Here is a 71,929-nt window from a genome sequence, read left to right on the forward strand (position 1 = left end):
ATCTAAGCAGCAAACGGAATTTTGATGCACTTATCTTGTCAGTAAAAATCTCTTTTTTATTATGTCTCAAAAATGTTGACTTTTTGTGCAAAATTATGCAAGTATCTGATGCATTGTGTTGTCACAGGAGAAGGAAAGTCCCACTGGTGAGATATATAGGCCAGGCGTGTTTCTGAAGACACATAAAGTCACCCCAGGTGATAATCCCTCATCTACTGACAGCTACAAATAAGTTTTCCTGTGTTTGTTTAATATTGTTAATTAATATTGATGATATCAGTTGGTCTCTGACTTTAGTTGGCTTCGGTTAATGTGTATGCATTGGTGACGGAGGCATATGATAAAGATCCTTCGTCAGAAAAGTGTTTGGGCACCGACGCTGTTACCAAGGTTAGTGGTGAATTTGTTGTTACATGAATCTTTTTGCTTCTTCAATTTTCATATTTGATGGTGATAATAATGATTACGCTTCTCTTTACAGCAATGATTTGGTTTGCAAATGTTTTCAATATCTTATAATCACATTGCCATATTGTAATACTGCTGCATCTGTAGAACTGTCTTATGTAGTTATTTTATGTTTTAGTAGTAACTGTTTCTTCAAGTATCCACCACTATGAAGATTTCATTAGTTTTTAAAGTAGTAGTCTTGAACTCGTGGTAACATATGCTTGAAGACATATGTGTTAGACTGTATTGGAAAAATTTGTTGATATCCAGTGTTTCCCTTTGTGGGTATACTGTTACTGCCGCCTTGTGAATTGCTGGTGACTTTCCATCTGCACAGTAGTTTAAAAAATGCCACTTGTGTAACATTAATTGTTTAACTAAATTTCAATGAATTTTATTTGCTTCATATATATGGCTAGATATTTGGCGCTGATTGAAAGTGATACGTACGCGGATTGGCTGCTGGTGTTTCTAAATCTCAATTTCTTGCTTCTGAGTTTATGAGGGCCAAGTTGCAGGAACATAAACACAATATGCTGAAAGAGAAGTAGAAAAACGAAGCTTTGAAAGCACAGTTGGATGTTGAAAGACAGAAACAACACTGGGGTACATGATCAGATTTGACTTGCATATTTAGATACTAACCAGCTGAATGATGACGATTACAACTGCATGATTGAGGAAGTCATTGAGACAAGTGCAATCTTGTGCGACAAAATGATGCTGTACTTCGGGATCTTAAAATAAGAGAGCAATCAAGTTAGAGTGGCAGCTACAATAGATGGATTACTTTTTAAATTTTCAATATGTAAGCAGGGGTTGCTAGGATGTCTTTCAATTTGTATTCAAATATTCTATTTCTTTAAAAAAATAATTAATAAAATAATTTTAGATTCTGTTTGGAATTACAATTTTGTTTCACGTCATAATTAATATTTATTTATATTTTCTTTTGAATCTGAATTAATATATGATACACCAAATATAAATCTGAATGGATTTCAGATCCCAAAATCCGAATCAGTAGCCGAAAAATGGCGGAATATTTTTGTTAGAATTTGTAATTTTCTTTAATGAAAATACCTCCAATTATAACAGATATGAACCATTACTATATTTAATGGCATACATCATTCGTTATTATATTTCACATATAATAACCGTGATTTTTCTTATGGCATTATTTAACCGTTATAGTATGTAATATACAATAACCGTGATATTTAACAACAAATCATGTATGTGATTTTAAATAACTAATTTTACTCGTCGTATTTAATGATGTTTTCTATTTGTCATTTATAAAGAGTCACACCAAATAAATAACGGTTCGAATAACATATGAAAACCGTGATAAATCATGTTTTATAAAATATTTCATTCGTCATTTATAGCCCATTCTGGACTAGTGATGCCAAAAGGAAAAATGAATGTAAGGTTCGAAACCTATTGACAGGTTCGCATACGCCCAACTCTAAAACCCTATAAAGAGTAGAATTGTCGATAATAACCCTTTTCTTTTATTTGTTAGACAAAAAATAACAAATCTAAGAAAAGAAGGAAAAACTTTTCTGAAGCCTGGATCATCACTCAATCTTGTCTCTTTTAGATCAGGCACATGAGACAAGATTTTCCTAACAACACAATCAAGTTGTGTTGCGATAAACAACGATTTGTCCATATTTTTCCTCATGGGAGGAATCCTTTGATCTCTGTCTATCAAACCGATTTGACCATATTTTCTTTTCAAATGGTCTTATTTTATCCCTGGAAACCAACTTCTTAGACGAAGATAAGATCCTACATACCTCAGCGGTCTTCTGAGAAAGTTTAAGCTTTCTTGCTAATTGATCTGCTCTTCGTTGAAGTTTGCTTGCGGGCCTTATTTTGTGCTTGTATTTGTAACACCTTGATAGTTCATGTCCCTTCATCGAACAAAACAAGCACGTCAATCTTGGATAGTATTCAGGCATCTGAGGTGTGCAATAAGCTAGACATACAGTTGATCCTAAAACATCACTGATAGGGTTTCTAGTTACCGGATTCAGTGAATCTTCCAGCTTGATTAGGTTTCATTCTTCTCCGAACCCATTGAGGTTTATATATGTATTGCTACAAGTATCAAAATTGATGTTTTCACAAAGAAGCCCTACACTTGATTTCTATCTTCATCAGATTCATAGGTTTCAAACATTTCATCAAGTGTTACAGCTAGACCTTTGTTCCCAGTGTATTTTCTACAATTTGGGCATTCGTTAGAAAAATGGCCAAAACCCTTACACTTAAAGCACTGAGGAATGTCCTCGTCAGCATCCCGGTTTTTAGGAGGTACGCGACCGTGAGGTTTGACTGATGACTTAGGTTTGTCTCTTGAAAACCGTTTACTTATCTTCATCAGAAGATCCCTAAACTGTCTTGTGATTAAGGAGACTGATTTGTCAAGATATTCATCCAAAAAGTCATCCTCAGACTGATCTTCCTCAGAGACATGAACACTTTTACCTTTGACAAGTAATTTAGTGTTCTTTTGTGCGTTAAAGGCAACATCCTTACCGACTTTGGATGTATGCTCATGGTCAAAGATCTTTAGCTTTCCAACCAAGGTGTTTCTGGAAAGATTATCGAGGTTATTCCCCTCAACGATGGCATGCTTCTTAGACTCGTATCTAGATGGCAGCGATCTGAGAATTTTCATCACAATGTCCTTTTCAAGAATAGTCTTACCCAATGCAAAAGATGCATTAACAATTTCAGACAATTTGTAATTAAACTCATCAAATGACTCTTCATATGCCATACGAAGGTTTTCCCAATCGGAATTAAAGTTTTGAATCCTAGCTTCCTTTTCACTGTATTTACCTTCAAATACGCTTTCTAAGATATCCCAAGCCTCTTTAGACCTAGTTCAATTAGACACATGGTGTTGAAGACTTGGGGAAATGGCACGTATGATAGCTGTTTGTATGGTAAAATTACTTTTACCGCAAACACGAATTTCTTTATGATTTTGCTGAGAATCGAATCGCTGCTCCAGACTGCCAATGGATTGAGTAATGGGGGAAGGTACCTGCAAAAAATCCTCCGATGCTTAAGTTAGCAAGAGATTTTTCACTGGAGTTTTTTATGGGGAAATATTGCATACCTCTTGGGTTGTGAAACCCTGTATTTATATTATATGGTGCGAATTTCAGTTTCACTTTGTGGTAGGTATCAATTGCCATAACTGGCCCCTGCATGCCTCCCTGCCATAACTGGCCCCTGCATGCCTCCCTGTCATAACTGGCGCTGCATGCCTCCCTGTCATAACTTGCATTGACTGATCCTGCATGCTTCCAGAATCCTCTTTATGAGTTATGGAATTGGCTAAACCAAAAGGTGTAAAGGATTGTCCCAAGAGGATAGATATGCTCAAGCCCATAGTGGGTGTGTAAATCCATAAGGCAAATCCACTCAGCTAGACCAGCGATCCGGCTCAGTTCAACTTGGTGGTGGAAAATATCCGCAAGCTTAAACGAGCTGGGTGCAAAAATCCGGGGCTATGCAGCTAAGATACTCCGCAATGCGCTGAATCAGGACTATGGGTTTAATTTACGTCGCAAAGCACTGGATCGGGACTATACAATTAAGTCTCATAATTTCACACCGAATCACGAATGTCTTTCCGCCGTCCGTCGCCGCCCGCGTTGATTACGTCATGCTGCAGTTCCGGTGACGTCGTCGTGAGAGACGAAGACGCCGGCGTTGATGATGTCGTGCTGACCCAAGCATCGGAATATTCTGAGCATATTCTAACGGCGTTATTACCGGTAACGGTACCACTGACGTGGCAGGCATCGCTAACGTGTCAACCGCTATCGTGGCAAACTGATGACGTGGCAGGTTCTGGTTGGGTCATTTTGCTGACGTGGCAGCTTGGTGCTGACGTGTCACTGACATGTCACCCTGCTGCTAACGTGTCACCTTCTGATTGGCCCACGGTGTCGCCATGGCATGATGACGTGGAAGTGGGTGATGGGGCTCTTCCTTAGCTTGTTTCAATGCACATGGGCTTCTATGTAGAGTGTTTGTGAGGCCTAGTTAGCCATACTTGGGTAACTAGGCGAGCATATTAGTCCCATTGAACCATATTTAGTTATAGAGAGGAGCTTTCTAGACTTAAGTAAGCCCATTTTTGGTGTAAAATATTTAGGGTACAAACAATAGCATTTAACCTTTCATAATTCTGCTTTGCAGCAAGAATCTCGGCAGCATTATATTCACCAATATTCTTGGGAACATTTACGTCTCCAGCTGCAAAAACAGGCGCATCATATCCATTGACAACATATACCCATGATTGAAAATCTCGCGACTGGATGAAGGCTCGCATAGCAATTTTCCACCATAAGTAATTAGAACCATCGAAGACTGATGGTATGTTAGTAGAGATAGCACCCCTGTCCATAGAGTCAGATCGCTGCAAACACAAACTGATGAGGTCTTAGTGTGTTTGCCTACTCTAATACCAATTGAAAAAGCGGGGGTCTAACAACACCACCCAATATTTCGCTTAGCAATCTGTATGGACAAACCCCGAATATACTTAAGACAATCAACAAGACTCAATCAATTAAAAGTATATCAACAAGTTTATATCTCTCTCTTGATTTGATTTCCTCAAACAGAAACTGTGAGTACTAATCAAATACAAGAAATCACTTGGACGGTACCAAAGACCAATGTCCAAGGATCAATCAATATCAATCAACAACCAAATTTAGTTATAGAGAGGAGCTGACGTGTCACCTTGCTGCTAACGTGTCACTTTATGATTGGCACACGCTGTCACCATGGCATGATGACGTGGAAGTGGGTGATGGGGCTCTTCCTTATCTTGTTTCAATGCACATGGGCTTCTATGTAGAGTGCTTGTGAGGCCTAGTTATCCGTACTTGGCTAACTAGGCGAGCATATTAGGCCCATTGAACCATATTTAGTAATAGAGAGGAGCTTTCTAGACTTAAGTAAGCCCATTTTTGGTGTCGAATATTTAGGGTACAAACATCGCCCCCTCTTAATCCATAACCTGTTATGGGTTAAGAACTCACCCCCAATAGCGTTGTCTGGAGTGCTATGCAACTCGCCCCCAGGGATATAATGATTGTGCTGGAGTGTTATATATCTCGCCCCCAAATGGTTGAGGTGATATATAACTCGCACCCAGTATGTTTGTGTTATGTTTCTCATGCTCGCGCAAGGGTGCAATTCCTTGCTGCATTTCGCTCGCGCATGGAATGAGAAATTGAGTTTTTCTGCTATCTTGAATTCGCGCAGGGGGCCAATCCTGCTATTTAAGATGCGCGCAGAGTTGAGATGTGTACATTTCCAGATGCCTGGACATATGAAAATGTTCGCCACATTCGCTGTTGTCCCATATGATGGGGATACAATTGGGATAGGGAAAAAATGCTCGAACTGTGCATTCATCCTATCTGCGAAGTGTCTGAGACATTGCTGACAATAGACTTTGAACTGTACTGTTTTGCCATTTAGTACTTACTGCGGATTCGATCGTCCACAATAACTTATAATTAAACACGAACAATTTTGAAATAGTGTGGAATATCAAAATAATGTTGAATTTGTGAATAGAAATAATAAGATAAGTACCCACTGTTCGACATCAGCTGTCTCGTTAAAACCTTTGCGTGGAAAACTCAGTGGGATAAAACCAACATAAAGGAAAAAGAATACAGCACAACAGGATTTGGAACTACTTCTAATGATAAAACTTCTTCAGGTGGAATAAATTCCACGGCTTCCATGGCTTACCATCTTCAGTACAGTCGAGGTTCCTTAGGTAGTAAGAGCCAAGGTATGCAGGCCTGTCGACTATGTACGAGCCTTCCCAATTTGTTCCGAGTTTTCCGCAGTTTGATTCCATTGTGGCTGCTCGAGTTTTCTTCAAGACATATTCCCAAGGTTTGAATGACCGTTCTCTGACTTTACGGTCATAGCTCAGTTTGATTGCCTGCTGGTATCGAATCAACCGCTGCATGGTTGTTTCTCTTTGTTCTTCCAACAACTCTTTATCCAAGGCTAGTATGCTGTCATTTTTTCCAGATTTGACAGCACGAGTTTTGGTAGTCTTGAGTTGTACCTCGGTGGGTATGACCGCCTATGTTCCATAAGCCAGTGTAAATGGCGAAAATCCAGTGGATCTTTTTGGGGTTGTTCGATACGACCATAAGATCCCTGGGAACTCCTCTATCCATTTCCCTTTCGCCTTCTCCAGACTTTTCTTGAGATTGCCCATAATAACGCGATTGGTTGCTTCCGCCTGCCCGTTGCTTTGAGCATAGTAAGGAGATGAGAAATTGTGGCGAATATTCAAACCATTGCAGAAGTCTTTGATCACCCCAGAATCGAACTGCTTCCCATTGTCTGATATTATCGCGTCTGGGATTCCAAATCTGCAGATGATATTCTCCCATATGAACCTTTTCACATCATGTCTGGTAACGTGTACCAGTGCCACTGCTTCGACCCATTTGGTGAAATAATCAGTAGCGGCTAGTATGAATCTTACGCCTCCAGGGTCTTTGGGAAGTGGTCCGACGATGTCTAGTCCCCACATAGAGAATGGCCAGGGACTAAAAACTAGATGCAATTTATTGGCGGGACTTTTAGGAATTGGAGCGTGCTCTTGACATGGCACACATTTCTGCGCGTATTCTTTAGCATCTTTTTCCATGTATGGCCAGAAATACCCCTGGGTGAGTATCTTGTGCGCGAAACTGCGCCCTCCAGAATGGCTGCCACATATTCCTTTATGAGCCTCTCTCAATATCTGTTGCCCTTCCTCTGCTGATATGCACCGCAAAAATGGTTCCAAATCTACAGGTTTGCGGTACAGCTTTCCCTCGATCATTGAATATCTCCAAGTATTCTTCTTCACTTTTGAAGCGAGATGCTCATCTTCTGGGAGTTCACTGGTTGTCAAATACCGAACATAAGGTTGACGCCAGTCTGAAGTCCTTTCAGCTGGACTGCTTGAATTATCTACCACTGGACTATCAACATCCATACTACTTTCAACGGTTTCGGTATCTCCCTGTGCTGATGTAGTTGTCATCTCGCCCCCACTAGCATGTCCGAGAGCTAGAACAAAGTGGCTGTCAGAGATGCTAGGTAACTCTTGGAAATCCACTACAACGAAACGGGTGGTATCAGTTTCGACTGCGGAAGAAGATATGTTAAAGCATCTGCGTGCCTGTTTTCCAGCCGCGGTCGCTGCCCAATAGAGAACTGGTCGAACTCATTTGCCAGCTCTTTCATACGATCCAAATATAAGGCCATCCTTTCTTCGTTGGCTCTGTAGGTTCCCAGAAACTGGTTAACTACTAGCATGGAATCAGTCACCGGCTTCACGTTCTTCGCATCTAACTGTTTGAAAGCCTTTAAACCGATAATTGCAGCTTCGTATTCAGCTTCATTGTTTGATGCTTGAAAACCCAGTCTGGTTGCTTTCTCGATCCTCGAACAATCGGGAGTAAGGATGACACATCCGACTCCAGCTCCACCAACATTTGATGAATCATAAATAAATACGGTCCATAATGGTTCAGGTGTATCGACCTCCATTGCCGACTCGCACCCAGTTTGATCAGTGGTTGGCTTTGTGGGTTTGAACAACTCCTTTTCTTCTCCAGCAACCGTTTGTATATCGTCCACAGGAAAATATGCTAACATTGCAGCCAGGGCGTGTCCCTTTTCTGCAGTTCTGGTTTCGTATTTGATCTCATACGCCCCCAGAAAATTTGACCATATGGGTAGTCGGCTGGAATCATCAGCACGTTCCAGGATTCTCTTCAGCGGATATTCCGAGTAGACTACGATCTTCCTGCCTTGGAAATAAGTCTTTAGGCGACGAAATGCATGGAACAGTGCAAGGGCTATCTTCTCAATTTTCTTGTACCGTGTTTCCTCCCCCGTCAGAGATTTACTGACGAAGTAAACATGCTTTTCATGTGGATCTGTAACAAACATCACTGCACTTACCGCGTTCTCTGTTGCTGCCAAATAAACTCTGATAGGTTGTCCAGTTTTTGGACTCATCAAAACTGGAGGAGTTGACAAATACTGTTTGATCTCATCGAAAGCTTTTTCGCACTCATCCGTCCAACCAAAATTCACTGCTTTTGTCAACACATCGAAGAATGGTTTGAATGGATCCGAAGAGCGTGAAATGAAACGATTTAAAGATGCTAATCGACCTGCTAGCTTCTGGACCTCCTTTTTTTTTCTTGGGGATGGCATCTCTCTGATGGCTCTGATTTGCTCCGGATTCTCCTCGATTCCTCTGTGCGTCATCAAGTATCCGAGGAATTTTCCCGACGACAGCCCGAATGAACACTTTGCTGGATTGAGCTTCATACAATATTTCCTCAAGATATCGAATGTCTTCTGCAGGTCAAGAAAATGCGACTCCATTTGTTCAGATTTCACCACCATATCGTCGATATACACTTCCATCGACTTCCCAATCAGGTCCTTGAACATATGGTCTACCAAGTGCTGGTAGGTTGCCCCTGCGTTCTTTAACCCGAACGGCATTACAATATAGCAATAAACTCCTCTGTCAGTCACGAACATAGTATGCTCTTGATCTTCCTCGAACAAAGGTATTTGGTTATACCCTGAAAAACCGTCCATGAATGACAGTCTCACGTACCCTGAGGTTGCATCCACCAAATCTCTTATCCGTGGAAATGGGTATGGATCACTCGGACATGCTTTATTCAAATCAGTAAAATCGATACCGACACGAATTTTACCATTCTTATTCGGAACGGGTACGACATTTGACAGTCATATATATTTATCCTGGGACAGGCTACATTCGGATCTATCCCAGGCATCTCAGCGAAACTCCATGCGAAAACGTCGGCATTTTCCCTTAGCAATGTAATCAAACCATCACGTTCATGTGCAGGAAGATCTGCCCCTACGAACGTTTTTTTGTGCTCCTCATATCCAATCTGGACCTCGATTAGTTTCTCGATTGTTGGGGGTTCAGCAGCGTCCTCTCCCACATATGATTCTGGAGGAAGAGGGATCTGTAATTGCTATTTCTGCTCGACTCGCATGATTTGATTCCCGCTAACTTCTGACTTCTTGTACTCGTCCATTGCACTCTCGTGACACTTGTGGGCGGCCATCTGGTCATTCCTAACTTTCACGACTCCTGCAGGGGCAAGAAACTTTAAACATTGATGTTAAGATGATGTAACTGTACCGATCTCATGCAGCCAGTCTCGACCTACAATCGCGTTATAGGGATCCCTACAGTCAAGAAGCAAGAAATTGCCTAGAATAGACTTGTCAGCCACTGTTATAGGTATCTTCACTTTTCCAATCGCCTTTGTAACTTTGCCGCTGAAGCCGATAATTGGATTTTCATCCTCCTCGATCAAATCGTGTGGAAGATTCATAGAGGAATAAGCTCCTGAAAACAGCACGCTCACTGAGCTGCCTGTATCCACTAGAATCCGGTGTACACGAAACATGCCAATCCAAGCAATAACATCATTGTGTGGAGCATATACACCTATCATGTCTGCTGCAGAGAACTCGATCTTTGTGCACCCAAGCTCCCGAATTTCTTCTTCATTACCGCTGACAGAATCGATGTGATTTGTCAAGTACCATTCTTTTAGCTACCTGAGCTTTCTCCTGGTCTCATCTTCCGATGACCGCCTGGTCATTGAGTGGATCCTGGCGTGACTGACGTTAATCACATGAGCGTTGATCACATGTGTTGTGCCAAACTGTCCAGGATCTTTCCAAAAATCCTTTTTCACGTACTCTTGTAGCTTTCCAGCGTCTATCATTCGCTGGACCTCGATCTGTAAAGCGCGGAAATTCTCGGTCTTGTGACCATGGTCTTTATGGAACTTGCAGTATTTGCTCTTATCAAGTTTATCACGTGTCTCTGCTGGCAAATGACGAGGGAGGATCAAATCCTTGCTGATTTTCTCATACAACTCTGCAAGTTGTATGTTGAACGGAGTCAGCTTCATATCATGATATTTATAGTATCCAGCTTCCATTAGTTCACTTTGGTTCTTCTCCCGGACTTCACCTCGATCATTGTGATGGGCGTTCGAACGGTTCTTCGACTTGTCTTTCCTCCCATCATTGAGATGATTGGATGATCTGTGAACATATCTCGTCTCTCGATCTTTGCAATCATCCTCCACTCGAGCGTATTCTTCCACTCGATCATACAGTCCTTCCAGAGTCTTTGGTGGTCTCTTGACCAATGAACCGTATATACCTCTTTGATCGTACTGGTACGCCTGTTTATAAGCTTCAATGACGGTTTGATCGTTGGCACCATCCACATCTGCTAACTCTTGCTTGAAGCGTCGAGTAAACTGTCTGATGCTTTCATCCTTACGAATTTCTAGAAGGAAAAAATCGTGGCATCCCTTCCGATCGCGTCTGTTGTACTTGTAGTGGGCGCAGAATTCTCCAACCAATTCATGGTAACTACCGATCGACTGTGCAGGGAGTTTATTGAACCATTTTATTGCTCCTCCAGCCAGAGACTGTGGAAATATTTTACACATCAACTCATCACCGTGCTGCCATAGGATCATGGCAGTTTCATAGTGTAACACATGCTGATCTGGATCATCTATTTTCTCATCGAATTCTGGCAGCTTTGGAACCAGAAAATTCACAGGTGGACGGAAATTCTCGGATATTCATCTTGAAAGGAGCTCCCGCCGATCGATGCAACCGGTCCATCTTTTCTTCTCTGAATTGCTTTTTCGACATTACTTTCTCGATCATCTTGGTAAGGCGATCTTCTGTTATTGCGCCTATGTCTCCATCAGAGGAACTGTCTTCTTTCTCATAGACCCGATCCTATGGAATATTAGATTTGGATCTTTTTCTTTTCCCAGCTCTACCTTTCTACGAACGAGCATAGTAATCGTGCGAAAATTCTCTCTCATCGTGCCGATCTCGAACCTCGTCGTCGTCATTTCTGAGGCGTTTTGAACGGTTGGTGGTTCTGGCCTCACTATGCTGAGTTGCAGCTGGCCTGGTCCCTGCTCGGCGAGGTCGTACATGCCTTCGTTTAGGCAAATCTCCAATATGCAACAGATTGATCTCTGGTCGATCAAGATTGATCACTTCTCTGTTTGGGTCTGCATCTGGAGGGCTAATTCGATTGCCAAGGCGTTTCCATACAGACCGACCCCGCTGGTTGTTCGGAATACCAGACCTAGGTCGATGCTGGTTTTCACGTTCTAACCTCAGCAAAGCATTCTCCTTCTCCAACTGGTTCAGACGATTGAGTAACAACTCTTTCTCTGTACTAGGTGTCGCAGTTCGTCCGTCTCTTTGGTCCTCTCGATCGTTTTTCCTCCTTGACAGGCTGCCAATTGCACATTCTCTATTTCCTCGAACCTGTGGGTTTTCCCCATCAACATCAATTCCTCCATCTTCGTTTGCTGGTTGTTTTTCCCTTCTGCGATTCAGATCTAGAGTTTTGTCACGGAAGCGATCTCGATCTCGTTCATGATCCAGGGATCTGTTATGAGTACGATATTGACCCTGCCTGTTTATAGTGGGTACTGCTGGAGCTGAATGAACTTCAATTTCGTGCTCTTCAGCTTCACTTCTCCTGCTATGCTGGGAATCACTAGCAGAATCATCTCTTCGTGCAGTTTGTCTGGTTACTGCCATAGGTCGATCTGGTAAAACACTATAATCTTTTCTCGAAAACCTTCGTCGGAGCCAATGTTTGTATGGTAAAATTACTTCCACCGCAAACACGAATTTTTTTATGATTTTGCTGAGAATCGAATCGCTGCTCCACACTGCAAATGGATTGAGTAATTGGGGGGGGGGGGGGGGGGGTACCTGCAAAAAATCCTCCGATGCTTAAGTTAACAAGAGATTTTTCACAGGAGGTTTTAATAGGGAAAGATTGCATACCTCTTGGGTTGTGAAACCCTGTATTTATATGGTGCGAATTTTAGTTTCACTTTGTGGTAGGTATCAATTGCCATAACTGGCCCCTGCATGCCGCCCTGTCATAACTGGCCCTGCATTCCTCCCTGTCATAACTTGCATTGACAGATCCTGCATGCTTCCAGAATCCTCTTCATGAGTTATGGAATTGGATAAACCAAAAGGTGTAAAGGATTGGCCCAAGAGGATAGATATGCACAAGCCCATAGTGGGTGTATAAATCCACAAGGAAAATCCACTCGGCTAGACCAGTGATCCGACTCAGTTCATCTCGGTGCTGGTAAATATCCGCAAGATTAATCGAGCTGGGTGCAAAAATCCGGGGCTATGCAGCTAAGATACTCTGCAATGCGCTGAATCGGGACTATGGGTTTATTTGACGTCGCAAAGTATTGGATCGGGACTATACAATTAAGTCGCCTCATTTTACACCGAATCACGAATGTCTGGCCGTCGGCCGTTGCCGCCGGTCGTGGCCGCCGGTCGCTAACCTGCTGCTGCAGTTCCGGTGACGTCGCCGTGAGAGATGAAGACGCCGGCGTTGATGACGTCGTGCTGATGTCGTGCTGACGCAAATATCAGAATATTTTGAGCATATTCTAACGGCGTTATTGACTGTAACGGTACCGCTGATGTGGCAGGCATCACTGACGTGTCAACCGCTGATGTGGCAGGTTCTGGTTGGGTCGTTTTGCTGACGTGTCACCTTGCTGCTAACGTGTCATCTTCTGAGTGGCCCACGCTGTCGCCATGGCATAATGACGTGGAAGTGGGTGATGGGGCTCTTCCTTAGCTTGTTTCAATGCACATGGGATTCTATGTAGAGTGCTTGTGAGGCCTAGTTAGCCATACTTGGCTAACTAGGCCATCATATTAGGCCCATTGAACCATATTTAGTTATAGAGAGGATCTTTCTAGACTTAAGTAAGCCCATTTTTGATGTAGAATATTTAGGGTACAAACAATAGCATTTAACCCTTCAAAATTATGCTTTGCAGCAAGAATCTCGGCAGCATTATATTCACCAATATTCTTGGGAACATTTACGTCTCCAGCTGCAACAACAGGCGCATCATAGCCATTGACAACATATACCCATGATTGAAAATCTCGCGACTGGATGAAGGCTCGCATAGCAATTTTCCACCATAAGTAATTAGAGTCATCGAAGACTGGTGGTACGTTAGTTGAGATAGCACATCTGTCCACAGAGTCAGATCGCTGCAAACACAAACTGATGAGGTCTTAGTGTGTTTGCCTGCTCTGATACCAATTGAAAAAGCGGGGGTCTAACTACACCACCCAATATTTCGCTTAGCAATCTGTATGGACAAACCCCGAATGTACTTAAGACAATCAACAAGACTCAATCAATTAAAAGTATATCAACGAGTTTATATATCTCTCTTGATTTGATTTCCTCAAACAGAAACTGTGAGTACTAATAAAATACAAGAAATCACTTGGACGGTACCAAAGACCAATGTCCAAGGATTAATCAATATCAATCAACAACCAAAGGTCGGATTTCCAATTTATGATCACAAACGCACAACCTGTATTATTTCAATTATAAAGATAAACAATATAATATGCGAAAAATGAAATAACACAGATACCAAAACTTTTGTTAATGAGGAAACCGCAAATGCAGAAAAACCCCGGGACCTAGTTCAGATTGAATACACATTGTATTAAACCGCTACAGACACTAGCCTACTACAAGCTAAATTCAGACTAGACTATAGTTGAACCCCAATCAGTCTCCCACTGATCCAAGGTACAGTTGTACTCCCTACGCCTCTGATCCCAGCAGGACAATGCGCACTTGATTCCCTTAGCTGATATCACCCACAACTAAGAGTTGTTGCAACCCAAAATAGGAGACTTGATAATAAAAAAATTTATCTCACAAAGAAAAGTCTATCAAAGGATAAATCTGTCTCCCACAGAAGAACCCTAGGTTTTTGTCTCGTCTAATGATATAAAATCAAGGTGAACATGAACCAATTCATAATCTAGTCTTATATTCCCGAAGAACAGCCTAGATTAATCAATCACCTCTCAACAGTCTTACTTGTATAAACAAGAGGACGTCAAGGAATCACAAACAGTGAGACGAAGATGTTTGTGACATTTTTATCTTGCCTATCGGAGAACTCTCACGATCTCAAGCCAATCAATAAGATTGCACTCGTATGATAGAAGATGCAAGATCAGATCACACAACTACAATAAAAGTAGTATCGGTATGGCTTCACAATCCCAATGAAGTCTTTAAGTCGTTAACCTGGTTTTAGAGAACAAAACCAAAGGATAGAGGAGAATCGACTCTAGAGAGCGCACTAGTATCACACAGACGCGTGGGGATTAGTTTTTCCCAATGCTAGAAGTCTCCTTTATATAGTCTTCAAATCAGGGTTTTGCCTTAGGTTCAAAGCAATAAATATTCATCGTTATATGAAAACCTAATTTGGATTCAATCTAATATATCTCAACCGTTAGATCAAAAGCTTAGCTTGTCACACACACTTGATATATACGTTTACTTGGTTTGTGAAAACCGTGCCCAAACGTGTACGTGTATGTTGGTTCAACATAGTAACCCCAAAGGTTAACCATAAGAGCATTTCATATTAACCTTGTTCTTCTTCACCATAACTAGTTCAATTGACTCAAATGAACTAGTTAGAGAGTTGTTCAACTGCTATGAGATCTTATGTAACATAAGACACAATTGAAACAAAGATGATTCTATTCGATTGAATCGGCTCATGAACTTGAGCCAAGGTTCGCATACTGCATTCCTTAGTAATTTAAGTTTCATGTTCAGGGCACATCTTTAGATCATAACCCACTCAAGTTCGCAAACAAGTTCGCGGACTAAAGGCAGCCGGCAGAGTTTTCCAAACTCAGCAGAAAATCTCGGCAAAGATACTTCCCCCAGTTCGGGGACTAAACACGCAAATGAGTTTTTGGAAATCCCAGCAGAAATTCTCGGTAAGAGAACTTCCGTCAGTTCGCGAACTTGGCAAAGCCAATTCCTCTAGTTTCTCTCAATCAACAAAGTTCGCAAACTTCGGATTAAGGAATAGGACTTATGCACATATGTGTTACCACACAATGCTTATATCCATCATTGGTTATATTGACCTAAATTCTCATTCCAACTATTGAAACATTCTTAGAGGACGTTATATAGTTGTTACACTATTTCTTGTCAAAGCGATTTTCAAAGTGATTGAAACATTATGACTTTCGTCACTAGGTGAAGATAAACCTGATCAAAGCGAAGCGCTTTACCAACACATGATTTCGAAATATAGATAAGTAGAGTATACTTAGATCGAAATATCAAATGTGTATGATCCAGTCTATATAGCATACGAATTTTGTCTCATACGAAGTAGGAGATAATAGATAGACTTTTGAGTGATAGATAAGTTCAAATCTCCACATACCTTTTTGTTGATGAAGTTCCACAGTTCCTTGAGTAGATCTTCGTCGTTGTATGATGAATCTCCATGAAGTCATTGAGCTCAACTACACTTTTCTATCCTAGTTCGAGACTTAGCTATGTAGACTAGAAATCAAGGCTCATAGTTTTGATCACTAAAATTGATAAACATGCTTGATATAACAACACATGCGAGGTCGAACGAGCTATGCTCTAACACATGTATTTCAATCCTCTTGGTTGAGCACTTGTCCATTCTTTATTCACTTCAACGCCCTGTTGTTTTTAAACAATGAAGGAAAATGTTCGTAAATCGACACCTACATAATCATCAAAAGTACTTATCAAACAAGATATTGAAAAATAATAATTAATTGAATAATAATTCATCCGAAAAACCGATATGATCACTTCAATTACCTGGAGTATGCTAGTATTCCCGTTCATTTGATATCTTCATTCGATATATTCTTTCGCTAGATCCTCATTTGCATCTTATAAAGGATGCAAGAGCTGCATATAGTTGGCACTGACCTTGTATTAACGGCTTTCGGGAAACACAGCAGCCACTAGCACGTACAACAGCTGCAGTCCTGCGGAAGAAAGAATTTCAATCTCAAGGTGAGGGAGAACCATTCTTATGTATGAACTCGACATATAAGCTCCTCAAAACCGCACTTCAGGCTTGTGAAAAAATTATGATTGGGTTTTTCGTTGGCCGAAGGCATTCTTTCAACTTAGTTGAACTGTCGATGAAGAAATTGTGGAACCTCAAAGGTGATTTCCGATTAACTATTCATGATGGATTCATTTTATGTTTGAATTTGACCTAGAAGAAGATAAAATTATTTCTTAGAACATGGGTCTATTATCTTAGGTGGTGGGTTGTTTCTAATCCAACCTTGGCACTTGTTTGTTGAAGAATCAGTTTAAGAGGTGAAATATTTTCTTGTTTAGCTGAGTTTGAGAAAAATCCCCATTCATCTATGGAATGTTAAGGGGATTAGCATGATTGCAAGTATTTTGGGTGTACCCCTTCTAATGGATAAACATACTTTAGCTAGAACTATAATGATCTGTGCTAGGGCTTTGTAGAAATAGATAATGGGTGTGATTTTCCTGATTTTATACCTGTCACTTTTGATGGGAAAAGCTTTGTCGTTCCTGTGGAATACTCTTGGCCTCCAAGGTGCTTGAATTATTCTACCTTTGGACATTTGAGTAGTAAATGTCCAAAGGAAATAGCCAACAAGTCTATTAAAAAAGCTTGGATTCCTAATGTCCACAAGGGGGATATTGTAGATACTGTGAAGAAGGTTCAATCTCAAGGAAAAATCAGGGAGGTGGGGACTACAACTAGCGAAGGCTTAACGGAAATCAGTGAGAAAGATGTTTTAGAGGGCTTTGAGCCTGATGGTACAATACCCAGGGAATCAAATATGAATGTGCAAGGAATTATAAAAATCGAGGCTGACGGGGTTGCGGGGACCAAGGATATGCATCAAGTATGTTCTTTTCACTCTTCTTTTGAGGAAATTACTCCCCCAATCTCTTGTGAGATTTTGGCTCAACCTCAAGCTTGGGAATGAAAGTATGAAAGAAAGAAGAAATATTCAGGTAAAATCAAACAAGCTCGGGTTTCTTGTATAAGTAAGAATCCATTTGAGTCTTTATCTATTAATGCTGATGTTGTAATGAATGAGCCAAATAAAACAATATTAACAAAGCAACAAAAGAAGAGATGCAAGGCAAGAAAATTTTATTGGGGGTTGATAAAGATGATTGTAGTGAGAGGGTTATTGTGGAAGAGGATAATAGTCTACAACAAAGCAATAAGGATCAAGTGACAGTGGAGAATTGCTTAGATTCAGATGTACCTTGCTCTGAATCAACAATTGCAGTTGCTATGTATTTGGAAGCAACCCTAGATTCGAGAGGAGGGGAACACCCAAATTTAGTTTCTACCGAAAGAAATGGGTTTTCAACTCCAAGTGTGACTTCTAATTCTAATGTGAAGGTGAATTCGAAGGCGAGTCTTCCAGCAGATTTGAGTTGGATTACGGTTCGGAAAAAAAAAGAAAAATTCCTCTTCTTCTGGGCCGTTGACTCAAGATCATCAAGTTAAGTCAGCTATTGTCTCTGTTACTAATGCCGAAATAGATTCTCAAATCGCTTTTAACAAATTGATGGGTATCTCTGACCATACTTTGATGAGATCTATATATAAGAATTTATTAGAGAATTCTAAGTCTCAATCAGAGATGGAAGCACCTCCTTTTGAGGATGATGATGGCTTAAGAGATTTCGACCCCCACACCGACACTGATGAGCCAAATTGATGCTGTCAAATGCTCGTTGCAAGATGAAAATGAGGATTTTTGAAGATCGATTAACTTTTAACATCCATATTTTTTGGGTTTCTTGTTTGTGAAGGATCTTAACTAATTTCTTGTTTGGAGCTTAGGTTTGAAGTTTTTCTTTGAGATTGTGATGACTTTGCTCCTTCGTGGGCACGTTGTTTTCCTTTTTCGTTTTTGTTTTTTTGTAATTTTGGTATTACTCTTGGTGACATCTCTGTTTTTAATTAAATTTGCCCTTCTCTCGTTAAATGAAAAATCCCCCCACCACCTATTACCAACTTGGACATTTTCGTGGCCTCATTCCAGCCAAATATGGATTTGGCCACTTGGCGTAGTGTCAGTTGGTCAGACTCTCGGTCGTCCATGCAAGATCCCTTTCTGTTACTTAGCAGTGAATCAAACAAAAGAGGGTAAATGAGATTCACTGTTCAGTTATACTAGTCCTAGCCCTAGTTAGCAATTCGGGATACGGAAAACGTTCGGGACGACAAACATACGGGTATTATTCGTTTTGGAGGAATTAAAATTCGGTCCACTATTCGGTCAACGATTCGTGATTCGCTGATAGTTCGGAACGGTATACGTACGTGTATAATTCATTTTAGGTATACAAGTTCGGCATCCAAAATACGGTACGTGTTAACTTAGAAGAATATATCTAATTAATATAAATTCTAAGGTGAGTATTAAGATTTCGTCTTTAAAGTTATTATGTTTAAAATATATACCATGCAATCAGAAAACAACCCAGATCAGTGGGTCTGTTTACTTCGTAGAAACCTTGTGGTCGTGTCTTCGACCCCTTTCAGCCAAAGTTTTTGAAAAAAATACATTCAAAACATGGCAGACAAAGTCTGCATGTGTCACGTGAGGTGACGAGGTCATGATATGAACACGGCACTTCTTCTATCCCACTAAAACTGATGACATGGACCCGAATCGGTTACCTCAAAATAATAGCGCCTCAAAATAATAGCGTATCCAGACCGGAGTTATAAACGTACGCGTATGAGACGGAAAAAATACGGGCTCGGAACTATTCGCTAATTATACACGAATAATACGCGGAATTGCTAACTAGGCTTCTCCTCCCTTGTTCATTTTGCTAGTCTAGTTGTTCTTTAGTCAGTTTGGTATTTAATTAATGTCTCCTATCAGTTCGTTATATGATTTGTAGTAGTATCCATCTGCCATGAGCTAACTGGGCTTAAATATAAGGTGGTCGAACAACATCCTTTTATAACATATAACAAGTTATTATATATTTTCACTTCAAATTATCAATCGTCTTTGTTCGCTGGGGCCTAGTATAATCATGATCGTTTCTTCCACTCCGCTTCAATATCTTGGGATTAAGATATTAATAGACCGAATGTTTTTGATATTTTTAGGATTTTACGGTCTATATAATTCGGTTTAAAGGATATACAGGAAATCAAAATCCAAAAGCAATTATTGATTAGGAAGCTTAATTTTAAATCCACCTAAAGTCAAATAAGTTTGACAAAAATCAGCTTTCTCTTTAGTAAAAGTGGCTTTCCCCTATTAATTATCTATAACAACTGTAGTTGCATCTTTTCTGATGGCTAGCTACATCCAAGTAGATCTAAAGGCTATAAAACTACTAACATTCAAGATTCAAAGATAAAGAACATGAAAAGTAAAGATTGACACAAGCATATAACGTGGTTCGGTCATGAAGACCTACGTCCACGGGAAGGAATATGTTTTATTTAGATTTCTCACTCTCTCTTTGTCTAAATTTCTCTCAGGAATTCTCTGTATAAAGACCAATCTACATGGATTGGTATTTATAGACAAATTAGACTCGTGAAGGCCTGGTCTCGCCGAGATGATGGAGCCATCGTGCATCTTCTCATTGCTTCAGACGATCTCTATACTATCCCTCATGATGACCTGCTTGGTTCTCCTTCCGAGTCATCTCGTTCCGTACGTCATCGTGTTTCTCTTTCTTGGGGAACCTCGTGCTGCATCATCCTTGGGTTATAGTATAGATCGCCTGAGCCTTCTGATACGATGTAGATTCTCCCACGCCTCTTCTGATCCTTCATTAAATGCATTCCTTCTTTTTAGACTTGACCGTCTGAGTCGATTATACCACTCCTTACACGCGTCATTCATGTAACGTTGTAGCAGGCATCTCGATTCAGAAGAAATCACCTTTTAGGGTATGATTCGATGATTTTATCTCATCACTTTATCATGAAACCGTCCATTGAGATGTTTCCATGTGGTCGTCGGGTTATTTACCCTCACAACAACCACATCCAAAAATTCGTTCGGCAATCTATATGGACTAAAATCCAATATAATTCCGAGAGCACCAACTTAAAAGTGAGACTCAATCAAGAAAGATACCAAAGAGCTTTATCTCTTTCTCAATACAATCAGTAAATCAACTAGATAGAAATCTGTGAGACTAATTGATATGAGAATAACTCGGATGGTACCAATGACCAATGGCCAAGGGTCAATCAAGTTCTCTCCAACTATCGAGGTCGGATTTATCAACTGATTGAACTACGCACAACCTGTGATATTTCAATTATATAAACAAATATAATGCGGAAAAGAAATAACACAGACACCAGAAATATGGTTAACGAGGAAGCCGGAAATGCAGAAAACCCCCGGGACCTAGTCCATATTTGAACGCCACACTGTATTAAGTCGTTACAGATACTAGCCTACTACAAGTTAACTTCGGTCTGGAATTTAGTTGATCCATAACCAAGCCTCACACCGATTAAGGTATGGTCACGTTCCTTATGCCTCTAAAATCCCAGAAGGACTCTGCGCACTTGATTCTCTTAGCTGATATCACCCGCAACTTAGAGTTGATACGATCCAAAGTCGAAGACTTATAAACGAATTTGTCTCCCACATATATGTCTATCCTTTATTATTTTTGTTTCGTCTTTTGATATGGGATAAAGAGAAGGTATAAAAGTACATGTGTTGATTGAGTTAGAGGAAATGCTATATGCCTAGCATGGAGAGAAGTTTTCCAGGCATAACGACACATAGGGGTGGTCAACCACACCACCAAAAATATTCCTACAACAAGTTTTGGATATTATATAAAGAGTGCATAGAGTTTCATGTTGGCATATAATGCCTCGTGTAGGTGCTCTTTAATTAACATGAAATCCGAGCTTGTAAGATGTAACATGGAAGTCCGGAAAGGTTCAGGGTGACCAGAGGGAAACCTTTTTTTTTTAATTAAAATGTAACTCAAATAGTAACGGAAATAACCGAATCGAATCAAATATTTTAAAGATGTGACTAAATAAAGACACGTGTCTTGTTTTGAATAGGTGCAAAGATATATTTAACAAATGTAACCGTCCCCGAAAGTGTTAGAAATTTTGACATGTGGCATCCAAGTAATTTTTTCAAGAACATTAACACTTTAGTCTCTATTATATGTGTGGTAAATAAAACACATGTCGTTATATAAACGGTTAGTCGATTGTTGCAATAAGATATTACAAAGATTATAAATTGAATAAATAAACGATTGTCACGGAAAGAGTCGTTGCAACACTTTGAAACAATTATTAATAACAACGTAGTCACAACATGTTGTATTTGCTTAAAATATTTTTAGTAACCCCCTGTGGTAAAATCCTGATTTTGGTGTACTCTCTTTGTCTATAAGAATTAAACCCAAAATAAAGATACTATGTAGAAACTAGAAAGAGAATCCTATCAAAAAGAAAAAGAAGTGAAAAAGAAAATTAACTTTTATACCACACGTATTCGGATCTAACAATAGAAAATCAATAGGAATATTCGGATTATTTCGGATATCCTAAACCGTCACATTACTCCAAATTTCATAGCCGTCGAATTGAAAACCCCATCTGAAGTACTTATCCGCCGGATATGGGTCCCTGTTCAAAGATGCACGTTTGATAACTTTTGCTACCATGGAAACAAAGGCCATGCCTTTTTATAACAATGATAAATTTAGCAAGATTACTTATTTAACACACTGGCCCAAATACAGACTAACAAAAATTACTATTTTAGAGAAAGCATTAATTTATCGCTGATTTATTTAATGAAGCTCTAATATACATGTTAGTCTCCTCCCAATACAAGCAAAGCGCCTCTCTCATCAGCAAGGTGTAAAATTCAACGAAAATTATACTTGTAAAATTAATGAGCACTTACTTTAAAAAATTTAATGAACATGAAACTAATAAAAGCCAATAGATATTGGGATTTACATATCTGATTATAAAACAACAATATCAAGTCTTATGGTCGAATCCAACCTATTTCAAGCTTGAAAAAGTATGGAATGTGAAATCTAATAACTTCCAAATTGGTTCCATCCACACTTTTCTAAGCCATGTTCCATGGTTTCATGGAATTCCTTGTGGAATCCAAAGAATACGCTAATCAGATTAGCGTTGAATCCTATTCTGAATAGCATTCTAGAAGACGGAAACAAACTATTCTGAATAACGTAAGTTAAGCGTAGAAAAACTATTCTTAATCTTAACCATGCATATATTACTCAAATACCACTGACCAAGTCAAATAATATTTTTTTTTAGCGTTCAACGCTGTTTTGATTACCGTTTTTATGATTCCACCATAAGACTTGAGTTTCCATAAACAATTTCAGATGGTAAGCTGGCATGGAAGATGAAAGATGAAATTCCTCCTCCATTAGACTTGATCTTAATGCAAGGTCTAATATATCGAAAATTGTCCTTTGTTACATAATCGATTAGATAGTGGAGTTTATGTGCAAAACATAGTTGATACTTGGGGAGTATTTCATTAGATTTCCAAATTCGTGAACGGAGACTCCATCCGCTGACCTCCTACTTGAGAGTAAGGCTCATGTCCATCTGGGCTAACCCCTGATGGTTGTCCTCCTTGTATTTACACCTTAATTTTTATGCCCTTCTTTACTAGGTAAATCCTGATTCTATGGTGGCTCTGTTTAGAACCTTGGTTCGAAAAAACATGATTTTTTTTTTAGTATTGATTGAGATGTTCTTCGAATTTTTCATCCTTAGCCTAAAATGAAGTATTAAATAACCATCTCATCTACACAAATTATGGAATGTTCAAATTATGATGTTTCAAAGAACAAGATTATACTCTTCTCTAGGTTCTTCTCAAAAAAAAAAACCTTTCACTACCTTTAAAGCTTGCTTTTCAGGTCTTGTCCGTTTTGGGCTATACCTGAGAAGGTTTATTTTCCTCTTCTGAATTTCTAATTAGATAATTAGCAGTCTATGGTAGATTTATTAATTTATTTTTCTCGACCTCCATTACTTTTAGGAGATTTTTGTGGTGTTCTTGTGGGTGTTTTGCCCTCTTTGTCTTTTTCTTCTCTTTTGTATAAAGAATCTTTATTATGAAGTTTTTTGTGATCTCAATGGAGATTTTAGGTGGGAGTTCAAGTATGGTGATTAAGATTCAATACTTTGGGCATATTACTCTCATATTTTTATGAGAATATCTCTTTTTCAAGAAGAAAAAAAACTCTTTTAAAATGGTTGGATTATAATCCCAAAACCATTCTCCCAATATTAGGATTGCCCGACACTCTTGTTGGTAGTTTGTTACTCTCTTCATAAATTACTCATTGTTAGCACCTTTTAATTGTATTTTGATCTTTAAAATTTATGAGATTTATCAAAGAAAAAAATGATTACACGATGGATTGATTTTTTTACGGGTTGTTTAAAGGACACTATCCAGAATTTTGTCTTGTGTTTTGGAATCTATGAGTTGCTTGTTTGTAACATCGTTTCGGTGACATTAAAATTTTTGAACCATGCCGAATATAGTTAGCGTGTAATTCAGTGGTTGAGATTCTCTTTTCACGGGAGAATTGTAAAAGAATAAAATTTTATTGAAAACTAAGAACTTGCGGATGTTCAAGTACAAAATAAGATTCTTATTATAGGAAACCCAGAGAAGCTCCCAACTAAATATCTTTCCCGACAACTGTCTTCAATATCTTTTATTACTGGCACAGTAATATGTCGATTAACTAGCAAATGTCACCACCAGGTCCTCCAAATAGAAGGTAATTATCTTCTTGGTAATACCTCTCAGTGTACATCTGGACGCAATCCATATCAACCTCAACGGTTTCTGGTTGTAGAGCGTTGCTATTCTTATCTATGTATCGAGGTTGTTCAACATAACCGTTAACGCTAGTACCGTCGACAGATAGTGAACGTTCACCACTGCCCATTGGTGGTCCAACTCCATCACTAGCCTGTGCACGACCACCCCAGTAGACATAACCCGCTCCTGATCCCAATGCAGGGACTAGTTCCTTTGGCCAATATCCAATCGAAACATTTCCTTCTGCTACCAACCACCATGCACCTGTTGTTTGCTCCTGCAATGTAACACAAGACATGACTTGTTTCCTTATTCTATAATTCTATAAATCTGCAATATTCACTGTACAAAGCTAATTAATTTGATTAGGTTATCTTATTCGCACCAAATCTGGCCACCCACTCTGACGGGGATTCGTATTTTTAGAAATTGTTTTCTTGTTTACCAGAAGCATTTTACAGAAGTGGTCACTTAATTTTCATTTCAGACTTCTTAACACTTACAGATGTGGTTGTCATATGCCAAGAGGAGTTTGATTCTTACCATCGAAATCTCAAAATTAACTGTAATCTGAGTTTCATTCACTTTTGATGTGGTACCAAAAGGTAAGTCCGGAGTTATTTTGGAATGAACTTGAATAAAACCAGGACAATGAGTATTATAACAGCCAGTCTTCTGAGCACCATCAGCCTTTTTAAAAAAAATAACAATGGAAAAACAAAATAAGAATAAAAAATTTAATACTAATAGCGAGTGATACAACAAAAGAAAATTAAAAGGATTCTTCAAAAAGAAAAAGAAAAAAGAAAAAATAGTTGGATTTTTGAAACTTATTGTCCAGTATATAAAAGCTCTAGTTAAGTTATCACCGTACAGCTGGGGATTCACCTGATATATTTTCCACAGAAATTTAAGCCATTTAAAAGAATATAAACCTTTCAAGTAAGCAAAAATTATGTTATGTAATGTAATTTGGAACCTACAGTCCATCCGACTTTGATGACAGTGGTCTGATTCTCCTCATTAAATTGAACAGCCATTTCTCCTGAAGTAAATTGGTCTTGTTTTGTGCTAGGATTCCAAACATTATATCTTCCCATTGCTCCATAGATAGTTTCACCTTCCTTTGCAACGTAAGTAATACCTGCTCTCTGAGACAAGCCGGTTTCCAAACAAAAATCTCAGAAAGTACTAAACCTGTTGTAGAGAAGTGGTAGCACCGAGTAAAATCCAAGAAAAAAATAAATAAAGTTCAATCACTTACAAACTGAGAACCAGGAGCATTTGACAAAAAGTAAGGATTTTGCTCTGACTAGATCTTCCCTGGTTGTCCTACGAATAGGGACCATTCCTTTCGGGCACCCTTCTACTAGACCAAATACTTCATCCAAGTATGTGGAAACTATTTCTTCTCTCGTCTAATAAGAAAAACATCCAGATTATTGCATTTCCAAATGATAACAACAGTCCTTATGAACAAACCAATTCATAAACTCTTCTAGAACACTAAAATATCCCTCATCAAAATGAATATAATCGACCAAGATGTAGATATATGTTACCTCGGTTTTATGGTTCTTTAATATAAAATTATCAAATGCCGGTTGTTTGTGGAATTCAAAGCAGTCGTAAATATCACCCCATGGAGTCTGCACCAAAAACAAAGCAATAGACTATTAATTTTTACTTTATTTTTTGTAGCTGGGACTCAAAATAAATGGAAAATACAAATAAGTAAAGTCATCGATCTGGAGTCTTGAGGACGTCTCTCAATATTATATATATCTGCTGATAGTTGTTGCACAATATAAAAATAGAGGAGTAGTCTCCCAATCTAAAATAACGTTTAAAGGCCTTACAAAATTTTGATAAAATATCCACAATTCTATTTCCCAATCTAGGTACAAACGAAATCCCAAATAATTACTATAGAGATTAGTTTTTCAGACAAGCCTTCACACGCCAAGAGATATCCGGGGATGTTTTACTTTTAGACATCCTGAGTTTTGGAATTGATTTTTGTTGTTGGTTTCCAAAACTTAAACATCCTGTTGATTTTAAGAGCAAATCTATGTAGTTCCCAGGAGATTAAGAGCAAATCTAATTTTGCACTAACTAAAAGGCTGAAAGAAAAGAAATCTTAGTAATCACAAATCAAAACTGAAAAAGAAAATTATACGTACATGTATCGTTTTGATAGGAGTCCTACTTGGTTGTCTTTCTAAATCATCTTCTGTCGATGATATACTCACCGTAGTAATCCTTCCTTCTAATACTGGTATCACTTGTTGATATGTGAGAACCAAACTCATAAACAGTACCAAAAAGTTGGTAATCTTAAGACCTACAGATGGAGCCATCGATCCACCAATAATCAAGCTTTATATAAGAATTTACTATCACGTATTACAGAGACCATTTATTTATAAACTCCTATATAAGCTTGTAAACTTTGCTAAAAACACCAAGTATCAAGAAAATATTGCGAGCATTTAAAATAAAATAATGAATATATTTTGAACCGCATGTCTATAAGAAAATAAGAAAATAGATTGGGAAATAGAATTGTGGATATTTTATCAAAATTTAAAATAAAATCAAAACTTTAACGACCAATAAGAAAATAGTTATGAGCATTAAAACTGAAATATTTTCTCTGAAAAGAAAATCTTGGTGGATATCGTATTATTAGTCTTCTTGGTGGATATATCGTATTATTAGTCTAAGATACAACCAATTTAAAATCTTGTGGAGCCTGATAAGACTAAGGGGCTATTTATTCTTATGGCCCAATAATATATGGGTCTTATTCTCTTGGCCCTAGGATCATATAAATAATCATGCAAATCAACAACCTAAAAAACCCACGCTATCTCTCACACCACGTCGAGAGTTGCGGTAACCTTCCCTCTCATTGGCCGGTGAACAAAATCGTCGTTCCTGATTCGTCGAAAAGCAACTTATACCCCTACATTTCGTGGACGTTAATTCTTAATAGAATTGGCTGGATCTGACTCTCCAAATCGAGTGATAGCTTAGCAGATTCTTACACCGCGTTTACATGATTTTAATAAAATCTGGACCTTATGATTGGTTGACGAAAAAATGGAAAGAAAAAAAACGTGGATGTTTATATGGAAAAAAAATGGAAAAAGAATCTGTGAATTTTAAAAAGAATCCGTGAATTTCCGTATTTTAAAAAATAATATATTAAAGTATCCAAAATCAAGAATAAGATTTAAGAACTTCCAAAAATTCTATTCTAACTATGGTATCTTTGCATGTCTATTCAATGGAAACAAATGCTATCATAATCAGTTAATGCTGGGTTTGTGTAGGTATCCACAAAATCTAAAAACTTCCGAATATTCTATTTGAATTACATATTAAGCTCTAAAAAACCAAGGTGATACTATTTGGAGTACATAAATTCCACCCATATGTTGAGAGTTATAAGAACTCCATTTTCTCCAAAAGTGATACAAAAACTCCATTTCCTTTTATAATATGTAAATTTAGTTTTTAATAATTTCGTAAATTCCTCAATTGACCTTCCGGATATATTATCTGCTACCTAGAAGAAAAGTTCGGCAGAAGAAACATTTAGAGAGAAGAAGAGATCTTCTCCAAGAAATCATATCATAGAAAATTCGAGGTCTTCTTCCTATTCTTCGTGTTTTTCTTAGTTTCTAGTTTCGATTAGAACACGCAAAGATTCGAGATCTTCTACTCCCGATTTCATAATTCAAAGAGTAATTTTATGTTCAAATTGATTGAAGAAATTTTGAGATCTGGTATTTCCTTCCAGTTTAATTGAAGAAGAGAAAAGACGAGAAGCTACGGTTTATGTTTATCCGAAATTTGGTTCCAATACAGTTGAGTTGAAATTATATCTCAACTTGAGTTATCAATTGAAATTGCATATCGAGTTGAATAATCCAGCCGAAGAATCCTTCAAATAGATCATCTTCGGATTAACCTATTTGTATTTGGATCACTCATCAGCTTAATTGATTTTTCAGGTTTTGATTTTTGATTTTTTTTTGAATCTGCAATTTACTTTTGATGATGAAACCTACATTTATGTTAATATGATTTTTGTAAATTTCTTCTTATGAAATCTACGATTTCTTGGAACGAAGTCTTCTTATTGTTACGATTTCATGATGTTTTTCTAAAAAAAAAATTCGTTGTTGTTGTTGTTTATATTCACGTTTAGTGAAACCTTTTTCAGTTTCATACTTTGTTCTGTGTATTGTTTTTAATTTTTTTTGTTGTTCATATCCTCATACAGTGAACCTTTTTTGGTTCCATACATTGTCTTGTAGATTATGAAATATGCTGTCGCGATTATATGTTACGTAAAGGATAGTGTTTCCTTTTTTGGTTTCCTACTTGAAAAGAAAATACCTTGGCCATGATATGCCACCAAGGTCTAACCAGGAAAGGCAGTAAGTTTTTCAGACATTCTTTTGTTTTTCATCATTTTTTTTGTTGGTTTCATCGTATATTTTTTGTTGCAACCTTTTTCATGTTAGTCAGTCTTTTCCTATTTTGTTCAAACATTTTTTTATGTTGGTCAACATAACCGTTAACGCTAGTACCGTCGACAGATAGTGAACGTTCACCACTGCCCATTGGTGGTCCAACTCCATCACTAGCCTGTGCACGACCACCCCAGTAGACATAACCCGCTCCTGATCCCAATGCAGGGACTAGTTCCTTTGGCCAATATCCAATCGAAACATTTCCTTCTGCTACCAACCACCATGCACCTGTTGTTTGCTCCTGCAATGTAACACAAGACATGACTTGTTTCCTTATTCTATAATTCTATAAATCTGCAATATTCACTGTGCAAAGCTAATTAATTTGATTAGGTTATCTTATTCGCACCAAATCTGGCCACCCACTCTGACGGGGATTCGTATTTTTAGAAATTGTTTTCTTGTTTACCAGAAGCATTTTACAGAAGTGGTCACTTAATTTTCATTTCAGACTTCTTAACACTTACAGATGTGGTTGTCATATGCCAAGAGGAGTTTGATTCTTACCATCGAAATCTCAAAATTAACTGTAATCTGAGTTTCATTCACTTTTGATGTGGTACCAAAAGGTAAGTCCGGAGTTATTTTGGAATGAACTTGAATAAAACCAGGACAATGAGTATTATAACAGCCAGTCTTCTGAGCACCATCAGCCTTTTTAAAAAAAAATAACAATGGAAAAACAAAATAAGAATAAAAATTTTAATACTAATAGCGAGTGATACAACAAAAGAAAATTAAAAGGATTCTTCAAAAAGAAAAAGAAAAAATAAAAAATAGTTGGAGTTTTGAAACTTACTGTCCAGTATATAAAAGCTCTAGTTAAGTTATCACCGTACAGCTGGGGATTCACCTGATATATTTTCCACAGAAATTTAAGCCATTTAAAAGAATATAAACCTTTCAAGTAAGCAAAAATTATGTTATGTAATGTAATTTGGAACCTACAGTCCATCCGACTTTGATGACAGTGGTCTGATTCTCCTCATTAAATTGAACAGCCATTTCTCCTGAAGTAAATTGGTCTTGTTTTGTGCTAGGATTCCAAACATTATATCTTCCCATTGCTCCATAGATAGTTTCACCTTCCTTTGCAACGTAAGTAATACCTGCTCTCTGAGACAAGCCGGTTTCCAAACAAAAATCTCAGAAAGTACTAAACCTGTTGTAGAGAAGTGGTAGCACTGAGTAAAATCCAAGAAAAAAATAAATAAAGTTCAATCACTTACAAACTGAGAACCAGGAGCATTTGACAAAGAAAGTAAGGATTTTGCTCTGACTAGATCTTCCCTGGTTGTCCTACGAATAGGGACCATTCCTTTCGGGCACCCTTCTACTAGACCAGATACTTCATCCAAGTATGTGGAAACCATTTCTTCTCTCGTCTAATAAGAAAAACATCCAGATTATTGCATTTCCAAATGATAACAGCAGTCCTTATGAACAAACCAATTCATAAACTCTTCTAGAACACTAAAATATCCCTCATCAAAATGAATATAATCGACCAAGATGTAGATATATGTTACCTCGGTTTTATGGTTCTTTAATATAAAATTATCAAATGCCGGTTGTTTGTGGAATTCAAAGCAGTCGTAAATATCACCCCATGGAGTCTGCAGTGCACCAAAAACAAAGCAATAGACTATTAATTTTTACTTTATTTTTTGTAGCTGGGACTCAAAATAAATGGAAAATACAAAATAAGTAGAGTCATCGATCTGGAGTCTTGAGGACGTCTCTCAATATTATATATATCTGCTGATAGTTGTTGCACAATATAAAAATAGAGGAGTAGTCTCCCAATCTAAAATAACGTTTAAAGGCCTTACAAAATTTTGATAAAATATCCACAATTCTATTTCCCAATCTAGGTACAAACGAAATCCCAAATAATTACTATAGAGATTAGTTTTTCAGACAAGCCTTCACACGCCAAGAGATATCCGGGGATGTTTTACTTTTAGACATCCTGAGTTTTGGAATTGATTTTTGTTGTTGGTTTCCAAAACTTAAACATCCTGTTGATTTTAAGAGCAAATCTATGTAGTTCCCAGGAGATTAAGAGCAAATCTAATTTTGCACTAACTAAAAGGCTGAAAGAAAAGAAATCTTAGTAATCACAAATCAAAACTGAAAAAGAAAATTATACGTACATGTATCGTTTTGACAGGAGTCCTACTTGGTTGTCTTTCTAAATCATCTTCTGTCGATGATATACTCACCGTAGTAATCCTTCCTTCTAATACTGGTATCACTTGTTGATATGTGAGAACCAAACTCATAAACAGTACCAAAAAGTTGGTAATCTTAAGACCTACAGATGGAGCCATCGATCCACCAATAATCAAGCTTTATATAAGAATTTACTATCACGTATTACAGAGACCATTTATTTATAAACTCCTATATAAAGCTTGTAAACTTTGCTAAAAACACCAAGTATCAAGAAAATATTGCGAGCATTTAAAATAAAATAATGAATATATTTTGAACCGCATGTCTATAAGAAAATAAGAAAATAGATTGGGAAATAGAATTGTGGATATTTTATCAAAATTTAAAATAAAATCAAAACTTTAACGACCAATAAGAACATAGTTATGAGCATTAAAACTGAAATATTTTCTCTGAAAAGAAAATCTTGGTGGATATCGTATTATTAGTCTTCTTGGTGGATATATCGTATTATTAGTCTAAGTCTCTAAGATACAACCAATTTAAAATCTTGTGGAGCCTGATAAGACTAAGGGGCTATTTATTCTTATGGCCCAATAATATATGGGTCTTATTCTCTTGGCCCTAGGATCATATAAATAATCATGCAAATCAACAACCTAAAAAACCCACGCTATCTCTCACACCACGTCGAGAGTTGCGGTAACCTTCCCTCTCATTGGCCGGTGAACAAAATCGTCGTTCCTGATTCGTCGAAAAGCAACTTATACCCCTACATTTCGTGGACGTTAATTCTTAATAGAATTGGCTGGATCTGACTCTCCAAATCGAGTGATAGCTTAGCAGATTCTTACACCGCGTTTACATGATTTTAATAAAATCTGGACCTTATGATTGGTTGACGAAAAAATGGAAAGAAAAAAAACGTGGATGTTTATATGGAAAAAAAATGGAAAAAGAATCTGTGAATTTTAAAAAGAATCCGTGAATTTCCGTATTTTAAAAAATAATATATTAAAGTATCCAAAATCAAGAATAAGATTTAAGAACTTCCAAAAATTCTATTCTAACTATGGTATCTTTGCATGTCTATTCAATGGAAACAAATGCTATCATAATCAGTTAATGCTGGGTTTGTGTAGGTATCCACAAAATCTAAAAACTTCCGAATATTCTATTTGAATTACATATTAAGCTCTAAAAAACCAAGGTGATACTATTTGGAGTACATAAATTCCACCCATATGTTGAGAGTTATAAGAACTCCATTTTCTCCAAAAGTGATACAAAAACTCCATTTCCTTTTATAATATGTAAATTTAGTTTTTAATAATTTCGTAAATTCCTCAATTGACCTTCCGGATATATTATCTGCTACCTAGAAGAAAAGTTCGGCAGAAGAAACATTTAGAGAGAAGAAGAGATCTTCTCCAAAGAAATCAATATCATAGAAAATTCGAGGTCTTCTTCCTATATCTTCGTGTTTTTCTTAGTTTCTAGAGTTTCGATTAGAACACGCAAAGATTCGAGATCTTCTACTCCCGATTTCATAATTCAAAGAGTAATTTTATGTTCAAATTGATTGAAGAAATTTTGAGATCTGGTATTTCCTTCCAGTTTAATTGAAGAAGAGAAAAGACGAGAAGCTACGGTTTATGTTTATCCGAAATTTGGTTCCAATACAGTTGAGTTGAAATTATATCTCAACTTGAGTTATCAATTGAAATTGCATATCGAGTTGAATAATCCAGCCGAAGAATCCTTCAAATAGATCATCTTCGGATTAACCTATTTGTATTTGGATCACTCATCAGCTTAATTGATTTTTCAGGTTTTGATTTTTGATTTTTTTTTTGAATCTGCAATTTACTTTTGATGATGAAACCTACATTTATGTTAATATGATTTTTGTAAATTTCTTCTTATGAAATCTACGATTTCTTGGAACGAAGTCTTCTTATTGTTACGATTTCATGATGTTTTTCTAAAAAAAAAAATTCGTTGTTGTTGTTGTTTATATTCACGTTTAGTGAAACCTTTTTCAGTTTCATACTTTGTTCTGTGTATTGTTTTTAATTTTTTGTTGTTGTTCATATCCTCATACAGTGAAACCTTTTTTGGTTCCATACATTGTCTTGTAGATTATGAAATATGCTGTCGCGATTATATGTTACGTAAAGGATAGTGTTTCCTTTTTTGGTTTCCTACTTGAAAAGAAAATACCTTGGCCATGATATGCCACCAAGGTCTAACCAGGAAAGGCAGTAAGTTTTTCAGACATTCTTTTGTTTTTCATCATTTTTTTTGTTGGTTTCATCGTATATTTTTTTTGTTGCAACCTTTTTCATGTTAGTCAGTCTTTTCCTATTTTTGTTCAAACATTTTTTTATGTTGGTCAACATAACCGTTAACGCTAGTACCGTCGACAGATAGTGAACGTTCACCACTGCCCATTGGTGGTCCAACTCCATCACTAGCCTGTGCACGACCACCCCAGTAGACATAACCCGCTCCTGATCCCAATGCAGGGACTAGTTCCTTTGGCCAATATCCAATCGAAACATTTCCTTCTGCTACCAACCACCATGCACCTGTTGTTTGCTCCTGCAATGTAACACAAGACATGACTTGTTTCCTTATTCTATAATTCTATAAATCTGCAATATTCACTGTGCAAAGCTAATTAATTTGATTAGGTTATCTTATTCGCACCAAATCTGGCCACCCACTCTGACGGGGATTCGTATTTTTAGAAATTGTTTTCTTGTTTACCAGAAGCATTTTACAGAAGTGGTCACTTAATTTTCATTTCAGACTTCTTAACACTTACAGATGTGGTTGTCATATGCCAAGAGGAGTTTGATTCTTACCATCGAAATCTCAAAATTAACTGTAATCTGAGTTTCATTCACTTTTGATGTGGTACCAAAAGGTAAGTCCGGAGTTATTTTGGAATGAACTTGAATAAAACCAGGACAATGAGTATTATAACAGCCAGTCTTCTGAGCACCATCAGCCTTTTTAAAAAAAAATAACAATGGAAAAACAAAATAAGAATAAAAATTTTAATACTAATAGCGAGTGATACAACAAAAGAAAATTAAAAGGATTCTTCAAAAAGAAAAAGAAAAAATAAAAAATAGTTGGAGTTTTGAAACTTACTGTCCAGTATATAAAAGCTCTAGTTAAGTTATCACCGTACAGCTGGGGATTCACCTGATATATTTTCCACAGAAATTTAAGCCATTTAAAAGAATATAAACCTTTCAAGTAAGCAAAAATTATGTTATGTAATGTAATTTGGAACCTACAGTCCATCCGACTTTGATGACAGTGGTCTGATTCTCCTCATTAAATTGAACAGCCATTTCTCCTGAAGTAAATTGGTCTTGTTTTGTGCTAGGATTCCAAACATTATATCTTCCCATTGCTCCATAGATAGTTTCACCTTCCTTTGCAACGTAAGTAATACCTGCTCTCTGAGACAAGCCGGTTTCCAAACAAAAATCTCAGAAAGTACTAAACCTGTTGTAGAGAAGTGGTAGCACTGAGTAAAATCCAAGAAAAAAATAAATAAAGTTCAATCACTTACAAACTGAGAACCAGGAGCATTTGACAAAGAAAGTAAGGATTTTGCTCTGACTAGATCTTCCCTGGTTGTCCTACGAATAGGGACCATTCCTTTCGGGCACCCTTCTACTAGACCAAATACTTCATCCAAGTATGTGGAAACTATTTCTTCTCTCGTCTAATAAGAAAAACATCCAGATTATTGCATTTCCAAATGATAACAACAGTCCTTATGAACAAACCAATTCATAAACTCTTCTAGAACACTAAAATATCCCTCATCAAAATGAATATAATCGACCAAGATGTAGATATATGTTACCTCGGTTTTATGGTTCTTTAATATAAAATTATCAAATGCCGGTTGTTTGTGGAATTCAAAGCAGTCGTAAATATCACCCCATGGAGTCTGCACCAAAAACAAAGCAATAGACTATTAATTTTTACTTTATTTTTTGTAGCTGGGACTCAAAATAAATGGAAAATACAAAATAAGTAAAGTCATCGATCTGGAGTCTTGAGGACGTCTCTCAATATTATATATATCTGCTGATAGTTGTTGCACAATATAAAAATAGAGGAGTAGTCTCCCAATCTAAAATAACGTTTAAAGGCCTTACAAAATTTTGATAAAATATCCACAATTCTATTTCCCAATCTAGGTACAAACGAAATCCCAAATAATTACTATAGAGATTAGTTTTTCAGACAAGCCTTCACACGCCAAGAGATATCCGGGGATGTTTTACTTTTAGACATCCTGAGTTTTGGAATTGATTTTTGTTGTTGGTTTCCAAAACTTAAACATCCTGTTGATTTTAAGAGCAAATCTATGTAGTTCCCAGGAGATTAAGAGCAAATCTAATTTTGCACTAACTAAAAGGCTGAAAGAAAAGAAATCTTAGTAATCACAAATCAAAACTGAAAAAGAAAATTATACGTACATGTATCGTTTTGACAGGAGAAGTAAGGATTTTGCTCTGACTAGATCTTCCCTGGTTGTCCTACGAATAGGGACCATTCCTTTCGGGCACCCTTCTACTAGACCAAATACTTCATCCAAGTATGTGGAAACTATTTCTTCTCTCGTCTAATAAGAAAAACATCCAGATTATTGCATTTCCAAATGATAACAACAGTCCTTATGAACAAACCAATTCATAAACTCTTCTAGAACACTAAAATATCCCTCATCAAAATGAATATAATCGACCAAGATGTAGATATATGTTACCTCGGTTTTATGGTTCTTTAATATAAAATTATCAAATGCCGGTTGTTTGTGGAATTCAAAGCAGTCGTAAATATCACCCCATGGAGTCTGCAGTGCACCAAAAACAAAGCAATAGACTATTAATTTTTACTTTATTTTTTGTAGCTGGGACTCAAAATAAATGGAAAATACAAAATAAGTAGAGTCATCGATCTGGAGTCTTGAGGACGTCTCTCAATATTATATATATCTGCTGATAGTTGTTGCATAATATAAAAATAGAGGAGTAGTCTCCCAATCTAAAATAACGTTTAAAGGCCTTACAAAATTTTGATAAAATATCCACAATTCTATTTCCCAATCTAGGTACAAACGAAATCCCAAATAATTACTATAGAGATTAGTTTTTCAGACAAGCCTTCACACGCCAAGAGATATCCGGGGATGTTTTACTTTTAGACATCCTGAGTTTTGGAATTGATTTTTGTTGTTGGTTTCCAAAACTTAAACATCCTGTTGATTTTAAGAGCAAATCTATGTAGTTCCCAGGAGATTAAGAGAAAATCTAATTTTGCACTAACTAAAAGGCTGAAAGAAAAGAAATCTTAGTAATCACAAATCAAAACTGAAAAAGAAAATTATACGTACATGTATCGTTTTGACAGGAGTCCTACTTGGTTGTCTTTCTAAATCATCTTCTGTCGATGATATACTCACCGTAGTAATCCTTCCTTCTAATACTGGTATCACTTGTTGATATGTGAGAACCAAACTCATAAACAGTACCAAAAAGTTGGTAATCTTAAGACCTACAGATGGAGCCATCGATCCACCAATAATCAAGCTTTATATAAGAATTTACTATCACCTATTACAGAGACCATTTATTTATAAACTCCTATATAAAGCTTGTAAACTTTGCTAAAAACACCAAGTATCAAGAAAATATTGCGAGCATTTAAAATAAAATAATGAATATATTTTGAACCGCATGTCTATAAGAAAATAAGAAAATAGATTGGGAAATAGAATTGTGGATATTTTATCAAAATTTAAAATAAAATCAAAACTTTAACGACCAATAAGAACATAGTTATGAGCATTAAAACTGAAATATTTTCTCTGAAAAGAAAATCTTGGTGGATATCGTATTATTAGTCTTCTTGGTGGATATATCGTATTATTAGTCTAAGTCTCTAAGATACAACCAATTTAAAATCTTGTGGAGCCTGATAAGACTAAGGGGCTATTTATTCTTATGGCCCAATAATATATGGGTCTTATTCTCTTGGCCCTAGGATCATATAAATAATCATGCAAATCAACAACCTAAAAAATCCACGCTATCTCTCACACCACGTCGAGAGTTGCGATAACCTCCCCTCTCATTGGCCGGTGAACAAAATCGTCGCTCCTGATTGGTTGAAAAGCAACTTATACCCCTACATTTCGTGGTCGTTAATTCCTAATAGAATTGGCTGGATCTGACTCTCCAAATCGAGTGATAGCTTAGCAGATTCTTACACCGCGTTTACATGATTTTAATAAAATCTGGATCTTATGATTGGCTGACGAAAAAATGGAAAAAAAAACGTGGATGTTTATATCGAAAAAAAATGGAAAAAGAATCTGTGAATTTTAAAAAGAATCCGTGAATTTTCGTATTTTAAAAAATAATATATTAAAGTATCCAAAATCAAGAATAAGATCTAAGAACTTCCAAAAATTCTATTCTAACTATGGTGTCTTTGCATGTCTATTCAATGGAAACAAATGCTATCATAATCAGTTAATGTTGGGTCTGTGTAGGTATCCACAAAATCTAAAAACTTCCGAATATTCTATTTGAATTACATATTAAGCTCTAAAAAACCAAGGTGATACTATTTGGAGTACATAAACTCCACCCATATGTTGAGAGTTATAAGAACTCCATTTTCTCCAAAAGTGATACAAAAACTCCATTTCCTTTTATAATATGTAAATTTAGTTTTTAATAATTTCGTAAATTCCTCAATTGACCTTCCAGATATATTATCTGCTACCTAGAAGAAAAGTTCGGCAGAAGAAACATTTAGAGAGAAGAAGAGATCTTCTCCAAAGAAATCAATATCATAGAAAATTCGAGGTCTTCTTCCTATATCTTCGTGTTTTTCTTAGTTTCTAGGGTTTCGATTCAAACACGCAAAGATTCGAGATCTTCTACTCCCGATTTCATAATTCAAAGAGTAATTTTATGTTCAAATTGATTGAAGAAATTTTGAGATCTGGTATTTCCTTCCAGTTTAATTGAAGAAGAGAAAAGACGAGAAGCTACGGTTTATGTTTATCCGAAATTTGGTTCCAATACAGTTGAGTTGAAATTATATCTCAAGTTGAGTTATCAATTGAAATTGCATATCGAGTTGAATAATCCAGCCGAAGAATCCTTCAAATCGATCATCTTCGGATTAACCTATTTGTATTTGGATCACTCATCAGCTTAATTGATTTTTCAGGTTTTGATTTTTGATTTTTTTTTGAATCTGCAATTTACTTTTGATGATGAAACCTACATTTATGTTAATATGATTTTTGTAAATTTGTTCTTATGAAATCTTCGATTTATTGGAACGAAGTCTTCTTATTGTTACGATTTCATGATGTTTTTCTAAAAAAAAAATTCGTTGTTGTTGTTGTTGTTGTTGTTGTTGTTTATATTCACGTTTAGTGAAACCTTTTTCAGTTTCATACTTTGTTATGTGTATTGTTTTTAATTTTTTGTTGTTGTTCATATCCTCATACAGTGAAACCTTTTTTGGTTCCATACATTGTCTTGTAGATTATGAAATATGCTGTCGCGATTATATGTTACGTAAAGGATAGTGTTTCCTTTTTTGGTTTCCTACTTGAAAAGAAAATACCTTGGCCATGATATGCCACCAAGGTCTAACCAGGAAAGGCAGTAAGTTTTTCAGACATTCTTTTGTTTTTCATCATTTTTTTTGTTGGTTTCATCGTATATTTTTTTTGTTGCAACCTTTTTCATGTTAGTCAGTCTTTTCCTATTTTTGTTCAAACATTTTTTTATGTTGGTCAACATAACCGTTAACGCTAGTACCGTCGACAGATAGTGAACGTTCACCACTGCCCATTGGTGGTCCAACTCCATCACTAGCCTGTGCACGACCACCCCAGTAGACATAACCCGCTCCTGATCCCAATGCAGGGACTAGTTCCTTTGGCCAATATCCAATCGAAACATTTCCTTCTGCTACCAACCACCATGCACCTGTTGTTTGCTCCTGCAATGTAACACAAGACATGACTTGTTTCCTTATTCTATAATTCTATAAATCTGCAATATTCACTGTGCAAAGCTAATTAATTTGATTAGGTTATCTTATTCGCACCAAATCTGGCCACCCACTCTGACGGGGATTCGTATTTTTAGAAATTGTTTTCTTGTTTACCAGAAGCATTTTACAGAAGTGGTCACTTAATTTTCATTTCAGACTTCTTAACACTTACAGATGTGGTTGTCATATGCCAAGAGGAGTTTGATTCTTACCATCGAAATCTCAAAATTAACTGTAATCTGAGTTTCATTCACTTTTGATGTGGTACCAAAAGGTAAGTCCGGAGTTATTTTGGAATGAACTTGAATAAAACCAGGACAATGAGTATTATAACAGCCAGTCTTCTGAGCACCATCAGCCTTTTTAAAAAAAAATAACAATGGAAAAACAAAATAAGAATAAAAATTTTAATACTAATAGCGAGTGATACAACAAAAGAAAATTAAAAGGATTCTTCAAAAAGAAAAAGAAAAAATAAAAAATAGTTGGAGTTTTGAAACTTACTGTCCAGTATATAAAAGCTCTAGTTAAGTTATCACCGTACAGCTGGGGATTCACCTGATATATTTTCCACAGAAATTTAAGCCATTTAAAAGAATATAAACCTTTCAAGTAAGCAAAAATTATGTTATGTAATGTAATTTGGAACCTACAGTCCATCCGACTTTGATGACAGTGGTCTGATTCTCCTCATTAAATTGAACAGCCATTTCTCCTGAAGTAAATTGGTCTTGTTTTGTGCTAGGATTCCAAACATTATATCTTCCCATTGCTCCATAGATAGTTTCACCTTCCTTTGCAACGTAAGTAATACCTGCTCTCTGAGACAAGCCGGTTTCCAAACAAAAATCTCAGAAAGTACTAAACCTGTTGTAGAGAAGTGGTAGCACTGAGTAAAATCCAAGAAAAAAATAAATAAAGTTCAATCACTTACAAACTGAGAACCAGGAGCATTTGACAAAGAAAGTAAGGATTTTGCTCTGACTAGATCTTCCCTGGTTGTCCTACGAATAGGGACCATTCCTTTCGGGCACCCTTCTACTAGACCAAATACTTCATCCAAGTATGTGGAAACTATTTCTTCTCTCGTCTAATAAGAAAAACATCCAGATTATTGCATTTCCAAATGATAACAACAGTCCTTATGAACAAACCAATTCATAAACTCTTCTAGAACACTAAAATATCCCTCATCAAAATGAATATAATCGACCAAGATGTAGATATATGTTACCTCGGTTTTATGGTTCTTTAATATAAAATTATCAAATGCCGGTTGTTTGTGGAATTCAAAGCAGTCGTAAATATCACCCCATGGAGTCTGCACCAAAAACAAAGCAATAGACTATTAATTTTTACTTTATTTTTTGTAGCTGGGACTCAAAATAAATGGAAAATACAAAATAAGTAAAGTCATCGATCTGGAGTCTTGAGGACGTCTCTCAATATTATATATATCTGCTGATAGTTGTTGCACAATATAAAAATAGAGGAGTAGTCTCCCAATCTAAAATAACGTTTAAAGGCCTTACAAAATTTTGATAAAATATCCACAATTCTATTTCCCAATCTAGGTACAAACGAAATCCCAAATAATTACTATAGAGATTAGTTTTTCAGACAAGCCTTCACACGCCAAGAGATATCCGGGGATGTTTTACTTTTAGACATCCTGAGTTTTGGAATTGATTTTTGTTGTTGGTTTCCAAAACTTAAACATCCTGTTGATTTTAAGAGCAAATCTATGTAGTTCCCAGGAGATTAAGAGCAAATCTAATTTTGCACTAACTAAAAGGCTGAAAGAAAAGAAATCTTAGTAATCACAAATCAAAACTGAAAAAGAAAATTATACGTACATGTATCGTTTTGACAGGAGTCCTACTTGGTTGTCTTTCTAAATCATCTTCTGTCGATGATATACTCACCGTAGTAATCCTTCCTTCTAATACTGGTATCACTTGTTGATATGTGAGAACCAAACTCATAAACAGTACCAAAAAGTTGGTAATCTTAAGACCTACAGATGGAGCCATCGATCCACCAATAATCAAGCTTTATATAAGAATTTACTATCACCTATTACAGAGACCATTTATTTATAAACTCCTATATAAAGCTTGTAAACTTTGCTAAAAACACCAAGTATCAAGAAAATATTGCGAGCATTTAAAATAAAATAATGAATATATTTTGAACCGCATGTCTATAAGAAAATAAGAAAATAGATTGGGAAATAGAATTGTGGATATTTTATCAAAATTTAAAATAAAATCAAAACTTTAACGACCAATAAGAACATAGTTATGAGCATTAAAACTGAAATATTTTCTCTGAAAAGAAAATCTTGGTGGATATCGTATTATTAGTCTTCTTGGTGGATATATCGTATTATTAGTCTAAGTCTCTAAGATACAACCAATTTAAAATCTTGTGGAGCCTGATAAGACTAAGGGGCTATTTATTCTTATGGCCCAATAATATATGGGTCTTATTCTCTTGGCCCTAGGATCATATAAATAATCATGCAAATCAACAACCTAAAAAATCCACGCTATCTCTCACACCACGTCGAGAGTTGCGATAACCTCCCCTCTCATTGGCCGGTGAACAAAATCGTCGCTCCTGATTGGTTGAAAAGCAACTTATACCCCTACATTTCGTGGTCGTTAATTCCTAATAGAATTGGCTGGATCTGACTCTCCAAATCGAGTGATAGCTTAGCAGATTCTTACACCGCGTTTACATGATTTTAATAAAATCTGGATCTTATGATTGGCTGACGAAAAAATGGAAAAAAAAACGTGGATGTTTATATCGAAAAAAAATGGAAAAAGAATCTGTGAATTTTAAAAAGAATCCGTGAATTTTCGTATTTTAAAAAATAATATATTAAAGTATCCAAAATCAAGAATAAGATCTAAGAACTTCCAAAAATTCTATTCTAACTATGGTGTCTTTGCATGTCTATTCAATGGAAACAAATGCTATCATAATCAGTTAATGTTGGGTCTGTGTAGGTATCCACAAAATCTAAAAACTTCCGAATATTCTATTTGAATTACATATTAAGCTCTAAAAAACCAAGGTGATACTATTTGGAGTACATAAACTCCACCCATATGTTGAGAGTTATAAGAACTCCATTTTCTCCAAAAGTGATACAAAAACTCCATTTCCTTTTATAATATGTAAATTTAGTTTTTAATAATTTCGTAAATTCCTCAATTGACCTTCCAGATATATTATCTGCTACCTAGAAGAAAAGTTCGGCAGAAGAAACATTTAGAGAGAAGAAGAGATCTTCTCCAAAGAAATCAATATCATAGAAAATTCGAGGTCTTCTTCCTATATCTTCGTGTTTTTCTTAGTTTCTAGGGTTTCGATTCAAACACGCAAAGATTCGAGATCTTCTACTCCCGATTTCATAATTCAAAGAGTAATTTTATGTTCAAATTGATTGAAGAAATTTTGAGATCTGGTATTTCCTTCCAGTTTAATTGAAGAAGAGAAAAGACGAGAAGCTACGGTTTATGTTTATCCGAAATTTGGTTCCAATACAGTTGAGTTGAAATTATATCTCAACTTGAGTTATCAATTGAAATTGCATATCGAGTTGAATAATCCAGCCGAAGAATCCTTCAAATCGATCATCTTCGGATTAACCTATTTGTATTTGGATCACTCATCAGCTTAATTGATTTTTCAGGTTTTGATTTTTGATTTTTTTTTTGAATCTGCAATTTACTTTTGATGATGAAACCTACATTTATGTTAATATGATTTTTGTAAATTTGTTCTTATGAAATCTACGATTTATTGGAACGAAGTCTTCTTATTGTTACGATTTCATGATGTTTTTCTAAAAAAAAAATTCGTTGTTGTTGTTGTTGTTTATATTCACGTTTAGTGAAACCTTTTTCAGTTTCATACTTTGTTCTGTGTATTGTTTTTAATTTTTTGTTGTTGTTCATATCCTCATACAGTGAAACCTTTTTGGTTCCATACATTGTCTTGTAGATTATGAAATATATTGTCGCGATTATATGTTACGTAAAGGATAGTGTTTCCTTTTTTGGTTTCATACTTGAAAAGCAAATACCTTGGCCATGATATGCCACCAAGGTCTAACCAGGAAAGGCAGTAAGTTTTTCAGACACTCTTTTATTTTTCATCATTTTTTTTTGTTGGTTTCATCGTATATTTTTTTTGTTGCAACCTTTTTCATGTTAGTCAGTCTTTTCCTATTTTTGTTCAAACATTTTTTTATGTTGGTTTCATTGTATTACTTGTTGAAACCTTTTCTCATGTTATTTTTGTGTTCACATTGTAGAAATTTATTCTTTTGCTTGTGTTATGGTTTCATCAGTAATAATGCGAACTAGAAATGGTTTTTGGAGAATTTGAAGGAAGTATTTTCTCCGCGAAAACATCTTATTTTTGTGAGTGATCGATAAATGTACAAACTTATTGAATCGGCAACAAACTCTTTGTCAAGAATTTGAAAGTGAGTTCTACGACAACAATTCGAAGGACATGCCATACGTGGCAGACGTGAAGTCATTTGGACGAAAATTTATCGAACTTCAGTTTAAGTTTTTGTTTAGACTACAATGTATTTGAATCTTTTTTTTTATTTCATTTTGTATTTACTTTGAATGTTATTTTTCTTTTATTCACTTGTCTACTTTTTTTTTTTAAGTTAAACATGTTAATTTTATACAAGTGTTTCATGTTTGTTTCATATTAGATTATGTTTATCAGAGTTGCAGGCTTTTATAATTTGCTGGAATCAAAATAGGTTTCAACATTTTTTATTGGAACCCTTTTTGGTTTTATCATTTTTTAACCGTTGTTTCTTTGGCTTCATCCTCCATATGAACATTATACATGTACCTTACTTTCTCACATACAATTATTAGTAGTTGTATTTACCATCAAGATGTTTCTTCTACCGATGAACTAGCACAAAATTACAGTTGAAACTTCATTTAAACATGGTTCCTATATAACACCTGGGTTTTATATTTCTTTTAAGTTTGGTTTGAAAGCGAACATGCAACTAAATCAATAGAAAAGAAAAAAATGAATTCAACAATTGAAACCATTCATAAGCAATTGAAATATTTTAGAAACTATTATAAGCATTTTGACAGGAAATAGTGTTGCAAAATGCTATTACAATTTGTTAACAAGTATTACAACTAGTTGATATTTATACCAGTATCTTCACTGATATGTTTTTTCCATCAAGATTTTGAATGTTCATAAGACTTCATGTTTCCTTTCAACAGAATCTTCATGCAATAGCACACATGAAGTCCAAAATCTCACCTGAAATTACAAACAAATGTTTCATCAAAGAACGACCATAATTAACTAAATGAAAATGATGAAACCAAAATTGGTTCCATAAAAAAACAACGTTAAATGAAAACACCAACAGAGTAGCTAGTCATAACAATATGTGAACCAATACAGGTTTCATCAAAGACTAATTGAAAACACCAACATCGCCATCTGTTCTGGTGGAACCAAATTTAACAAAGTAAAAATGATGAAACCAACAATGGTTTCATCAAAAACACATGAATAAACCAACAAATCAAATCAGTTCCGATGAAACCCAATTTAACAAAGATAAAACGATGAAACCAAAAATGGTTTCATCAAAAAGAGCAGGTTATATTCTGTTCATAAGACATAGTAAAACTATACTGGTAGAATTCGACAAAGGGAAGAATGATGAAACCCAAAATGGTTTCATCAAAATGACCAGATTTCACCAACACCACCAACACAATACTGATGGAACCATATATGACATTGTGAAGAATTGAGAAACCATTTTTGGTTTCATCAAATTGATCAGAAATTAGCAACAACATAATTCAAATTAACTTATGAAACCATTTTTACTACTTATGGTCTACAGGAAAACAAAAGTCAAACTATGGTTTTGAATTTAGAAAACCATTAAAATAATGGCAAAACTATACTCTTGTTAACTCTTCATCTTGCCAGTTATGATGATTGATTTACTTAAATCGCATTTTTTTTACAGTGTAGAGAATATTAGAGGTAGAGATGAAGAGTCGTCGTTTAGTTTAGAGAGAGAACAAATTTTATTATAGATTTGGAAGATTTTGGGCTGAAGTGGCAGATACACGTGGAGATCCACGTAGTAAACGGTTTTGGAAGAGTCTCAAACCACGGTCTGTAAAGAATTATTGTAATTTGTTTCACCAAATTTCTGTCGAAGTGTGGGCAGCATACTAAATGCTTAAACTTATTTCTTATGCTAGTAACCCAAACTAAGATATTTCCTATACAAATGATTTTACTATTCAGAATTATTCCTTCGCTCTGTTCCAAAAGAGTTGTGTTACAGTAAATAGAGAAAAGTACAAAAGATGTTGGCAAGACATTAAATTGATTGCCATATGCCTCCCAGATGAAGCAAATGTAGTTAAAGATATGTACCGTCTGGAAAGGATGTTGGCAAGACATTTATGAGTCTTTCACTCCTAATTACGAGGATATACAAATCAAATTTGTGTCTTCCTACAAAGATTCTAGTGTTTCCTACAACCTATTTTTTCACCATATAAGTTTCTTGATTGCCATATCACTAACAACAATCAGCTCGAAATATCAAATGTGTACGATCCAGTCTATATAGCATACGACTTTTGTCTCATACGAAGTAGGAGATAGAATAGATATACTTTTGAGTGATAGATAAGTTCAAATATCCACATACCTTTTTGTTGATGAAGTTCCACGGTTCCTTGAGTATATCTTCGTCGTTGTATGATGAATCGCCATGAAGTCATTGAGCTCAACTACACTTTTCTATCCTAGTCCGAGACTTAGCTATGTAGACTAGAAATCAAGACTCATAGTTTGACCACTAACATTGACAAACATGCTTGATATAGCAACGCATGCGAGGTCGACCGAGCTATGCTCTAACAATCTCCCCCTTTGTCAATTTTAATGACAAAACTATTAATACATATGGAATACAAAAAAGATAAACTTTAGTGGCTCCTATTCCATAGTATAATCTTCAACGTTCCCTAAAATCTTCGTCCTTCCAAGTACTCCAATGATCCCAAAGGTTGTAATTTTAGCATCACCGTTGTTGAAGATCCGTAGCTATAACAATGAGAGAAATCGAGATTCTCGATCATCATTATACAGTGATATAGTATTATTATGTAACATCAAAGTCCAATTGCATCACGACTTTAACAATAATACCATGGTGATATGTATCACTCCACCTAAGTCAATACTCCATCTCACATGGAAACCACTCCCCCTTACACAATGATCCGTAAACCATATGTATATGTAGTAGAACTACACATTAATTCTCCCCCTTTTTGTCAATAAAATTGGCAAAGGTACAAGAACGAGATCCTAATGAAATTTCCGAGAAGAGACGTTTCATAGACTAAAATAAAGATATACATACCAACTTAATTTAGATGCAATCATAAAGCCGAAGCTAAATGCATTCATGAAGGAGTTTTAAGATACAAGATAACTCCTATAAAATTCCACATCCGCACACCCCGCAAGATATTACCATTAAGCATAAGTTCAAAAGAACTCTCCCCTATTTGATGTCATTCCCGAAAGAACAACAAGAGCGACCTTAATTTCGAAAGAAAAGAAGGATTTTTTTAATTGGACACCAAAGACCATAGGAATGATTTTCTATATCCAAAACTCAATCAAATTAATCACAAGTAAACCCATGATTAATTCAATTGGAACACGCAACTAAATCGAACCACAAAAGTGATCAATTTAATTGATTGTGCTCAACATAAGTAGACTTACGGAGCTACGACTAAGGTAGTCATACGGAGATGATTAACTTAATCGTTCACATACTCAACATAAGGAAAACATTACGGAATATACGACTACATTAACCAATAGAACATGATTAGTATAGCCGTTCATATACTCAACACAAGGACTTGTGGAATATATGAAAACTCAACTAGACTAATTACAAGAGAACCTATAATTAATCTAATTGGAAAACACAACCAAACTAATCACAGAAGTAATCAATTTAATTGTCAATTGTTTTGCTCGACAAAAGAAGACTTTCGGAGCAAATAACTAAATAACCAATCAAGATGATTAATTTAGTTCAAATATGCTCAACATAAAGTACCTTATGGAACAACCAACAAAGCTATTCACAAAGTAATCAACTTAGTTGTATCGTGCTCGACATAAGATACATTGCGGAGCCTCACAGTAATACATAAGATATGGATCAGTAATGATCATTACTGTGGAATACATACAAGGATCCATTCTATTTTTCCATCACTATTTGCATAACGACATAATAGACGTTATCCTTGTCACAAAAGATTTTACCCTATTTTCCGTCAAATAAATGACTGCATAGGCATAACTTTTGTATTTGTCAAAAGTCCATTCGTCCTTTCATCAATACGAATACCAATTTATGAACGACTTTACTTTTGACAACATATGGGACCTTCAATTTCACTGACGGAAACAATACATATCCCATAAAAATATTGCAATACTTCAAAATCAAACAGATTAATACTGCAAAAACATCATCCTCCAAATATTTTTAAAATTTAAAACCAATAAACCTAAAAAATAACACAAGAAGATGAAAACAAAAAAAAGCTATGTGTAGTCACAATCTTTGCTATTCAAAACACTAGTTATTCTTCTAACTAAACCAAAAAGAAGACATAATAGGCAACAATTACTTTGATAAATTCTTTATCATTCCCGAACTCATTGTTATCAACAACCATCGGGATATAAGGTTCACGGAGATAAGTATTAATACCCACGAACTGTCTTGGCTGAAGAGGTCGAATTAAGGTCCTCTGAATTTCCAAAGATTTATACACGAAAGTCTTTATTTCACAAATCTCCCTTCTTATTTCCTTTAACTCATCAAGAACATTGGAAAACTTCTGAGAGTTAGAAGGAACAACCCTGGGTTTTCTTGTATTCCTTCTTTTTATTTTCAGGGACTTTGAAAAAGGAGATTTCTCTTTTTCCTTGATTGATGGCTTAACAATCATGTCGACATCCTTTCCATCTGATGAAATAATGCTTTGAGAACAATTATGAACAACTGAATTTGTGTGATGGAATCACTTAACTCAACAAGCAATCTTATAAAGGAAAAAGGAATGTAAGGTTCGAAACCTATTGACAGGTTCGCATACGCCCAACTCTAAAACCCTATAAAGAGTAGAATTGTTGATAATAATCCTTTTCTTTTATTTGATAGACAAAAAATAACAAATCCAAGAAAAGAAGGAAAAACTTTTCTGAAGCCTGGATCATCACCCAACCTTGTCTCTTTTCGATCAGGCACATGAGACAAGATTTTCCTAATAACACAATCAAGTTGTGTTGCGATAAACAACGATTTGTCCATCTTTTTCCTCATGGGAGGAATCCTCTGATCTCTGTCTATCAAACCGATTTGACCATATTTTCTTTTCAAATGGTCTTATTTTATCACTGGAAACCAACTTATTAGACGAAGATAAGATCCTACATACCTCAGCTGTCTTCTGAGCAAGTTTAAGCTTTCTTGCTAATTGATCTGCTCTTCATTGAAGTTTTCTTGCATGCCTTATTTGGTGCTTGTATTTGTAACACCTTGATAGTTCATGTCCCTTCATCGAACAAAACAAGCACGTCAATCTTGGATAGTATTCAGGCATCTGAGGTGTGCAAGAAGCTAGACATACAGTTGATCCTAAAATATCGCTGATAGGGTTTCTAGTTACCGGATTCAGTGAATCTTCCAGCTTGATTGGGTTTCCTTCTTCTCCGAACCCATTGAGGTTGATATATGTATAGCTACAAGTATCAAAATTGATGTTTTCACAAAGAAGCCCTGCACTTGATTTTTATCTTCATCAGAATCATAGGTTTCAAACATTTCATCAAGTGTTACAGCTAGACCTTTGTTCTCAGTGTATTTTCTACAATTTGGTCATTCGTCAGAAAAATGGCCAAAACCCTTACACTTAAAGCACTGAGGCATGTCCTCGTCAGCATCCTTGTTTTTAGGAGGTACGCGACCATGAGGTTTGAATGATGACTTAGGTTTGTCTCTTGAAAACCGTTTACTTCTCTTCATCAGAAGATCCCTAAACTGTCTTGTGATCAAGGAGACTGATTTGTCAAGATCTTCATCCGAAAAATCATCCTCAGACTGATCTTCCTCAGAGACATGAACACTTTTACCTTTGACAAGTAATTTAGTGTTCTTTTGTGCTTTAAAGGCAACATCCTTACCGACTTTGGATGTATGCTCATGGTTAAAGATCTTTAGCTTTCCAACCAAGGTGTTTCTGGAAAGATTATCAAGGTTATTCCCCTCAACGATGGCATGCTTCTTAGACTCGTATCTAGATGGCAGCGATCTGAGAATTTTCATCACAATGTCCTTTTCAAGAATAATCTTACCCAATGCAAAAGATGCATTAACAATTTCAGACAATGTGTGATTAAACTCATCAAATGACTCTTCATCTGCCATACGAAGGTTTTCCCAATCGGAATTAAGGTTTTGAATCCTAGCTTCATTTTCACTGGATTTACCTTCGAATACGCTTTCTAATATATCCCAAGCATCTTTAGACCTAGTGCAATTAGACACATGATGTTGAAGACTTGAGGCAATGGTCAAGAGGATAGATATGCTCAAGCCCATAGTGGGTGTGTAAATCCACAAGGAAAATCCACTCGGCTAGACCAGCGATCCGGCTCAGTTCAACTCGGTGGTGGTAAATATCCGCAAGCTTAAACGAGCTGGGTGCAAAAATCCGGGGCTATGCAGCTAAGATACTCCGCAATGCGCTGAATCAGGACTATGGGTTTAATTTACGTCGCAAAGCACTGGATCGGGACTATACAATTAAGTCTCCTTGTTTCACACCGAATCACGAATGTCTTGCCGCCGGCCGTCGCCGCCCGCGTTGATGACGTCGTGCTGCAGTTCCGGTGACGTCGCCGTGAGAGACGAAGACGCCGGCATTGATGACGTTGTGCTGATGTCGTGCTGATGCAAGCATCGGAATATTCTGAGCATATTTTAATGGCGTTATTAACTGTAACGGTACCGCTGACGTGGCAGGCATCACTGACGTGTCAACCGCTGTCGTGGCAAACTGCTGACGTGGAAGGTTCTGGTTGGGTCGTTTTGCTGACGTGGTACCTTGGTGCTGACGTGTCACTGACATGTCACCTTGCTGCAAACGTGTAACCTTCTGATTGGCACACGCTGTCGCCATGGCATGATGACGTGGAAGTGGGTGATGGGGCTCTTCCTTAGCTTGTTTCAATGCACATGGGTTTCTATGTAGAGTGCTTGTGAGGCCTAGTTAGCCATACTTGGCTAACTAGGCGAGCATATTAGGCCCATTGAACCATATTTAGTTATAGAGAGGAGCTTTCTAGACTTAAGTAAGCCCATTTTTGGTGTAGAATATTTAGGGTACAAACAATAGCATTTAACCCTTCAGAATTCTTCTTTGCAGCAAGAATCTCGGCAGCATTATATTCACCAATATTCTTGGGAAGATTTACGTCTCCAGCTGCAACAACAGGCGCATCATAGCCATTGACAACATATACCCATGATTGAAAATCTCGCGACTGGATAGAGAAATTTTTCACCATAAGTAATTAGAACCATCGAAGACTGATGGTACGTTAGTAGAGATAGCATCTCTGTCCATAGAGTCAGATCGCTGCAAACACAAACTGATGAGGTCTTAGTGTGTTTGCCTGCTCTAATACCAATTGAAAAAGAGGGGGTCTAACAACACCACCCAATATTTCTCTTAGCAATCTGTATGGACAAACCCCGAATATACTTAAGACAATCAACAAGACTCAATCAATTAAAAGTATATCAACAAGTTTATATCTCTCTCTTGATTTGATTTTCTCAAACAGAAACTGTGAGTACTAATAAAATACAAGAAATCACTTGGACGATACCAAAGACCAATGTTCAAGGATCAATAAATATCAATCAACAACCAAATTTAGTTATAGAGAGGAGCTGACGTGTCACCTTGCTACTAACGTGTCACCTTCTGATTGGCCCACGCTGTCACCATGGCATGATGACGTGGAAGTGGGTGATGGGGCTCTTCCTTAGCTTGTTTCAATGCACATGGGCTTATATGTAGAGTGCTTGTGAGGCCTAGTTATCCATACTTGGCTAACTAGGCGAGCATATTTGGCCTATTGAACCATATTTAGTTATAGAGAGGAGCTTTCTAGACTTAAGTAAGCCCATTTTTGGTGTAGAATATTTTGGGTACAAACAATAGCATTTATACCTTCAGAATTCTGCTTTGCAGCAAGAATCTCGGCAGTATTATATTCACCAATATTCTTGGGAAGATTTACGTCTCCAGCTGCAACAACAGGCGCATCATAGCCATTGACAACATATACCCATGATTGAAAATCTCGCAACTGGATGAAGGCTCGCATAGCAATTTTTCACCATAAGTAATTAGAACCATCGAAGACTAATGGTACGTTAGTAGAGATAGCATCTCTGTCCATAGAGTCAGATCGCTACAAACACAAACTGATGAGGTCTTAGTGTGTTTTCCTGCTCTGATACCAATTGAAAAAGCGGGGGTCTAACAACACCACCCAATATTTCACTTAAAAATCTGTATGGACAAACCCCGAATATACTTAAGACAATCAACAAGACTCAATCAATTAAAAGTATATCAACAAATTTATATCTCTCTCTTGATTTGATTTCCTCAAACAGAAACTGTGAGTACTAATCAAATACAAGAAATCACTTGGACGGTACCAAAGACCAATGTCCAAGGATCAATCAATATCAATCAACAACCAAATTTAGTTATAGAGAGGAGCTGACGTGTCACCTTGCTGCTAACGTGTCACCTTATGATTGGCACACGCTGTCACCATGGCATGATAACGTGGAAGTGGGTGATGGGGCTCTTCCTTAGCTTATTTCAATGCACATGGGCTTCTATGTAGAGTGCTTGTGAGGCCTACTTAGCCATACTTGGCTAACTAGGCGAGCATATTAGGCCCATTGAACCATATTTAGTTATAGAGAGGAGCTTTCTAGACTTAAGTAAGCCCATTTTTGGTGTCGAATATTTAGGGTACAAACAATAGCATTTAACCCTTCAGAATTCTGCTTTGCAGCAAGAATCTCGGCAGCATTATATTCACCAATATTCTTGGGAAGATTTACGTCTCCAGCTGCAACAACAGGCGCATCATAGACCTTGACAAATATACCCATGATTGAAAATCTCGCGACTGGATGAAGGCTCGCATAGCAATTTTTCACCATAAGTAATTAGAACCATCGAAGACTGATGGTACGTTAGTAGAGATAGCATCTCTGTCCATAGAGTCAGATCGCTGCAAACACAAACTGATGAGGTCTTAGTGTGTTTGCCTGCTCTGATACCAATTGAAAAAGCGAGGGTCTAACAACACCACCCAATATTTCGCTTAGCAATCTGTATGGACAAACCCCGACTATACTTAAGACAATCAACAAGACTCAATCAATTAATAGTATATCAACAAGTTTATATCTCTCTCTTGATTTGATTTCCTCAAACAGAAACTGTGAGTACTAATCAAATACAAGAAATCACTTGGACGGTAGCAAAGACCAATGTCCAAGGATCAATCAATATCAATCAACAACCAAATTTAGTTATAGAGAGGAGCTGACGTGTCACCTTGCTGCTAAAGTGTCACCTTCTGATTGGCCCACGCTGTCACCATGGCATGATGACGTGGAAGTGGGTGATGGGGCTCTTCCTTAGCTTGTTTCAATGCACATGGGCTTCTATGTAGAGTGCTTGTGAGGCCTAGTTAGCCATACTTGGGTAACTAGGCGAGCATATTAGGCCCATTGAACCATATTTAGTTATAGAGAGGAGCTTTCTAGACTTAAGTAAGCCCATTTTTGGTGTAGAATATTTAGGGTACAAATATCGCCCCCTTTTAATCCATAACCTGTTATGGGTTAAGAAGTTCGGGTTCCTCTATAAAATTTGTGTGTTTTTGGAGTGTTGCATAACTCACCCCCAATAGCGTTGTCTGGAGTGATATGCAACTCGCCCCCAGGGATATAATGATTGTGCTGGAGTGTTATATATCTCACCCCCAAATGGTTGAGGTGATATATAACTCTCCCCCAGTATGTTAGTGTTATGCTGCTCATGATCGCGCAAGGGTGCACTTCCTTGCTGCATTTCGCTCGCGCATGGAATGAGAAATTGAGTTTTTCTGCTATCTTGAATTCGCGCAGGGGGGAAGTCCTGCTATTCAAGATGCGCGCAGAGTTGAGATGTGTACATTTCCATATGCCCGGACATATGAAAATGTTCGCCACATTCGTTATTGTCCCATATGATGGGGATACAATTGAGATAGGGAAAAAATGCTCGAATTGTGCATTCATCCTATCTGCGAAGTGTCTGAGACATTGATGACAATAGACTTTGAACTGTACTGTTTTTCCATTTAGTACTTACTGCGGATTCGATCGTCCACAGTAACTTATAATTAAACACGAACAATTTTGACATAGTGTGGAATATCATAATAATGTTGAATTTCTGAATAGAAATAACAAGATAAGTACCTACTGTTCGACATCAGCTGCCTCGTTAAAACCTTTGCGTTGAAAACTCAGTGGGATAAAACCAACATAAAGTTAAAAGAGTACAGCACAACAGGATTTGGAACTACTTCTAATGATAAAACTTCTTCAGGTGGAATAAATTCCACGGCTTCCATGGCTTACCATCTTCAGTATCGTCGAGGTTCCTTAGGTAGTAAGAGCCACGGGATGCAGGCCTGTCGACTATGTACGGGCCTTCCCAATTTGTTCCGAGTTTTCCATAAGCCAGTGTAAATGGCGAAAATCCAGTGGATCTTTTTGGGGTTGTTTGATACGACCATAAGACCCCTGGGAACTCCTCTGTCCATTTCACTTTCTCCTTCTCCAGCCTTTTCTTGAGGTTGTCCATAATAACGCGATTGGTTGCTTCCGCCTGCCCATTTTTTTGAGCATAGTAAGGAGATGAGAAATTGTGGCGAATATTCAAACCATTGCAGAAGTCTTTGATCACCCCAGAATCGAACTGCTTCCCATTGTCTGATATTATCGCGTCTGGGATTCCAAATCTGCAGATGATATTCTCCCGTATGAACCTTTTCACATCATGTCTAGTAACATGTACCAGTGCCATTGCTTCGACCCATTTGGTGAAATAATCAGTAGCGGCTAGTACGAATCTTACGCCTTCAGGAGCTTTGGGAAGTGGTCCGACGATGTCTAGTCCCCACATAGAGAATGGCCAGGGACTAAAAACTGGATGCAATTCATTTGCGGGCCTTTTAAGAATTGGAGCGTGCTCTTGACATAACACAATTTCTGCGCGTATTCTTTAGCATATTTTTGCATGTATGGACAGAAATACCCCTGGGTGAGTACCCTGTGCGCGAAACTGCCCCCTCCAGAATGACTGCCACATATTCCTTCATGAGCCTCTCTCAATATCGGTTGCCCTTCCTCTGATGATACGCACCGCAAAATAGCTCCAAAGCTACAGGTTTGCGGTACAGCTGTCCCTCGATCATTGAATATCTCCAAGCATTCTTCTTCACTTTTGAAGCGAGATGCTCATCTTCTGGGAGTTCACTGGTTGTCAAATACCGAACATAAGGTTGACGCCAGTCTGAAGTCCTTTCAGCTGGACTGCTTGAATTATCTACCACTGGACTGTCAACATCCATATTACTGTCAACGTTTTCGTTATCTCCCTGTGCTGATGTAGTTGGCATCTAGCCCCCACTAGCATGTCCGAGAGCTAGAACAAAATGGCTGTCGGAGATGCTAGGTAACTCTTGGAAATCCACTACAACGAAACGGGTGGTATCAGTTTCGAATGCGGAAGAAGATATGTTAAAGCATCTGCGTGCCTGTTTTCCATCCGCGGTCGCTGCCCAATAAAGAACTGGTCGAACTCATTTGCCAGCTCTTTCATACGATCCAAATATAAGGCCATCCTTTCTTCCTTGGCTCTGTAGGTTCCCAGAAACTGGTTAACTACTAGCATGGAATCAGTCACCAGCTTCACGTTCTTCGCATCTAACTGTTTGACAGCCTTTAAACCGATAATTGCAGCTTCGTATTCAGCTTCATTGTTTGATGCTTGAAAACCCAGTCTGGTTGATTTCTCGATCCTCGAACCATCGGGAGTAAGGATGACACATTCAACTCCAGCTCCACCAACATTTGATGAACCATCAGTAAATACGGTCCATAATGGTTCAGGTGTATCGACCTCCATTGCCGACTCGCCCCCAGTCTGATCATTGGTTGGCTCTATGGGTTTGAACAACTCCTCTTCTTCTCCAGCAACCGTTTGTATATCGTCCATAGGAAAATCTTCTAACATTGCAGCCAGGGTGTGTCCCTTTTCTGCAGTTCTGGTTTCGTATTTGATCTCATACGCCCCCAGAAAATTTGACCATATGGGTAGTCGGCTGGAATCATCAGCGCGTTCCAGGATTCTCTTCAGCGGATATTCCGAGTAGACTACGATCTTCCTGCCTTGGAAATAAGGCTTTAGGCGACGAGATGCATGGCACAGTGCAAGGGCTATCTTCTCAATTTTCTTGTACCGTGTTTCCTCCCCCGTCAGAGATTTACTGACGAAGTAAACATGCTTTTCATGTGGATCTGTAACAAACATCACTGCACTTACCGCGTTCTCTGTTGCTGCCAAATAAACTCCGATAGGTTGTCCAGTTTTTGGACTCACCAAAACTGAAGGAGTTGACAAATACTGTTTGATCTCATCGAAAGCTTTTTCGCACTCATCCGTCCAACCAAAATTCACTGCTTTTTTCAACACATCGAAGAATGGTTTGAATGGATCCGAAAAGCGTGAATGAAACGATTCAAAGCTGTTAATCGACCTGCTAGCTTCTGGACCTCCTTTTTCGTTCTTGGGGATGGCATCTCTCTGATGACTCTGATTTGCTCCGGATTCGCCTTGATTCCTCTGTGCGTCATCAAGTGTCCGAGGAATTTTCCCGACGACAGCCCGAATGAACACTTTGCTGGATTGAGCTTTATATGATATTTCCTCAAGATATCGAATGTCTTCTGCATGTCAAGAATATGCGACTCCTTTTGTTCAGATTTCACCACCATATCGTCGATATACACTTCCATCGACTTCCCAATCAGGTCCTTGAACATATGGTCTACCAAGTGCTGGTAGGTTTCCCCTGCGTTCTTTAACCCGAACGACATTACAATATAGAAATAAACTCCTCTGTCAGTCACGAATGCAGTATGCTCTTGATCTTCCTCGAATAAAGGTATTTGGTTATACCCTGAAAAACTGTCCATGAATGACAGTCTCACGTACCCTGAGGTTGCGTCCACCAAATCTCTTATCCGTGGCAATGGGTATGGATCACTCGGACATGCTTTATTCAAATCAGTAAAATCGATACCGACACGAATTTTACCATTCTTCTTCAGAACGGGTACGACATTTGACAGTCAGCGAGGATATTGTACTGGACGAATAAAGCCTGCTTCCAACAGCTTTTCGACTTCTTCGGTAACTCCATCTTTTTTTCTTTGCGCCATATTCCTGATTTTCTGACGAACTGGATGAAACTTCTCATCGATATTTAGCCTGTGGAAGGCTACATTCGGATCTATCCCAGGCATCTCAGCGAAACTCCATGCGAAAACGTCGGCGTTTTCCCTTAGCAATGTAATCAAACCATCACGTTCATGTGCAGGAAGATCTGCCCCTACGAACGTTGTTTTGTGCTCCTCATCTCCAATCTGGACCTCGATCAGTTTCTCGACTGTTGGGGGTTCAGCATCGTCCTCTCCCACATATGATTTTGGAGGGAGAGGGATCTGTAATTGCTATTTCTGCTCGACTCGCATGATTTGATTCCCGCTAACTTCTTACTTCTTGTACTCGTCCATTGCACTCTCGTGACACTTGTGGGCAGCCATCTGGTCACTCCTAACTTTCACGACTCCTGCAGAGGCAAGAAACTTTAAACATTGATGATAAGATGATGTAACTGCACCGATCTCATGCAGCCAGTCTCGACCTACAATCGCGTTGTAGGGATCCCTACAGTCAAGCAGCAGGAAATTTCCTAGAACAGACTTGTCAGCCACTGTCATAAGTATCTTCACTTTTCCAATCGCCTTTGTAACTTCGCCGCTGAAACTGATAATTGCATTTTCATCCTCCTCGATCAAGTCGTGTGGAAGATTCATAGAGGAATAAGCTCCTGAAAACAGCACGCTCACTGAGCTGCCTGTATCCACTAGAATCCGGTGTACACGAAACATGCCAATCCAAGCAATAACATCATTGTGTGGAGCATATACACCTATCATGTCTGCTGCAGAGAACTCGATTTTTGTGCACCCAAGCTCCCGAATTTCTGCTCCATTGTCGTTGAAAAATCGATGTGATTTGTCAAGTACCATTCTTTTAGCTACCTGAGCTTTCTCCTGGTCTCATCTTCCGATGACCGCCTGGTCATTGAGTGGATCCTGGCGTGACTGACGTTAATCACATGAGAGTTGATCACATGTGTTGTGCCAAACTGTCCAGGACCTTTCCCAAAATCCTTTTTCACGTGCTCTTGTAGCTTTCCAGCGTCTATCATTCGCTGGACCTCGATTTGTAAAGCGCGGCAATTCTCGGTCTTGTGACCATGGTCTTTATGGAACTTGCAGTATTTGCTCTTATCACGTGTCTCAAAGGACGAGGGGGGATCAAATCCTTGCTGATTTTCTCATACAACTCTGCAAGCTGTATGTTCAACGGAGTCAGCTTCATATCATGATATTTCTGGTATCCAGCTTCCATTCGTTCACTTTGGTAATTCTCCCGGACTTCACCTCGATCATTGTGTTGGGCGTTCGAACGGTTCTTCGACTTGTCTTTCCTCCCATCATTGAGATGATTGGATGATCTGTGAACATATCTCGTCTCTCGAGCTTTGGAATCATCCTCCACTCGAGCGTATTCTTCCACTCGATTATACAGTCCTTCCAGAGTCTTTGGTGGTCTCTTGACCAATGAACCGTATATACCTCTTTGATCGTACTGGTACGCCTGTTTATAATCTTCGATGACGCTTTGATCGTTGGCACCATCCACATCTGCTAACTCTTGCTTGAAGCGTCGAGTAAACTGTCTGATGCTTTCATCCTTACGAATTTCTAGAAGGAACAAATCGTGGCATTCCTTCCGATCGCGTCTGTTGTACCTGTAGTGGGCGCAGAATTCTCCAACCAATTCATGGTAAGTACCGATCGACTGTGCAGGGAGGTTGTTGAACCATTTTATTGCTCCTCCATCCAGAGACTGTGGAAACATTTTACACATCAACTCATCACCGTGCTGCCATAGGATCATAGAAGTTTCATATTGTAACACATGCTGATCTGGATCATCTGTTTTCTCATCGAATTCTGGCATCTTTGGAACCAGAAAATTCACAGGCGGACGAAATTATCGGATATTCATCTTGAAAGGGGCTCCTACCGATCGATGCAACCGGTCCATATTTTCTTCTCTGAATTGCGTTTTAGACATTACTTTCTCGATCATCTTGGTAAGGCGATCTTCTGTTATTGCACCTATGTCTCCATCAGAGGAACTGTCTTCTTTCTCATAGACCCGATCCTCTGGAATATTAGATTTGGATCTTTTTCTTTTCCCAGCTCTACCTTGCTACGAACGAGCATAGTAATCGTGCGAAAATTCTTTCTCATCGTTCCGATCTCGAACCTCTTCGTCGTCATTTCTGAGGCGTTTTGAACAGTTGGTGATTCTGGCCTCACTATGCTAAGTTGCAGCTGGCCAGGTCCCTGCTCGGTGAGGTCGTACAGGCCTTCGTTTAGGAAAATCTCCAGTAGGCAACAAATTGATCTCTGGTCGATCAAGATTGACCACTTCTCTGTTTGGGTATGCATCTGGAGGGCTAATTCGACTGCCAAGGCGTTGCCATACAAACCGACCCCGCTGGTTATTCCGAATACCAGACCTAGGTCGATGCTGGTTTTCACGTTCTAATCTCACCAAAGCATTCTCCTTCTCCAACTGGTTCAGACGATTGAGTAACAACTCTTCCTCTGTACTAGGAGTCGCAGTTCGTCTGTCTCTTTGGTCCTCTCGATCGTTTTTCCTCCTTGACAGGCTGCCAATTGAACATTCTCTATTTCCTCGAACCTGAGGGTTTTCCCCATCAACATCAATTCCTCCATCTTCGTTTGCTGGTTGTTTTTCCCTTCTGCGATTCAGATCTAAATTTCTGTCACGGAAGCGATCTCGATCTCGTTCATGATCCAGGGATCTGTTATGAGTACGATCTTGACCCTGCCTGTTTCTAGTGGGTACTGCTGGAGCTGAATGAACTTCAATTTCGTGCTCTTCAGCTTCACTTCTCCTGCTATGCTGGGAATCGCTAGCAGAATCATCTCTTCGTGCAGTTTGTCTGATTACTGCCATAGCTCGATCTGGTAAAACACTATAATATTTTCTCGAAAACCTTCGTCGGTGCCAATGTTTGTATGGTAAAATTACTTCTATCGCAAACACGAATTTCTTTATGATTTTGCTGAGAATCGAATCGATGCTCCACACTGCAAATGGATTGAGTAATGGGGGGAGGGGGGGTACCTGCAAAAAAACCTCCAATGCTTAAGTTAGCAAGAGATTTTTCACAGGAGGTTTTAATGGGGAAATATTGCATACCTCTTGGGTTGTGAAACCCCGTATTTATATGGTGCGAATTTCAGTTCCACTTTGTGGTAGGTATAAATTGCCATAACTGGCCCCTGCATGCCTCCCTGCCATAACTGGCCCCTGCATGCCTCCCTGTCATAATTGGCCCTGCATTCCTCCCTGTCATAACTTGCATTGAATGATCCTGCATGCTTCCAGAATCCTCTTCATGAGTTATGGAATTGGATAAACCAAAAGGTGTAAAGGATTGTCCCAAGAGGATAGATATGCTCAAGCCCATAGTGGGTGTATAAATCCACAAGGCAAATCCACTCGGCTAGACCAGTGATCCGGCTCAGTTCAACTTGGTGGTGGTAAATATCCGCAAGATTAATCGAGCTGGGTGCAAAAATCCGAGGGTATGCAGCTAAGATACTCCGCAATGCGCTGAATCGGGACTATGGGTTTATTTTACGTCCCAAAGTACTGGATCGGGACTATACAATTAAGTCTCCTCGTTTTACACCGAATTACGAATGTCTGGCCGCCGTCTATTGCCGCCCGCCGTTGCCGCCTCCCGTTTCCCCCGGTCGTGGCCGCCGGTCGCTAACCTGCTGCTGCAGTTCCGGTGACGTCACCGTGAGAAATGAAGACGTCGGCGTTGATGACGTCGTGCTGACGCAAACATCAGAATATTCTGAGCATATTATAACGGCGTTACTAACTGTAACAGTACCGCTGATGTGGCAGGCATCGCTGACGTGTCAACCGCTGACGTGGCAAACTGCTGACGTGGCAGGTTCTGGTTGGGTCGTTTTGCTGATGCGGCAGCTTGGTGCTGACATGTCACCTTGCTGCTAACGTGTCACATTCTAATTGGCCCACGTTGTCGCCATGGCATGATGACGTGGAAGTGGGTGATGGGTCTCTTCCTTAGCTTGTTTCAATGCACATGGGCTTCTATGTAGAGGTCTTGTGAGGCCTAGTTAGCCATACTTGGCTAACTAGGCGAGCAGATTAGGCCCATTGAACCATATTTAGTTATAGAGAGGAGCTTTCTAGACTTAAGTAAGCCCATTTTTGGTGTAGAATATTTAGGGTACAAACAATAGCATTTAACCCTTCAAAATTCTGCTTTGCAACAAGAATCTCGGCAGCATTATATTCACCAATATTCTTGGGAACATTTACGTCTCCATCTGCAACAACAGGAGCATCATAGCCATTGCCAACATATACCCATGATTGAAAATCTCGCGACTGGATGAAGGCTCGCATAGCAATTTTCCACCATAAGTAATTTGAGCCATCGAAGACTGGTGGTACGTTAGTAGAGATAGCACCTCTGTCCATAGAGTCAGATCGCTGTAAACACAAACTAATGAGGTCTTAGTGTGTTTGCATGCTCTGATACCAATTGAAAAAGCGGGGGTCTAACTACACCACCCAATATTTCGCTTAGCAATCTGTTTGGAAAAACCCCGAATATACTTAAGACAATCAACAAGACTCAATCAATTAAAAGTATATCAACGAGTTTGTATCTCTCTCTTGATTTGATTTCCTCAAACAGAAACTGTGAGTACTAATCAAATACAAGAAATCACTTGGACGGTACCAAAGACCAATGTCCAAGGATTAATCAATATCAATCAACAACCAAAGGTCGGATTTCCAATTGATGATCACAAACGCACAACCTGTATTATTTCAATTATAAAGATAAACAATATAATATGTGAAAAATGAAATAACACAGATACCAGAAATTTTGTTAACGAGGAAACCGCAAATGCAGAAAAACCCCGGGACCTAGTCCAGATTGAATACACATTGTATTAAACCGCTACAGATACTATCCTACTACAAGTTAATTCAGACTGAACTATAGTTGAACCCCAATCAGTCTCCCACTGATCCAAGCCTCTGATCCCAGCAGGACAATGCGCACTTGATTCCCTTAGCTGATCTCACCCACAACTAAGATTTTTTGCAACCCAAAATCGCAGACTTGATAATAAACAAATTTGTCTCACAAAGAAAAGTCTATCAAAGGATAAATCTGTCTCCCACAGAAGAACCCTAGGTTTTTGTCCCGTCTTATGATATGAAATCAAGGTGAACATGAACCAATTGATAATCCAGTCTTATATTCCCGAAGAACAGCCTAGATTAATCAATCACCTCTCAACAGTCTTACTGGTATAAACAAGAGGACGTCAAGGAATCACAAACAGTGAGACGAAGATGTTTGTGACTTTTTTATCTTGCCTATCGGAGAACTCTCACGATCTCAAGCCAATCAATAAGATTGTACTCGTACGATAGAAGATGCAAGATCAGATCACACAACTACGATAAAAGTAGTATAGGTATGGCTTCACAATCCCAATAAAGTCTTTAAGTCGTTAACCTGGTTTTAGAGAACAAAACCAAAGGATAGAGGAGAGTCGACTCTAGCGAGCGCACTAGTATCACACAGATGCGTGGGGATTAGTTTTTCCCAATGCTAGAAATCTCCTCTATATAGTCTTTAAATCACGGTTTTGCCTTAGGTACAAAGCAATAAATATTCATCGTTAGATGAAAACCTAATTTAGATTCAAGCTAATATTTCTCAACCGTTAGATAAAAAACTTAGCTTGTCACACACACTTGAGATATACGTTTACTGGGTTTGTGAAAACCGTGCCCAAACGTGTACGTGTATGTTGGTTCAACATAGTAACCCCAAAGGTTAACCATAAGAGCATTTCATATCAACCTTGTTCTTCTTCACCATAACTAGTTCAATTGACTCAAATGAACTAGTTAGAGAGTTGTTCAATTGCTATGAGATCTTATGTAACATAAGACATAATTGAAACAAAGATGATTCGATTCGATTGAATCGGCTCATGAATTTTAGCCACGGTTCGCATACTGCATTCCTTAGTAATTTAAGTTTCATGTTCAGGGCACATCTTTAGATCATAACCCACTCAAGTTCGCAAACAAGTTCGCGGACTTAAGGCAGCCGGCAGAGTTTTCCAAACTCAGCAGAAAATCTCGGCAAAGAGACTTCCCCCAGTTCGCGGACTAAACACGCAAATGAGTTTTTGGAAATCCCAGCAGAAATTCTCGGTAAGAGAACTTCCGTCAGTTCACGGACTTGGCAAAGCCAATTCCTCCAGTTTCTCTCAATCAACAAAGTTCGCAAACTTCGGATTAAGGAATAGGACTTATGCACATATGTGTTACCACACAATGCTTATATCCATCATTGGTTATATTGACCTAAACTCTCATTCCAACTATTGAAACATTCTTAGAGGACGTTATATAGTTGTTACACTATTTCTTGTCAAAGCGATTTTCAAAGTGATTGAAACATTATGACTTACGTCACTAGGTGAAGATAAACCTGATCAAAGCGAAGCGCTTTACCAACACATGATTTCGAAATATAGATAAGTAGAGTATACTCAGCTCGAAATATCAAATGTGTATGATCCAGTCTATATAGCATACGACTTTTGTCTCATATAAAGTAGGAGATAATAGATAGATTTTTGAGTGATAGATAAGTTCAAATATCCACATACCTTTTTGTTGATGAAGTTCCACGGTTCCTTGAGTAGATCTTCGTCGTTGTATGATGAATCGCGATGAAGTCATTGAGATCAACTACACTTTTCTATCCTAGTTCGAGACTTAGCTATGTAGACTAGAAATCAAGGCTCATAGTTCTGATCACTAAAATTGACAAACATGCTTGATATAGCAACGCATGCGAGGTTGACCGAGCTATGCTCTAACACGTGTATTTCAATCCTCTTGGTTGAGCACTTGTCCATTCTTTATTCACTTCAACGCCCTGTTGTTTTTGAACAATGAAGGAAAGTGTTCGTAAATCGACACCTACATAATCATCAAAATTACTTATCAAACAAGATATTGAAAAATAATAATTAATAGAATAATAATTCATCCGACAAACCAATATGATCACTTCAATTACCTGGAGTATGCTAGTATTCCCGTTCATTTGAGATCTTCATTCCATATATTTTTTCGCTAGATCCTCATTTGCATCTTCTAAAGGATGCAAGAGCTGCATATAGTTGGCACTGACCTTGTATTAACGGCTTTCGGGAAACACAACAGCCACTAGCACGTACAACAGCTGCAGGCCTGCGGCAGAACGAATTTCAATCTCAAGGTGCGGGAGAACCATTCTTATGTATGGACTCGACATATAAGCTCCTCAAAACCGCACTTCAGGTTTGTGAAAAAATTCTGATTGGGTTTTTCGTTGGCCGAAGGCATTCTTTCAACTTAGTTGAACTGTCCATGAAGAAATTGTGGAACCTCAAAGGTGATTTCCGATTAACTATTCATGATGAATTCATTTTATGTTTGAATTTGACCTAGAAGAAGATAGAATTACTGCTTAGAACATGGCCCTATTATCTTAGTTGGTGGGTTGTTTCTAATCCAACCTTGGCACTTGTTTGTTGAAGAATCAGTTTAAGAGGTGAAATCTTTTCTTGTTTGGCTGAGTTTGAGAAAAATCCCCATTCATCTATGGAAGGTTAAGGGGATTAGCATGATTGCAAGTATTTTGGGTGTACCCCTTCTAATGTATAAACATACTTTAGCTAGAACTAGAATGATCTGTGCTAGGGTTTGTGTAGAAATAGATATTGAGTGTGATTTTCCTGATTTTATACCTGTCACTTTTGATGGGAAAAGCTTTGTCATTCCTATGGAATACTCTTGGCCTCCAAGGTGCTTGAATTATTCTACCTTTGGACATTTGAGTAGTAAATGTCCAAAGGAAATATCCAGCAAGTCTATTAAAAAAGCTTGGATTCCTAATGTCAACAAGGGGGATATTGTAGATACTGTGAAGAAGGTTCAATCTCAAGGAAAAATCAGGGAGGTGGGGACTACAACTAGCGAAGGCTTAACGGAAATCAGTGAGAAAGATATTTTAGAGGGATTTGAGCCTGGTGGTACAATACCCAGGGAATCAAATATGAATGTGCAAGGAAGTATAGAAATCGAGGATGACGGGGTTGCGGGGACCAAGGATATGCATCAAGTATGTTCTTTTCACTCTTCTTTTGAGGAAATTAATCCCCAATCTCTTGTGAGATTTTGGCTCAACCTCAAGCTTGGGAATGGAAGTATGAAAGAAAGAAGAAATATTCAGGTAAAATCAAACAAGCTCGGGTTTCTTGTATAAGTAAGAATCCATTTGAGTCTTTATCTATTAATGTTGATGTTGTAATGAATGAGTCAAATAACAATGTTAACAAAGCAACAGAAGAAGAGATGCAAGGCAAGGAAATTTTATTGGGGGTTGATAAAGATGATTGTAATGAGAGGGTTATTTTTGGAAGAGGATAATAGTCTACAACAAAGCAATAAGGATCAAGTGACAGTGGAGAATTGCTTAGATTCAGATGTACCTTGCTCTGAATCAACAATTGCACTTGCTATGTATTTGGAAGCAACCCTAGATTCGAGAGGAGGGGAACACCCAAATTTAGTGTCTACCGAAATAAATGGGTTTTCAACTCCAAGTGTGACTTCTAATTCTAATGTGAAGGTGAATTCGAAGGCGAGTCTTCCAGCAGATTTGAGTTGGATTACGGTTCGGAAAAAGAAGAAGAAAAAATCCTCTTCTTCTGGGCCGTTGACTCAAGATCATCAAGTTAAGTCAGCTACTGTCTCTGTTACTAATGCCGAAATAGATTCTCAAATCGCTTTTAACAAATTGATGGGTATCTCTGACCATACTTTGATGAGATCTATATATAAGAATTTATTGGAGAATTCTAAGTCTCAATCAGAGATGGAAGCACCTCCTTTTGAGGATGATGATGGCTTAAGAGATTTCGACCCCGACACCGACACTGATGAGCCAAATTGATGCTGTCAAATGCTCGTTGCAAGATGAAAATGAGGATTTTTGAAGATCGATTAGCTTTCAACATCCATATCTTTTGGGTTTCTTGTTTGTGAAGGATCTTAACTAATTTCTTTTTTGGAGCTTAGGTTTGAAGTTTTTCTTTGAGATTGTGATGACTTTGCTCCTTCGTGGGCACGTTGTTTTCCTTTTTCGTTTTTTCTTTTTTTGTAACTTTGGTATTACTCTCGGTGACATCTCTGTTTTTTAATTTAATTTGCCTTTCTCTCGTTAAATGAAAATCCCCCCACCCCCACCCACCCCTATTACCAACTTGGACATTGTCGTGGCCTCATTCCAGCCAAATATGGATTTAGCCACTTGGCGTAGTGTCAGTTGGTCAGACTCTCGGTCGGTCCATGCAAGATTCCTTGCTGTTACTTAGCAGTGAATCAAACAAAAGAGGGTAAATGAGATTCAGTGTTCAGTTATACTAGTCCTAGCCCTAGTTAGCATTTCGGGATACGGGAAACGTTCGGGACGACAAACATACAGGTATTATTCGTTTTGGAGGAATTAAAATCCGATCCAGTATTCGGTCAATGATTCGTGATTCTACGATAATTCGGAACGGTATTCGTACGTGTATAATTCGTTTTAGGTATACAAGTTCGGCACCCAAAATACAGTACGTGTTAACTTATAAGAATATATATCTAAATAATATAAATTAGAAGGTGAGTATTAAGGTTTCATCTTTAAAATTATTATGTTTAAAATATATACCATGTAATCAGCAAACAGCCCAGATCAGTGGGTCTGTTTACTTCGTTGAAAGCTTGTGGTCGTGTCTTCGACCCCTTTCAGCCAAAGTTTTTGAAAAAAACATGGCAGACAAAGTCTGCATGTGTCACGTGAGGTGACGAGGTCATGATATGTACACGGCACTTCTTCTTCTGTCCCACTAAAACTGATGACATGGACCCGAATCGGTTACCTCAAAATAATAGCGTATCCAGACCGGAGTTACAAACGTACATATGAGACGGAGAAAATACGGATTCGGAACTATTCGCAAATTATACGCGAATAGTTTTCCGAATTGCTAATTAGGGTCCTAGCTATAGTTCTGCGCTCTTCCTTTGCTCATGTTAAGACTTCTCGGAGCACTACAATATGAAAAGCCCGAGAATATTTTTTCTTTGCTTTCTTTTTTTTTTTGGTTTTGACAAGAAGTCTTGAGATTCTTATTCACATCCACCTATGAAATTTTACTGATAAAAAAAAGAATTCTTTATAAAACCAAAAACTTTTGTTCTGTGGATGTCTGACATAATGAATGTTTGTGGCGTTTTTTCGTCAATAATATTAAGGAACCAGCCAAAAGAGACCGCTGAAAAATGCAGTCATTAAACAAATGAGATGGACCCTAATGTTTTTCCATCCTGGCTTGCCATTTTGTTCCCATCCAAAGTAGTGTGCTGAGGAGTGTCTAAAAAATGCTAAACTATTAAATCACCCTTACTATCTCTAACTTGCCAACTATGACCCAAAAGTTTTTCAATTTTTTTTCAAAACTCAATCGAAATGTAATGAAATCAAAAATCCATGAAAAATCAAACGAAACCAAAAATAAAAATAAAAATAAATTGTCTACGGGATTTGAGATTGGGTATGAAGTCATACCCAATCTCAAACCCTGTATGATTCAAAAGCCGACAGGGTATTTGCTTGTCGAGCTTGCCAACCAGTTTCATCCGGCAGGGTATTTTTTTGGCGAACTTGCCGACTTTTCATCTCTGAAATTAGCATTTTACGGGGTCGGCATGGTATTCATCCTTGTACCTTGCCGACTATATTTCAGTCGGCAGGTTATGAAGTTAATACCTTGCTGACTTATCATGCATTTGCAACACCTTTCTCTTTGTGTCAACAATCCTATAGTTGGCAAGGTATTTTTTGACGACCTTGCCAACAACAAGGTAGCCCGGCAGGATAAAAAATCAATAAGATGCCGACTAGTGAAACATTTCGACAACCTCCTGTGTGACAAAAATAATAGAGTCGGCATGTTCTTCATCCGTAGACCTTGCCGGCCATAAGTTGCCGGCATGTTCTTCATCCGTAGACCTTGCCGGCCATAAGTTGCCGACATGTTCTTCATCGTCGACCCTGCCGACTTTTAATAGTTTCAGATCTGAAATCGTTGATTTCTTCTTTAATTTTGAGTATGATTTCACACATCATCTTTGCAATCCCCTTTTTAGAAGTGTTTGGATAGTATGTTTTCATTTTAGTTGACAAAAATTCTCAAAAAAAATTCTTTTCATCAAAAATCTTCCCACATGAATTCAATCAAAAATAAAATTTCATAACTTAAATTCATAAGTTTTAATCTACTCAATTAATCAGTCTAAACTCAATTAATTAAGCTAATCAGAATTTTCAGTGTCAATTAAACAAGGACATATTAGCCATTTAAAAAATACAAGGTTAAGGAGTGGCTTGGTTTTACTTTAAAATAACCATCTTTTGTCTTATTGGGTATACCCCAATTAGTTTGGGTATACCCAATCTCGCAAGGTTTTTCAGGGACTTTGAAGCTTTATATGAAAGTGAAATTGCAAATAGGAAGAATACAAACAGAGAAAAAAAAAACTAGAATACCAAAGAGAGCATGAAAGGAGTTCAATGGATTTTACTTTCTGTATTTGTTGGAGTATTGATGATATGGAAGAGATGGTTTACGAAAACTATGGAATTGCCACCAGGGCCACGGAATATTCTGTTCTTGCAATATTTACCTAACCGAATGCACTTGAGACAAGACTTTGCAGTAGAGTAGTTATCTATATATCTTACTGATTAATTTTGGAAATAGTCTAGCTATTGGTCACGGGCTGGTCCTAATATTAATTCTATCATTGTGTTTAATTAGTCTAGATGGTGATTACTGTTTTTGAAAAATTTAATTATCGAGTGCCCGCAATGGGTTGAATTCATTTTCTGTTGTAGTGGTATTTTTCTTATTAATTGGGAACTTGGCTACTGCGTAGCTATTGTGCGGAAAATGCTTCTCTATCTGTTCGGTTTTAGGGAGTTGTACAAAAGAAAACTACAACATTATTAATAATCAGGAATGGCTGTTCATACTGAGTAGTTCATACCATCTATTCAGAAATTGATTGCAACCCTGATAATTTGTATATATTTTGAAAAGAGGTAGTTGCAGTACTGGCGTTCATATTACCTAATGAAGAGTTGATTGTTGCTTCTTCAAGATAATTCATACCATCTGATAACCGCATAGCCGTGAGACAAGAGATGATTATTACCGTTCGAGGTAATTTATATCATCTTTCTTGAATCGTGACTTAAGCAATGATTATTATCGTACGAGGTAACTCATATCGCCTGAGAAGAGATGATTGTTGTCGTTTAAAGGTAACTCATACCATCTACTAGGACATAATTGGCACCTCCACCACAGGTGGATGAACAGTCTGGGACTGTACGATTGTCAGGCCTAAGTGGCATCTTTTCAGGCCCACTGGGGCACCCCACCACCTCGGTAGTTACCCGGAAGACCATTGGCACTGGCCGATGGTGGATGGTATCCAGAACTACCCTGACACTGGCCATCCCTCACCTGTCTGATACTGTTTGTGTTGCCAGGTCCACTGGGGCACACCACCACCTCAGTGGCTACCGGGAAGACCATTGACACTGACCGATGGTGGATGGTATCCAGAACTACCCTGACAATTCTGGCATTTGCATGACCCTTAAATGAGGTTTCTGTTCAACAGAATCTCACTCTCAGAACCTTGGTGTTCGCTTGGAGATGATTGTCACTTGCACAAGGTGATTCATAGCATTTGGTTGGTTAGCAATGATATCTAAAATTACAGAAATTTGATGGATTCGATGACCCTTTGAAGGAAAAACAGAGTTTTCCTGCTCATGAAGCAACTTGTAGTAAATCGACGAACATTTGCTTGACAAAAATCGAATTAGTCTGAAAATTTTGAAAACCCTATTTCTGGAGTGGTGTATCTAAGGGTGCACACAGTACGGTTCGGCTCGGTTCTTTCCGAGGCCGAGTACCTGTACCTCCCTAGCCTCGGTTCCAAAATTTTGGACCGGTACCTGTACCTTGTACCTGGGTTCCGGTACCATTCGGTACACGTACGATACCAGGTACGGTTCCGGTACCAATCGGTACTTTTCCAGACATATATTTCTGTCATTTTCCCAGACAATCTAAGTACCTGTTTTTCAATGTATTAAGCAATGTCTCAATCAAAAGACAAAGCAACAACTAATAAGTAGCAATAATACTAGCAAACCAAAGTGCCAAACAACCAAAGTCTTGAAAATCTGAAAAAAAAAAAGAACAAGTAGCAGTAGCACACAAACACATATACTGAGTCATTGACCAACACAAACAATACTACAAGTCTACAATAATCTTAATTCTTAACTTTTACTGTCTTAACCAACACAAGCAATTCACTGATGGTGGCATTATCAAGTAGCAGTGCTGCACTCCTCATGAACTGAATACACATCTTTATATTCTTCAAATAGAATCTTAAAATCTAATAACACACTCCCCATAACAAATTCAATCTTAGAAGACTTCTTCCCATACAACCACTCAAGATCAAATAAAAGTCCTTTTTCTTTATCTCTAGGATCCAACAACATAGCAAAAAAGGTTGTAGAGTTCATCTTTGCATAATCACCCCAATAATTGTTATACTTCTTAAACATTTTTCCATCCATAGTAGCAATAAAAGTATCTTCATCTACATTATCTCTAAACTCAACTAGTTGTTCATAAATGATTACTAATTGCCATAAGAAAGTGTTTGTTGTTACCTTAGTTGAGGCTGAAAATGCAACAGTAGCATCAAAGAATACCTTCAAACATTTCACAAGGCCTTTGGCAAAGATCCAGTCCTCTTGACATGGAGTAGGTTTCTTCACTATAGCCTTCTTCTTCTTCTTCTTCTTCTTTTGTGCCTTCTTCTTGCCTTTCACATCATCTTCTTCTTCTTGTTCTTCTTGTTCTTCTTCATTAAATTCTTCTTCTTCTTCACCAACAGTAACATCAATATCAAAATCATTAATATTGGGTAAATCTTTATCACTGTCTTTAGTAGGGAAAAAAACAACTTCTGATATTCCCTATCATACCTTTCTAACCTATTGAAAGATCTTTCAAACACTAGTGCAGCCTCTAGCATCAAGAATGTGTTGTTCCATCTAGTCTTAACATCTAATATCAAGGCTATCTTAGACTCTATTCTAACTAAACTTGCACAATGCCTAAGCTTAGCCAACCTAGCTGGAGAACCCTTTATATACTTGACAAATGACCTTATTCTTGCAATTGATTTGTTGTAGACCCTTACAACAAGTGCAAGTACATGAGATGCACATCTTACCTGAAAAGTTGTAGATTCATACAAGTATTAGATTTTTGTACAACGTAATAACTAATAAACACAATTCTAACTAGGAAGTAAAAAAAAAAATCATATACATATACTTACATGCAAGTACTTAGCTCTCTCTTGTGTCCTTGTCATTGAAATAATACTAGTGGTCAAATAATCCATTGCTACCTTGTTGGCACTAGCATTATCCAAAGTGACAGAAAAAACATCTTTAAGCCCCCAATCAGACAAGCACTTCTCCAACATCTCACCAATTTCAATTCCTTTGTGACCACTAACCGAAGTGAATGATGAAAAAAAAAAGACAAAGATTACTTGCACTCTATCGGATCAACCTTATATGTCGATAGTACATATATCTAAGACTTTATAAAGCATAAATGATGAGAAAACAAAGACAAGTCTCAGTTATGAATAACATATGGACAC

At 37.7% G+C, this 71,929-nt stretch overlaps 6 protein-coding genes across 6 annotated transcripts; all 6 read right to left on the reverse strand.

Annotated features, from left to right (window-relative positions):
• Window positions 1-24,169: 24,169 nt before the first annotated feature.
• LOC113354530 lies at window positions 24,170-25,705 on the reverse strand. Its single transcript, XM_026597839.1, has 5 exons — window positions 25,685-25,705; window positions 25,404-25,571; window positions 25,255-25,308; window positions 24,964-25,110; window positions 24,170-24,697 (listed from the first exon to the last, which is right to left on the reverse strand). Exons 2-5 carry the CDS (start codon window positions 25,518-25,520, stop codon window positions 24,341-24,343), a joined length of 675 nt encoding a protein of 224 aa, XP_026453624.1. The 5' UTR covers window positions 25,521-25,571; window positions 25,685-25,705; the 3' UTR covers window positions 24,170-24,340.
• LOC113352814 lies at window positions 25,677-26,826 on the reverse strand. The gene is made up of 3 exons (XM_026596585.1): window positions 26,604-26,826; window positions 25,983-26,069; window positions 25,677-25,838 (listed from the first exon to the last, which is right to left on the reverse strand). Exons 1-3 carry the CDS (start codon window positions 26,778-26,780, stop codon window positions 25,677-25,679), a joined length of 426 nt encoding a protein of 141 aa, XP_026452370.1. The 5' UTR covers window positions 26,781-26,826.
• A 2,094-nt stretch (window positions 26,827-28,920) lies between these two features.
• On the reverse strand, window positions 28,921-31,393 carry LOC113352815. The gene is made up of 7 exons (XM_026596586.1): window positions 31,124-31,393; window positions 30,497-30,583; window positions 30,197-30,352; window positions 29,916-30,083; window positions 29,767-29,820; window positions 29,475-29,621; window positions 28,921-29,208 (listed from the first exon to the last, which is right to left on the reverse strand). The coding sequence occupies exons 1-7, from the start codon at window positions 31,298-31,300 to the stop codon at window positions 28,921-28,923; spliced, it is 1,077 nt and encodes a 358-aa protein (XP_026452371.1). The 5' UTR covers window positions 31,301-31,393.
• A 2,116-nt stretch (window positions 31,394-33,509) lies between these two features.
• On the reverse strand, window positions 33,510-36,753 carry LOC113352816. Its single transcript, XM_026596587.1, has 9 exons — window positions 36,577-36,753; window positions 35,950-36,036; window positions 35,660-35,719; window positions 35,038-35,124; window positions 34,738-34,893; window positions 34,457-34,624; window positions 34,308-34,361; window positions 34,016-34,162; window positions 33,510-33,749 (listed from the first exon to the last, which is right to left on the reverse strand). Exons 1-9 carry the CDS (start codon window positions 36,751-36,753, stop codon window positions 33,510-33,512), a joined length of 1,176 nt encoding a protein of 391 aa, XP_026452372.1.
• Window positions 36,754-38,972: 2,219 nt separating this feature from the next.
• Window positions 38,973-41,330, reverse strand: LOC113352817. The gene is made up of 7 exons (XM_026596588.1): window positions 41,123-41,330; window positions 40,501-40,587; window positions 40,201-40,356; window positions 39,920-40,087; window positions 39,771-39,824; window positions 39,479-39,625; window positions 38,973-39,212 (listed from the first exon to the last, which is right to left on the reverse strand). Exons 1-7 carry the CDS (start codon window positions 41,297-41,299, stop codon window positions 38,973-38,975), a joined length of 1,029 nt encoding a protein of 342 aa, XP_026452373.1. The 5' UTR covers window positions 41,300-41,330.
• Window positions 41,331-58,069: 16,739 nt separating this feature from the next.
• LOC113352818 lies at window positions 58,070-58,891 on the reverse strand. The gene has a single exon (XM_026596589.1). The coding sequence runs from the start codon at window positions 58,889-58,891 to the stop codon at window positions 58,070-58,072; it is 822 nt and encodes a 273-aa protein (XP_026452374.1).
• Window positions 58,892-71,929: the final 13,038 nt, after the last annotated feature.

Source organism: Papaver somniferum, chromosome 2 (assembly GCF_003573695.1).
Source record: "Papaver somniferum cultivar HN1 chromosome 2, ASM357369v1, whole genome shotgun sequence".
Classification (NCBI taxonomy): Eukaryota; Viridiplantae; Streptophyta; class Magnoliopsida; order Ranunculales; family Papaveraceae; genus Papaver; species Papaver somniferum.

What these genes read in the sequence shown, in the direction of transcription:
- LOC113354530 (XM_026597839.1), bottom strand. Translation starts at nt 25,520, where the DNA reads ATGGGAAGATATAATGTTTGGAATCCTAGCACAAAACAAGACCAATTT. An exon ending in GAGCTTTTATATACTGGACA is followed by an intron (nt 25,111 to 25,254) that starts ATAAGTTTCAAA and finishes TTTTTTAAAAAG; the next exon opens with GCTGATGGTGCTCAGAAGAC. An exon ending in TTAATTTTGAGATTTCGATG is followed by an intron (nt 24,698 to 24,963) that starts GTAAGAATCAAA and finishes GTTACATTGCAG; the next exon opens with GAGCAAACAACAGGTGCATG.
- LOC113352814 (XM_026596585.1), bottom strand. Translation starts at nt 26,780, where the DNA reads ATGGCTCCATCTGTAGGTCTTAAGATTACCAACTTTTTGGTACTGTTT. An exon ending in CTCCTATCAAAACGATACAT is followed by an intron (nt 26,070 to 26,603) that starts GTACGTATAATT and finishes TTTTTGGTGCAG; the next exon opens with ACTCCATGGGGTGATATTTA. An exon ending in TAAAGAACCATAAAACCGAG is followed by an intron (nt 25,839 to 25,982) that starts GTAACATATATC and finishes TTTTCTTATTAG; the next exon opens with ACGAGAGAAGAAATAGTTTC.
- LOC113352815 (XM_026596586.1), bottom strand. Translation starts at nt 31,300, where the DNA reads ATGGCTCCATCTGTAGGTCTTAAGATTACCAACTTTTTGGTACTGTTT. An exon ending in TAAAGAACCATAAAACCGAG is followed by an intron (nt 30,353 to 30,496) that starts GTAACATATATC and finishes TTTTCTTATTAG; the next exon opens with ACGAGAGAAGAAATGGTTTC. An exon ending in TCATCAAAGTCGGATGGACT is followed by an intron (nt 29,821 to 29,915) that starts GTAGGTTCCAAA and finishes AAAATATATCAG; the next exon opens with GTGAATCCCCAGCTGTACGG.
- LOC113352816 (XM_026596587.1), bottom strand. Translation starts at nt 36,753, where the DNA reads ATGGCTCCATCTGTAGGTCTTAAGATTACCAACTTTTTGGTACTGTTT. An exon ending in CTCCTGTCAAAACGATACAT is followed by an intron (nt 36,037 to 36,576) that starts GTACGTATAATT and finishes GGTGCACTGCAG; the next exon opens with ACTCCATGGGGTGATATTTA. An exon ending in TAAAGAACCATAAAACCGAG is followed by an intron (nt 34,894 to 35,037) that starts GTAACATATATC and finishes TTTTCTTATTAG; the next exon opens with ACGAGAGAAGAAATAGTTTC.
- LOC113352817 (XM_026596588.1), bottom strand. Translation starts at nt 41,299, where the DNA reads ATGGCTCCATCTGTAGGTCTTAAGATTACCAACTTTTTGGTACTGTTT. An exon ending in TAAAGAACCATAAAACCGAG is followed by an intron (nt 40,357 to 40,500) that starts GTAACATATATC and finishes TTTTCTTATTAG; the next exon opens with ACGAGAGAAGAAATAGTTTC. An exon ending in TCATCAAAGTCGGATGGACT is followed by an intron (nt 39,825 to 39,919) that starts GTAGGTTCCAAA and finishes AAAATATATCAG; the next exon opens with GTGAATCCCCAGCTGTACGG.
- LOC113352818 (XM_026596589.1), bottom strand. Translation starts at nt 58,891, where the DNA reads ATGCCAGAATTCGATGAGAAAACAGATGATCCAGATCAGCATGTGTTA.